We start from the raw sequence: 72,089 nt of genomic DNA, 5'->3' as shown, positions 1-72,089 counted from the left end.
ATAACGAACGTAAATAACAGGTATACCACCGTCGGACGTCTAAGCGACATCACAGACATGGCTTTGTGATAAATGTAAATAACGAGATTAGTCCATCCACAAGAATAACCTTTTAACTGGATTTATTACACATAAATCCCATCGGAGTTTTGTCACTGAGGCTAAACACCTGACAAGATAAGATAATTATAGTACTTTAACAAAGTACAAGATAATTGAAAGATTGAGACTCTGCAGAGTTTGGAAGAACTGAACACAGCCAACGGATTCCTGTAGTCACGAAGGACTAGTTCCGTTTACGGTATTTCAGTAGAAACACATTTAACTAGTACACACCCATTTCACCTCACGTTGCCAGGAATCACCCTGGCCAACGTCCAACAAAAACTCTGAGACGGGGAGGCCACAACGTCGAATAGCATGGGATCAAATTTCTATACGCGCGCTCTAAGGGATGCCCCCCTCTCGGTCCCAACCTGAAACACCCATGCCCCCTGACCGGATGACGGGCTTTAATCCAGGGCCATGGAACCCTCATCCCGGCCTCTCCACTTGGTGTGTACCAGGAAAACGATTTGCAACTTACTATGCCATATTCCTTTCCGAAAACATGTGACAGTATAGGATGGAATGAATGGAAATGTGAACCGTGTCATGACGACACGGGAGTCAAATAGTCTGGCATAAGACTGGCATGTCACAACACTGCCATCTTACCCATCCTCATACCAACACATGGCTTTGCAAATATGTATCCAACAACATAATGCTTTCCGAAACATACTTTTCGATAATGTGCATGAGATATATCATGCAAGGTGATGCTCATAAACATGCCATGACTGTACAAAAATGCAAACATGCAACAACACACATCATATCAAGAGTTCAAACATGCTTGCCTGGTTCGGAGTAGTCGGAGTCTAACTGTGCAAAGTTTGCAGCACGCATGCAGCACCGTCGCCGTGGCGCGGCACGCGCAGAGCATGTGCCACTAGCTGGTTGGCTGCTCCGAGAGAACTTGACACTTGTCATTTGAGAGCAACCCATCCTCCGAGGACTTTGAGCGAAAATCATTGAGTGAGGAAAATCCAAAACCAAACCCCTACAAACCCAAAGTGATTGAGCATCACTGAAGAAATTGATCATGCGTGGATCCGACGCTTGTTACCTTTGAAGACTGTGCTTCTTCTAGACGGTTAGGCGTCAAGGTCTAGAGCATCCAAGAGGAATTGTGGATCGCCGAGTGACCAAGTCTGTGACGGTTTGGAAGTCGCCTGAAGACTTACCACGAGTGATTGGACGAGGTCTGCGTGACCTTAGTTCAAGGAGAATACGGTGAGGACTGGGTGTCCTGAGCTGCGTGCTCAACGACTGGGTTTCCGGGACTGTGTGTCCTCGAGTTTAAATACTCAGCCGCTCCAACCAGACGTACAATTGAGACAACAGTTGGAACTGGTCTACCAAATCATTGTCTTCACCAACCCAACTGGTTCTATTTCCTGAACCCTTTCATTTCCTCATTACTGTGTTGAGTGATTGTCATATCTGTGTTTGAAGACTTTGACTAAAGACTTTCTCAATTTCCTCAGTTCAATTTCTTCAGTCTGTTTGTCTTCATCTTATGCTATCCTGTGATTACGCTTTCTGTACTCTGTGCTTGTCTTCATTTCATCATGATGACTATGCTTGTATTCTGTTATGCTTACTTCTGAGTACTTATTCCGCTGCTAATAGTTCTTCGCTAAGGAATTTCCTCACAGGCAAATTCCTCAATGAAGAATTCATAAAAATCGCCTATTCACCCCCCTCTAGTCGACATAACGCACTTTCAATTGGTATCAGAGCAAGGTACTCCCTTGTTCTGTGTGATTTTGGTTTAACCACCTGGAGTTTTAGTTATGTCGACCGCAGGTATGATCAAGGTCTCCGCTGGGTGTCCTACCTTCGATGGCACGGACTACCCCTACTGGAAGAATAAGATGCGAATGCATCTTGAAGCAATTGACAACGATCTCTAGTACGTTGTGGAAAATGGTGTACCCTCAGTCACACCTTCTCTGAATGCTGCTGATGTGAAGATATTCAAGCAACTCGATTCTCAAGCGAAGAATATCATATGTGGTCATCTGAGTAAAGGACAGTATGGAAGAGTGAGTGCTTTGGAAACTGCAAAGCTCATCTGGGACAGGCTGTCCAAAGTGAATGAAGGAGTCTCAACTCAACGTGACTCTCGAGTTGATGTTCTTCGGAATCTCTTCAACCACTTCAAAAGACTCGACAATGAGAATGTCCAACAAACCTTTGATCGCCTCACTGACATCTCAAATGAACTTCAAGCCCTCGGTGCCACTGACAACACTGACCATGAGGTGGTGAAGAAACTGTTGAGATCACTTGATTCCTCATTTGATACTCTGGGTCTGATGATACAAGAACGGGCTGACTACAAGTCTCTTGATCCTGCTGATATCCTCGAAAGGCTAAATACTCATGAGTTCCAGCTTGCTGAAAAGAGAGATCTCTATGGTTCGAGCTATGGCAAACCACGTGCCCTGAAGGCCAAGGTTGTGTCTGAATCTAAATGTGAGGATTCTGGTAGTAGCCTTGGTGATCCTGAAGAATTGAGCCAGGAGCTAGCACTGCTCGTGAAGAAATTCTAGAAGTTCTCAAGACGTGGTCGCTTTGGAAAATCCTCAAGAAGCAGTGATCCCTCATCAAATGACTATAAGAAAAGGCTGTGCCACAAATGCAAGAAACCTGGTCATTATATTCAAGATTGTCCTCGGTGGGAAAAGGAAATGAAGAAGAAGAAATACAAGGATTATAGTTCTGATGATGCAAAGAAGAAGAAGAAATCGTCAAAATCTTCATCATCGAAATCCTCGAAGTCTTCATCTCACAAGAAGAGCAGCTCCAAGAAGGCTCGGGCATTCATTGGCAAGGAAATGGACTCTGAAGCTGAATCTGAGGAACATGAGGAAGAGGAGGAGTCTGAAGAATCCGAATCTGGTGTAGCGAGTCTGGCCTTCGCTACTGCCTTCATTAGCAAGTCCATCTTCAACACTGAAGAAACTGACTCCACCGACAAGCCTGATGAAGATAATGATGAGTACGCTCCCACCTATTGCTTCATGGCAAAAGGTGCAAAGGTACTCAAATACACCTCCTCTGAATCTAGTGAAAATGAATCTGATGAGGATCTCAAGCCCAGCTACTCTAAACTTGCTAAGATTGCTGTAAAACAACAAAGGGCTCTTGAAAAGGTTCAAAACATGCTAGACAAAAGTGATGATATGTTGGGTGAAGAAATGGATCGCACTAAAGCCCTGACTGAAAATCAGAGACTTCAGACTAGGGTTGACAGCCTTCAAGGTCATCATAACACTCTCTTGACTGATCATGAGAAACTTTCTTATGAATTTCTTCAAAGAAAGCAAGATCTTGAGAAGCTAAGAGTGAGTTATGAAGATCTTCAGAAGGAGCGTGATTCATTACTTGCTCAACAAATCAGCGCTTCTCAGGAAGAATTTGTTCCTCCATGCTTAAAGTGCATTGAACGTGAATCTGCTAATTCTTCACCTGAATGTTCAAATGCTTCAACTGTTACAAATTCTTCACCTACCTCTGCTATCATTAATTCCTCATCTGAGGACATTGCTAGTATCACTGAAGATGCAGAGCTGAAGGAATTGTACATGACAGGCATGTACAAAAGCCTCAAAGGGCATCAGATTCTTTGTGATGTGCTCAAAAAGCAGATTCTCAACAGAAACCCTAGGAAAGAGGGTATTGCTTTTGAGAGGAAACTCAATGCTGATGGAACATATTGGAAGCCTGAGCAGTACCCTAAAACCTCATGGGTTGCTGCAAAAGGACCTCCAGTTGATCCATCTAACTTATCTGGCTTTACATGTGAATCTTCTCATTCTTCTAATGAGTCATTTGACTCCAACTATAAACTGTTCAAAAATCATAATGGTGAAGTATTTGCTAGATATGTTGGCACTAACTGCAGGAATGGTTCCCCTATGAAGAAAATCTGGGTTCCCAAAAGTTATGTTGAAAGTCTTCAGGTGAATGTCCTCATGACACCACCTGTGAAGAACAGGAACCCCAGATCACATTCTTCATATGGACCTAATTCTTCATATGGATCAAATTCCTCAAATGGATCAAAGTCCTCATATGATCATCATCGTGCTAACCCCTCTGTTTCGCAGGGTAGAGCTAAGGGCTATGAATATGCGCATTATTCTTCAAATCATTATGTTCATAAGTCCTGGAAGAATTTCTCTGCTTATTCATATGCTTACCCTAACCCCTCTTATGTGAAACGAAATGGTTTGGCATCTTTGCCACCATTCTCGTATGGTGCTCGCAGAGTGATGAACTCTTTGCCACCCCTTCAGATGTGGGTGGTGACGAAAAAGAACTAATCTCTTCTGCTGGGTCAGGTCTCCAGACGTGCCTTAACGTCTGAAGAATTTGCTGGGGACCTGACAAAATTACCTGAAAGGACGCAGGCTAACCATGATGAAATGAACTTTCATTTCACACGTCCTCCTACTGCTATATCTGTTTATCGCTTGATGAAATTCATCTGATGAACTTGATATCATATTCTTCATCGATGAAGCATATGAGATTGTAAGTTACACTAATTCATCTGCAGGATGATCAACCCAAAGCCTCTGAATGGGTCCTCGATAGTGGATGTACAAATCACATGACTGGTGAAAAGAATCTTTTGATGGATGCTCCCTTATCACCGTCACATCTGAAGCACATCATCTTTGCTGACAAAGGCAAAGGTCAGGTATTGGGTCTTGGTAAGGTTGCAATCTCTAAGGATAAACACATGGACAAACTCATGCTTGTTGAGTCCTTAGTATACAACCTCATGTCAGTCTCAATGCTTTGTGATCTTGATATGGTTGTTGTCTTTGGCAAGTATCGCTGTGTTGTGATTATGGAAGCTGACAATTCCAAAGTCTTCGAAGGCTTTAGGAGAGGAGATTTGTATATTGTTGATTTCTCTACAGGACCACAACCAGCCGTGTGTCTACTTGCAAAAGCTTCAAAAGGCTGGCTATGGCATCGACGACTTGGTCACGCAGGCATGAGGAATTTGCACATGCTTGCGAAGAAGAAGCATGTCATTGGCATTGAGAATGTCAAATTCCTCAAGGATCAATTATGCGGTGTTTGTGAAGCTGGAAAAATGACCAAGGCCAAGCATCCAGCGAAGACTATCATGACCACTACTCGGCCATTCGAATTGCTTCACATGGATCTCTTTGGTCCTAATCATTATTCTGCTATTTCGAATGATGCATCTCTATATGGCTTTGTTATTGTTTATGACTATTCTCGTTACACATGGGTACACATTGTCACTTACAAACATGAAGTGCAGGAAATCTTCAAACGATTTTCCTCGAGGGCTTCAACCAACTTTGGTGTGAAGATCAAGCACATCAGAACTGACAATGGAACTGAGTTCAAGAATTCTGGTCTTGATGACTATCTTGATGAACTTGGTATTACTCATGATTTATCTGCTCCCTATACTCCTCAGGAAAACGGTGTCGTGGAGCGCAAGAACAGAACCCTCGCTGAAATGGCTCGCACTATGCTTGATGAATACAAAACGCCTCGTCGTTTTTGGATCGATGCAATTGATACTGCATGCCACATCATCAATTGGGTATATCTTCACAAATTCTTCAAGAAGACTGCCTATGAACTCCTCACTGACAAGAAACCCAATGTGAGTTATTTCAAAGTCTTCGATGCCAAATGTTGGATTAGAGATCCTCACCACAATTCTAAATTTGCACCGAAAGCACATGAAGGTTTTATGCTTGGTTGCGGAAAGGACTCGCACACCTACAGGGTCTTCAACAACGTTCTTCACAAGGTTGTTGAAACTGTAGATGTGCGGTTCGATGAAACTAATGGCTCGCAAAGAGAGCACCTACCTTCTGTGTTAGATGAACCAGCACCTGAGGATTCTATCAAGTTCAAGGAAACTGAGGATGTCATTCCTACTGAAGAATTTGCTGAAGAAGTCATTCCAGTTCATGAAGAACATCGAGCTGATACACCTGAAGAAAATGCTGAAGAAAATGGTGCTGAAGAAAATGCTGACCAAACTCCTCAGCGACAACCAGCTCATCCTCGTGTGGCAAAATAAGTGCAAATGGAGAAGATCATCGATGACATTAGCGCACCAGGTCCTCTCACACGCTCAAAGCTTCACATTTATCTAACTTTTGTGGGCACTATGCTTTTGTCTCTATCACAGAGCCCACTAAGATAGATGAAGCATTTCTGGAGCCTGAGTGGATTCAGGCCATGCAAGAAGAACTACACCAGTTCGAGCTCAACAATGTCTGGGAACTGGTCAAACATCCAGATCCTCGCAAGCATAATATCATTGGCACAAAGTGGATCTACCGCAACAAGCAAGATGAAAATGTCCTTGTGGTAAGGAATAAGGCACGACTGGTAGCTCAAGGCTACACACAGGTTGAAGGAATTGATTTCGATGAAACTTTGCACCTGTTGCTAGACTTGAGGCTATTCGCATATTACTTGCTTATGCTAACCATCATGATATCATCTTATATCAAATGGATGTGAAAAGTGCATTCCTCAATGGTAAGCTTGAGGAAGAAGTATATGTTGCTCAACCCCCAGGTTTTGAAGATCCAAAGAATCCTGACAAAGTCTTCAGACTTAATAAGGCCCTCTATGGCCTCAAGCAAGCCCCTCGGGCGTGGTATGATACATTAAAGGAATTCTTCGTGAAGAATGGCTTCACACCCGGTTCACTCGACCCTACTCTCTTTACTAAATCATATGATGGTGAACTGTTTGTGTGCCAAATATATGTTGATGATATTATCTTTGGCTGTACTGACCAACGTTATAGTGATGAATTTTCCTATATGATGAGTGAAGAATATCAAATGTCTATGATGGGAGAGTTGAAATTTTTCTTAGGTCTTCAAATTCGTCAACAGCGCAATGGTATATTCATATCTCAGGAGAAATACCTCAAATATGTACTGAGGAAATTCGGCATGCAAGATTGCAAAGGCGTCAAAATTCCTATGCCCACAAAAGGCCATCTATGCACTGATGAAAATGGTATTGACTTCGATCACAAGGTATACCGCTCCATGATTGGTTCTTTACTGTACTTATGTGCATCTAGGCCAGATATAATGCTTAGTGTTTGCATGTGTGCCCGATTTCAAGCTGCACCGAAGGAATCACACCATAAGGCTGTGAAGCATATTCTTCGATATCTAGATCACACACCAACACTAGGATTATGGTAACCCAAGGGCTTTGCTTTTGATCTCATTGGATATTCTGACTCTGACTATGTTGGTGATCGTGTGGACCGCAAGTCAACTTCTGGCACTTGTCATTTCCTCGGACGATCTTTGGTCTGTTGGTCCTCGAAGAAACAGAACTGCGTATCACTGTCCACTGCGGAAGCTGAATACATTGCTGCTGGCTCTTGCTGTGCTCAACTGCTTTGGATGAAGCAAACACTCAAGGACTATGCGTCAACGTGAAGAATGTGCCTCTCCTCTGCTACAATGAGAGTGCCATCAAGATTGCTCACAACCCAGTTCAGCACTCGAAGACAAAACATATTCAGATTCGTCATCATTTTCTTCGTGATCATGTGTTAAAGGGTGACATCTCCATCGAGCACGTGAAGACTGAAGAACAGCTAGCCGATATCTTCACTAAGCCCTTGGATGAGAAGAGATTTAGCAAGTTGCGGTGTGAGCTAAATATCTTAGAATCTTCGAATGTTCTTTGAAAAGGACACACATCCTAACACTTATGCAAAATTGATGACTTAGATGCGCAACACATGAAGAAACGTTTTTCTTCAATCAATGAAGAATAACACTCTAAGTGTGAAGAAATTAATGAAGAATTTGATTCTCAGAACCCTACGACAATTGTACGCGGTGTCTGAAATCATCATTCTTATACGGTGGGACACGTCACCACAAAAAGTTGAAAATCTTCAATTTGAGTTTTTCCTCAGTTTTTGAAATTCTTCAGCATTTCAAAATCTTCACTGGTTCCTTCGTTTTTCTTCATTGGCTATATATATATGAGTTTATGTCCTATACAACATTCACTTATAGCTATTTCTTCAAACTGTTTTTTCTGCTAAGTGAATGTGATTGGACCCTTCCCCCTCTATGCTATACTCAATCCAGTCTATTCACAAATTCTTCATATGCGTTCTACTTGAAACTCGTTCAAAATCTTCACTGTGTCCTTGTTAGCTGAAGAAATTGCGAACGAAACTTTAAAACAAATCTTATCCAAATTTTCGGTTTTGCCGCTCAAACCGTTCTGCATCCCACGATGCATTATTTTACTCACCCATGATCGTACACGATCTCCACTACACAGTCCGTGGGTGACACATGTCATGAGAAGGAGAATGGTCAGGGGCACATTCGTCCTAAATCTTCGGGCGAACAGTTATTCACTGCCTCTATAAATACCCCTCTCTCCATCTTCACTTCCTTTACTCCACTCAACCTCTCTCTCCCACTCGAGCTCCTCAAACCCTAGTGCCACCGCTACTCCATCGTCGCCGGTGAGGAAGAGCTTCGCTGCCTCGACCTCATCGCCGTCGTACTCGCGCCGACCGCGGAAATCTTCACTCCGCCGCCGCCGTAGCTATCTTCCTCCGCCGAGTTAGGGCAAGGAAGATCTAACCTGACGAACTTCCCACCTGTTCTTCTCAGTTCGTCGTGTTCTTCACTTCGGGTAATTAAAAGTTACTTTTATTACTCGCTTTGATTCTCCAGCTTTCCTGAAAATCTTCAAAGGTGTTTATTCTTCAAATCTTCACACATATGAACACCACACACATCATATGCTCTTGATTCGTTTCTCTAAGCAATGATTTTCCTCAAGATTCCTCAATTGTGTGGATCCTCGATCTATACAACTCTGGAACCTAAGACAAAGATTGCTTAGTGAAATTCTTCAAGGCTCATCTGGTCAAATTGCTCAAACTTGTTCTTTTTGAAAAATCTTCTCAGAACGCATATGACCTCTCCAAATTCCTCGCACCTATACTCTGTTCACAGGTACTCATGTCTGCTGCTGAATCACTAGGTTCTCATCAACTTAACTCATTTGCAGCGTTCCTCGAAGAAAGACTGCATACTTCTTCAGAGAACTCGATTGTTCAAATTCCTCAACTGAAGAATATGGCAGACGGTAAGAAGCCGCAGAAGGGAGGAAAGAAACCTGAGGTTATGACTGCGTTTGAAATCCCTGAGGAAATTTATGCTGACTATTGCACACCAGATGAAGCAAAATTTGGCAAAGAAAACAAAAATCAGCGCAAGGTGCGCATTTAGAAGATTGAACGGAGATGGGCAAGGGAATGGAGGGAGTACAGATATGTGACTCCAAAGTACATGAAGAAATTCGCCCTCAATCCTCCATTCCCAAGAGCTCCATTGGCACCTGGCCAAGTAGCTAATCCCACAAGCATCAAACGTGGTGAGGACTTTCCTGAAGAATGGGCTAAGCGCCAAGCTAAATTGGCAAGACAAGCCAAGGAGGCAGTGAAGAAATTCAATGAGGATTCTGCCACTGCTACTGCTACTGAGGCCTCGGTCAAACCGAGGAAATCCATGCCAAAGAAGCCTGCTCGTAAGCCAAGTGCTTCACCAACAGCGCCCTCACGGCCAAGTTCCTCAGCAGCACCCCCACAGCAAATTCCTCACACTGCTACTGCTCCTCCCAAGTCCTCAGCAGTTCTGACAAAGTCCTTAGCTCCTATGCATCTGGCAACATGTCAAAGGACTGCTAGCTTCTCAATTGCCTCTGGTGTTTCAGCAAGTTCTTCAGCTACACCAAAGTCTTCATCTGCCCCCACTCTGCTGAAGACTAAGGCCACAGCTGGACGAGGACCTCGGCCAAGTCCAAAGAAGAAACAGGTCGCATTCCATGTGCCATCTGATGATGAAGCTTCTGATGAAGAACTTGTGGAAATCATCAGAGACAGACAGGTGAAGGCCGCTAGAGCCAAAGGCACAAATGTGCCACTACATTTGGATCCAAAGGCGATTCTTGAGTACATTGATCTATGGCACAAGGATCCAAACACTCCTATGCCTGATTTTCCTCTGACCCCTGGACAAAGTCATATGTTGACCCATTTCATCACTGAGGAGAAATGGAAATTTGAAAAGGCAAGAGAGATCAAGAAAGCTCAATACAGGAAGGAGAAGTTCCTGAAGAAAAACATTGTCCGAATGACACATGAGGAACTTCTCAAAGTCCAGACTGAAATTCAAGACCTCAGCAAAAACTTTGATGCCTACTATGCTGATTGGCAAGGAGCCAAGGTCAGATTCGTCAACCTGACGAAGAAATTCAAAAATGTTGCTGCCCCAATGCAACACGAAATTCCTCAGGCTGGAGTCTCAGCTCAGCCTACTGAAGAACATGCCAACACCACTGATGAAGTTCAGGCTGCTGATGAAAATGCCAGTTCCAGGGCTGATGATCCCATTCCAGCCACTGAAGAAATTGCCAGGGCATCCACTAGCGGTGCGCCTGAAGAAACTGAACAAGTCAGGGCAACTGCACCAGTTGCGCCTGAGGAAATTCATCCAGATTCCTCAGCTCCTCCTGCGCCAACACCAACTCCAATTCTTCCATCTGCTTCTGATGTGAAGAAGACCAAGGCTGCAGAGCAAGCTGCAGTGAAGAAAAGGAAGGCATCAGCTGCGTCAGACTCTTCGGCTGCAAAGAAAATGAAGCCAATGACCAGCTCACTCAAAAATCCCATTGATGCTGTTCCAATTTCCTCCATGCCATCAAATGACCTTGTTCCTTTTGGAGAAGACTATGAGATCCCTAGCGGATCTGCTGAAGAAAATCATTCTGCTGCTTCGTTAGAGCAGATTGATGAAGAAATTGAAGTGGAAGCAATCCCTTCAACCCCAATCATTTCCTCGCCCATGCCTCAGTTCACAGCTGAAGAGGCTGGTGTTGAGGAAATTGAAGATGAAGATGTGGATATTGGAAGCACAACGCCAGTGATGAACGATGACTTTCGGGAAAGTCAGCATCCCAATACTCCTGTCTTCACCCCACTTCAACAGATACCTCAGTCCCCTACACCAACCGTTCAAATGGGCTCTGAAGAAACTCAACCCACTCTCTGTGTGCATGAAGAAATTCCAGCCACTAGTGCTGATGAACCTGCTGCTGCTGATCCTCAGACTGCACCTGTTGAGGAACAAGAAATCCCTCAGCCTGAAGAACCTGAACTCGCGATTCCTGAGGTGGTGATGCAACTCACTGACACCCCTCTACCAAAGCAAAAGAATCCGTTCTCATGCAAACAGAAGTTCAAGGCTGAAGATTTCTTTGCCGAGCATGTATTCTTCAGTGACTATAATCCATATGATTCTGCTCGCATAATGAAGAGGCGTTTCTGGACTGCCAGCCAAGCCAATTTCTATTCCTCAGTGCTATTCAACAAAGACAAAGTCTTCGATCATGCACATATTCCTCATGTGGACATGGAGTCTCTGCCCGGCTTTGAGCCCGTCCTCAGTGTTCTTCACGACGCAGGACTTCTGAATTTCTGCACTGATATCTGTGACTGGAATGAAGAACTTATTCTTCAGTTCTACGCGACACTGCATATCACTGGAAATGCTGAAGACGTGAACTCATGGGTGTTGGACTGGATGTTTGAAAATATTCACTATCAAGCACCAGCAACTGAATTGCTTCGTGCCCTACCACTCAGTCCTCCACTTAATGATACTCGTTGTATATACAACGAACCAGAACTTTCAAATCACTATATGCAAGTGCTGATGAAGCCTTTGAAGCCAAGGCAGGCCTCAAGAACCAAATTCCTCGTCAAGGAATTACTGTATGTGCCTCGGACTGTCTATCGAATTCTGATGAAGACAATGAGTCCTATCAAAGGCCACAACTCAAATGATGAAGAAGTCGTTGGCATCATGAAGAATATGCTTTTCAACATCATTCATGGCGTTCCCGTCAACTTCCATGATTTCTTCATGAGGACTCTGGCCAATATTGCTATGTCACCATTCGAGCTAAAGCCCTATGCTCCTTGGATTATGAGATTCATCAGGGCAAGGTCTTCACTGAATTACAAAGCTGACACTCTGAACCGCGGTAGCTACTTGCCTCCCATTGAAGTCCTCAAACGGACAGTTTCATCAGCTGATGATAAAGGCAAGGCCGCTGCTGTGATCGATGAAGGCATTCATCCATTGGATGGTCAATTTCGCAAGGCTGCATCTTACTCTACCAATGACGATTCTGCCACACATGACTCTGCCGCAAATACCTCAGCCAAGAAAAATCCTCAAGCCACAGCACCCAGGGTGATGACTGACCGTGAGTTACTCCTCAGTCTTCATCAGAAGGTTGATCGCAATCACAAATGGGTAAAGCGTCAGTTTGGTGCACTTCTTCACAACATGACCTCAACACACAATGCAGTGAAGAAGAACCAATACTACCTTCATGAAACCTTCAACCGCACCTGGGCTGTCCTCACTCATGTCTATAGCGCTGAAGAACTGGAGACTATGGGTCTCAAGGAAGAATTTGACTGGTCTGCACCTCCTCCGAAGAAATTCAAGAAGGTCAAAATTCCTCCACTGGTGGCCAGCTCTTATTCTTCATCGCGTGACACTGATGAGTATGAAGATTTGGACGACACTGCGGCAGGCCTTGCTACAACAAACAACCCCGACAACGCTGGTGCTCCTCCATAAACTTGAAATTCTTCAGGGGCGTTAGTCCTCAGATTCAATCCTTTTGGTCATTTGATGACAAAGGGGGAGAAATCTGAGTTAGTCTTCAAGCGGGTCTATATTAAGGGCCATTTTTTCTAAGTTACAACTCCCGTTCTTCTGAAACTTTTATTTGGATCGAGTTGTAATCTTAAAACCGATGGTGCGCTGATACTTTTGTTGCATTATGCTTTGCATGCCTATTCCTCGTTAATGACATTGCATGCATGCTGAATCACATCAGGCACCATATTTCATCATGCATTTCAAATTCTTCATATTATATATCAAATGCGTGTATGAATTACAAGATATAGGGGGAGATCTCCATGATTCAACTCTTCAAATGTGCATTGCCTCAAAAGCAAATTCCTCACTATGCACATCTTCAGGGGGAGTTCTTCTATATCTTGTAATCAAATTCCTCAATATCCGTGTATACACTTCATATGTTTATCCCCGTTGAAAACTTAACCTATGTTGTCATCAATCACCAAAAAGGGGGAGATTGTAAGTGCATCTAGTGCCCCTTAGTGATTTTGGTGTATTGAAGACTTATAGCTTAAGGGACTAATGTGTTTGTGAGTGTACACAGGTCTATAAGTCTATGAGGAGTTTGATATTTACAGAGAAAGTCGACCCCTAAAAATGAAGTTCTTCAACTGAAGACTTTGATATTCTGAAGACTTTCTGAAGACTTTGAAAGTGAAGAAATTGGTGTGACCTTGAAGACTTGGTATTCATTTGTGGAACATGAAGCGTGAAGACTTTTGTTTTCGTAGTTTCATTTTCTATTTCTTGAGTCATAGGAAACACCGTACTGTTAAAGGGGTCGAGGAAATACTAAGGAAAAATGTCCATGTGATGCTCAACTCAAAATCCTACACCTACCAATCCCTTCGAGTGAAGCCTTTGGAAATCTCATACAGTTCAGTCACTTTCTTCAGTGACAGAGACGAAGTTCTTCTAGTCGCTGATGAATTTGTTCTGACTGAGGAGTTAGGAATTCGTCAGTGCGAATTACCTACATAGTGAGGAACATGATAGCCCTGAGGAATTTGAGAATAAAATTTCCGACCATTGCTGTGCTGCGCGCCAGCTGTCCCAAAATATCTTATCCACCTAACGGTCATATCAGACAAGGGCATTTATGTCTTATCATGTCGGGCTGCTTCCTAGGCTATAAATAGCCGCCCCCTACAACCACTAGCTGGTTGGCTGCTCCGAGAGAACTTGACACTTGTCATTTGAGAGCAACCCATCCTCCGAGGACTTTGAGCGAAAATCATTGAGTGAGAAAAATCCAAAACCAAACCCCTACAAACCCAAAGTGATTGAGCATCACTGAAGAAATTGATCCTGCGTGGATCCGACGCTTGTTACCTTTGAAGACTGTGCTTCTTCCAGACGGTTAGGCGTCAAGGTCTAGAGCATCCAAGAGGAATTGTGGATCGCCGAGTGACCAAGTCTGTGATGGTTTGGAAGTCGCCTGAAGACTTACCACGAGTGATTGGACGAGGTCTGCGTGACCTTAGTTCAAGGAGAATACGGTGAGGACTGGGTGTCCTGAGCTGCGTGCTCAGCGACTGGGTGTCCGGGACTGTGTGTCCTCGAGTTTAAATACTCAGCCGCTCCAACCAGACGTACAACTGAGACAACAGTTGGAATTGGTCTACCAAATCATTATCTTCACCAACCCAACTGGTTCTATTTCCTCAACCCTTTCATTTCCTCATTACTGTGTTGAGTGATTGTCATATCTGTGTTTGAAGACTTTGACTGAAGACTTTCTCAATTTCCTCAGTTCAATTTCTTCAGTCTGTTTGTCTTCATCTTGTGCTATCCTATGATTACGCTTTCTGTATTCTGTGCTTGTCTTCATTTCATCATGATGGCTATGCTTGTATTCTGTTATGCTTACTTCTGAGTACTTATTCCGCTGCTAATAGTTCTTCGCTAAGGAATTTCTTCACAGGCAAATTCCTCAGTGAAGAATTCATAAAAATCACCTATTCACCCCCCTCTAGTCGACATAACGCACTTTCAGCCTCGTCGGGCCACTATACGAAATGGTCCGATGAATCTTGGTGCTAGTTTCCCCTTAATCTTGAATCGTTGCAGACCCTTCATAGGAGAAACTCTCAGGTATACCTATTCTCTGGGTTCAAAACTGATTTCCCGATGCTTTCGGTCGTAATAACTCTTTTGCGGACTTTGAGCTGTTTTTAGTCGTTCCCTAATTGTCTTAACTTTCTCCTCGGCCTCCTTGAGCATATTTGGGCCAAAGATATGGCTGTCTCCGGTCTCTGACCAATTTAGCGGGGTACGGCATCTTCTCCCATATAGAGCTTCAAAGGGTGCCATTTTCAAGCTGGCTTGATAGCTGTTGTTGTATGCGAACTCTGCATATGGCAAACTTTCTTCCCAACTGTTCCTGTAGGTGAGGACACACGCTCTTAGCATGTCTTCTAAGATTTGGTTTACGCGTTCTATTTGTCCATCAGTCTGGGGATGGTATGCCGTAGTGAAGGCTAGTTGGGTTCCCAGTGCCTGTTGTAGGTGATCCAGAATGCAGAGATGAACTGGGTGCCTCTATCGGAGATAATCGTCTTAGGGACTCCATGTAGGCAGACGATACGGGCAAGATAAAGTCTGGCTAGTCTCTGAGTGGTGTAAGTTGTTTTTACCGGAATAAAATGTGCCACCATGGTTAATCTGTCGGTTATGACCCATATGGCATTGTTTCCGTGTTGTGACCGTGGCAGTCCAACGATAAAGTCCATTCTAATCTTGTCCCATTTCCACTTTGGTATCTTATTTGGCTATAATAGTCCTGCTGGTTTCTGATGCTCGGCCTTAATACGTTGACAAGAGTCACAACATGCAATGAACGTGGCTATATCTCTCTTCATACCGTGCCACCAAAATTTTTCCTGAAGGTCTTTGTACATTTTTGTCCCTCCAGGATGGATTGAATACGGAGCTGTGTGACTTTCAGTTAATATCTGCTGTTTGAGGTCCTTGACATTTGGTACGCATAGCCTTTCTCCGTACCACAATATTCCCTGCTCATCTCTGTTGAATTCTGAGGCTCTTCCCAAACTCACTTTTCTTTTTATGCCCTCAATGTTGGGGTGTCCGTGCTGGGCTTCCTTGATATTCTCTATTAGTGTAGGCTGTAGTTCTATATTCGACACACTGCCTTCGGTAACCATTATTAGATTAAGTCGGGAAAATTCTTGTTGAAATTCTGGCCTCAATTTTGGGGCATTGTCATTGTCTGTGCTGGGATTTCGACTGAGTGCATCTGCCACGACATTTGCTTTTCCGGGATGATAGTGGATTCCAACATCATAATCCTTCACCAACTCTAACCAGCGTCATTGCCGTAAATTTAACTCTGGCTGTGTGAAAATATACTTAAGACTCTTATGGTCCGTGTATATTTCGCAACGATTCCCAAGTAGGAAGTGTCTCCATTCCTTGAGTGCATGGATGACTGCTGCCAATTCCAAGTCATGAGTGGGATAATTTTCCTCATGCTTGCGTAGTTGTCTGGAGACATACGCAACTACCTTGCCTTCTTGCATCAATACGCATCCGAGGCCTTTTCGGGATGCATCACAATATACCTCGAAGTTTTTGTGTATATCTGGCACAATTAGTACTGGTGCCGTTGTTAATTTTCTTTTTAGCTCTTGAAAGCTTTTCTCACATGCTTCTGTCCATTCAAATTTCTTGCCTTTCTTGAGCAATTGAGTCATGGGCTTCGCTATAGTGGAGAATCCTTCAATAAATCTTCGATAATAGCCTGCCATTCCCAAGAAACTCCGTATGTCCGTTACGTTAGCTGGCGGTTTCCAACCAAGTACGGCCTTGACTTTTTCCGGGTCTACTGCAATACCTTCTTGGGTTAGTACGTGGCCCAGGAAACCTACTTGCCTTAGCCAAAATTCACATTTGCTGAATTTGGCGTACAGTTGATGTTTCCTGAGTTCTCCGAGTACAATCCTGAGATGTTCAGTGTGCTCTTCTGGTGTTTTGGAATATATCAGAATATCATCGATGAACACCACAACAAACTTGTCCATATACTTCATAAATACTTTGTTCATGAGATGAACAAAATATGCGGGGGCGTTGGTTAGCCCAAATGGCATTACGGTGAACTCATATAGCCCATATCTGGAGGTAAATGCGGTCTTGGGAATATCTTCTGTTCGTACTTTTAACTGGTGGTATCCCGATCTCAAATCAATTTTTGAGAAAACTTTGGCTTGTGCAAGCTGATCGAATAAATCATTTATTCGTGGCATTGGGTATTTGTTCTTGACTGTGACCATGTTGAGAGCTCGATAATCAATACACAACCTCATCATTCCATCCTTCTTTTTGGCAAATAAAATTGGAGAACCCTAAGGTGAGGAGCTGGCTCGTATGTATCCTTTCTCCAATAATTCTTTTATTTGCTTCTTCAACTCTACCAATTCGGATGGTGCCATTCTGTAAGGTTTCTTGTAAATAGGTGTGGTTCCAGGTGCTAGCTCAATGCTGAATTCTATCTCTCGGTCTGGTGGCATGCCTGGTAGTTCTTCTGGAAATACATCTGGAAATTCACATACCACTGGAACCTTGTTCAGCTCAGAAACATCCACCTTGTTTAATCTAGGTTGCCGAGGTATTTGTCTCTCTTTGGCTGAAACCTTTATTTTCTTCCCTTGATGGTGGGTGAGAATCACGGTACGGTTGAAGCAGTCAATAAAACCTTTGTTGGTGGTCAACCAATCCATTCCTAGGATGACATCCAGTCCTTTGCTCTCCAGTACAATAAGGTTGGCGTAAAAATTCAATCCTTCAAATTCAATAACCACACCTTGACAGTAATTCTGGGTCACTTGCTCAATCCCAGGGGACTTGACTATCATTGATTTTTTCAAGGGAAGCATCGAAAAATTATTTTGCAAAGCAAAACTTTTCGAAATGAATGAGTGAGAAGCTCCAGAATCAAACAAAACCATGGCAGGTATTGTGTTGACGGGGTACGTACCGAGTACGATATCTGGGGCGTTCTGCGCTTCCTCTCGGGTCACGTGATTCAAATGACCCTTCCGGTGGTTGTTGTTGGGGTTGAAGTTGCTTCGCTTTGGTGCTGAATTATTTCCACTATTATTGAGCTTCGGGTTTGAGTTCCTTGGCTTGGGACACTGCTTGGCATAGTGCCCTTCTTCTCCACAAGCATAACAGGTAACACCTGGGCGATAGGTGAACTCTTCGTCTCTTGCATGGAAGTTCTTGGTTGGACGTGAATCATTCACCGGGGTTTTGCATGAATCCCCCTTCTGAAATTCCTTCTTGCTCCTGTGATTGCGAGAAAATTAGTCTGGTCCCTTTTTCGCTTGCGGATATCTTCCAGGCTACGTCGCTCATTTTCTAGGGTAATGGCCTTATCCACCAGTGTTTTAAAATCTGGAAAGGTGTGCACAACTAGCTGGCACTTAAGGGTGGGTGCCAGGCCTTCCAAGAATTTTCCCATCTTCTTGCTCTCGGTCATGCGCTCTTCGTTGGCGTAGCGAGACAGTAGTGTGAATTGACTGTTGTATTCTGACACTGTCATGGATCTTTGCTTGAGTTCATCAAATTCCTTCTTCTTGATTTTCGTGACGCTTTTAGGAATGTGTGCCCCACGAAAACCCTCTTTGAAATTTTCCCAGGTGATTTCATTTTCGTTGGGGTGCATGTGCAGAAAGTTTTCCCACCATGATGCAGCTGCACCTGTGAGATAATGTGGTGCATATAGTACCTTTTCACGGTCGGAACACTGTGCGATAATTAATTTTCTCTCCATGTCTCGAAGCCAGTCTTCGGCCTCAAGAGGCTTGTCAGTATGTGAAAATGTTGGAGGACGCGTCTTCTGTAACTCAGATAATTTGGATTGCGGTTGATACTGACCACGGTTACTTCCCATATTGATAAATTGGTTCATCATTTCCTGGTGTTGCTGCTGACTCTGTTCGTACAAACGACAAACTTGTGCAAAAGCTGTTTCACTGTCCTGTTGACTTGTCTGACCCTGAGTGAAATTCTGGTTCTGCGGTGTGCCATAATTTTCTTCTGGCTGGGTTGGCATGGAGCGCGTCCAAGGACGAGACATCTTTCACTCTGGGGATATTTTTTGTGAACTCATAAGACAAAAAGGAGAGTCGCAAAAGTCAATAAAATCACACACAAAGCACATTTTTAAATTCCAGGGTAGTTTTTTGGAAACACATGAATGCGCGCGGAGAAGGACTAGTGCATATCTTACATGCGAGCATAATTATACATTACATCACTCAGGATATGCGTACAAAATCCTGACATGTTATTTAAACTAGTGCACTCCTCCAGACCCTACATGATGCGCAAACAGGCTACTTCTCACAACCTAAGTACATAAAAACATATTACACAAGTGATACATCGCATGGCGTCTATGCGTACTTAGTCGGAGACGGTGACGATCTCCCTTGGCCTGCCGAGGGTGAGACGCAGAGACGCTGGAGAATCAACCTCCTCCTCGCTAATAGGTTCCAGACGAGAAATGTTGTGCTGAGCTGATGGAGCAGGTGCCTTAGGCAGAATAACACGAATACGGGTGGGTGGAATAGGTGGGGTAGTATGTATGTGAGTGGGTGCAACCAATGGTGCAGAGCGGACGGGCGTGGGTGCAACAAGTAGTGCAGCGCGGACAGGAGTGGGTGCAATAGCCTGGTTAAATTCCTCTGTGGTAGGTAGACGACGAGCAGTGGCGAGTATGGTAGGTGAGTGAGATGCTGTGGATGACACAAAAGTCAGTGGTGGAGCGGTGTGCAGGAGTTCCCTCCTGTTAGCAGCACAACCGTGAACTGAGTCCATGCGTGCAGCTACGAGGTCATCTACCATGCAGTCAAATGCTGCCTCCAGGGCTCGGAGGTACTCGACAAGCATATCAAAGGCTTCGTCTTGCTCTCCTCTGGGGCAAGAGAAAGAGTAGTGGCAGGTGTAAGGCACATGGCATGGAAGGTAGCGGTAGCGACGGGTCTTCATTGCCGGAAGGACATCCCAAAGACGGGCTATCGTCTCGCGGGCAGCCATCTGCATAGCATGCCTTTCTGTAGGCATGGCTCTCCCCACAAATCGGAGGCGGCGTACTGCAGTATGGCCTCCCCTGAATTGCATCGTGGCCTGGTGCATAGTCAGACTGTCGTTGATCTTGTGTGGATAAAGTGTGAAGACTGGGCGCACGGATGGCCCCATCGCGACCTGAACGATGAAGGAGAGGAGTTTGACGAACCCCTCAGGCACATTGGCGAACATCTGAGACTCGCAATCGTTGTCGGCCATCTACAAAAGTAGGCAGAAATTTTGAGTGGTCAGATCATAAATTTTTATGCTGACTGTCAGAAAAAGACTACATTTGTAAAAACATGAAAAACTCTATCTTGCTAATAACCAATTAGCGATCGCACCTAGTGGCTTCCTACAGTCGGCCTGGCTCTGGTTACCAAGTCTGTCACGACCAGTTTGTCAATAAAAATATTTATTGAGAAAACCAATCTTTAAATCCCAGTATAGGAAAAGTCATCCTTTCTGGTAGACAAAAGCTTGATAAACAGAGAACCAGTAGCATCAAATATATTACAGGGTTGAGCTGAGGTTGCTCAACAATTTATTACAGACTCGCCAATATTGTACATATGGGCGTATATGACATAGGGGCGGGGTGGCATGCTACTAGCTCGAGGGAAAAGCGGTGGTGGATAACTTGACTTCTACTGGCAGTACATCGAGCGTCGAGGTGAGGCTCAATGAATTTATTCGGGGTTGCGGAAGCGGATAATACAATGATCAAGACAGGATCGCACGGGACTGACTGGGACTCCTCTAGGCGTCGGACTCGCTATCAAACTCGTCATCCAAGAGATCGCCTTCATCAGCATCTGGCCAAATCAACAAGCCAGGTGAGTACTTGAAAGTACTCGCAAGACAGTTCGAACAAAAGATATAATCAATGAATGCATGAATGCGTCATGAATAAAGGATGATGCTCATATAACAATGGTAAGATTTTCAGGACTTGATAAATAAAATAAATAGCTGGAAAAAAAAACAGATCGGGTGTCTGGAGCGACACCTCGAAGGGTAAATAAATAAAATGCATGCCGCAGTCGGGCGTCTAAGCGACACCACATAAAGGGCTTAAAAGAAATGCCACAGTCGGACGTCTGGGCGACATCTCATAAAGGGCTTTAAAAGAAATGCCACAGTCGGACGTCTGGGCGACATCACATAAAGGGCATTAAAAGAAATGCCACAGTCGGACGTCTGGGCGACATCACATAAAGGGCTTTAAAAGAAATACCATAGTCGGACGTCTGAGCGACATCACAGACATGGTTTTAAAAGAGATACCACAGTCGGACGTCTGAGCGACATCACAGACAGGGCCTATAACAAAAGTAAATAACAGGTATGCCACCGTCGGACGTCTGAGCGACATCACAGACAGGGCCTATAACAAAAGTAAATAACAGGTATGCCACCATCGGACGTCTGAGCGACATCACAGACAGGGCTTATAACGAACGTAAATAACAGGTATACCACCGTCGGACGTCTAAGCGACATCACAGACAGGGCTTTGTGATAAATGTAAATAACGAGATTAGTCCATCCACAAGAATAATCTTTTAACAGGATTTATTACACATAAATCCCACCGGAGTTTTGTCACTGAGGCTAAACACCTGACAAGATAAGATAATTATAGTACTTTAACAAAGTACAAGATAATTCAAAGATTGAGACTCTGCAGAGTTTGGAAGAACTGAACACAGCCAACGGATTTCTGTAGTCACGAAGGACTAGTTCCGTTTACGGTATTTCAGTAGAAACACATGTAACTAGTAGACACCCATTTCACCTCACGTTGCCAAGAATCACCCTGGCCAACGTCCAAGAAAAACTCTGAGACGGGGAGGCCACAACCTCGAATAGCATGGGATCAAATTTCTATACGCGCGCTCTAAGGGATGCCCCCCTCTCGGTCCCAACCGGAAACACCCATGCCCCCTGACCGGATGACGGGCTTTAATCCAGGGCCATGGAACCCTCATCCCGGCCTCTCCACTTGGTGTGTACCAGGAAAACGATTTCAACTTACTATGCCATATTCCTTTCAGAAAACATGTGACAGTATAGGATGGAATGAATGGAAATGTGAACCGTGTCATGACGACACGGGAGTCAAATAGTCTGGCATAAGACTGGCATGTCACAACACTGCCATCTTACCTATCCGCATACCAACACATGGCTTTGCAAATATGTATCCAACAACATAATGCTTTCCGAAACATACATTCCGATAATGTGCATGAGATATATCATGCAAGGTGATGCTCATAAACATGCCATGACTGTACAAAAATGCAAACATGCAACAACACACATCATATCAAGAGTTCAAACATGCTTGCCTGGTTCGGAGTAGTCGGAGTCTAACTGTGCAAAGTTTGCAGCTCCGTCACCTCCTCCGGTATCTACGGTATAAGAAAAAAAAATACGTACGCAACGTAAATACCATGAGTGTACAGAAAAGTGTTCCAAATACTTTTCAAATAAATATGATAAAAAACTAGACAAAAATCTAAAGGGAACAGAAAAAGAATTAATCAAAAATACTTTTCTGATCAAAAGTTATAAGAGTTTTGGTCCAAGGACCCATCTGTAATGAAACAGAAAGTCTCCAGGGGGCTCTGCGGAAAAGTCCAAAAAAACGGTTCAGAGAGGAGGCATATTTGCCAGAGTACGCCTTCTGCAAACGATTTAAAAAAACAAAAGAGAGGCTGACGGGCGGGTCCCACCCGTCAGGTTTGAAAGTTCAAACAGGGGAGTCGGGGCTCGTCGGCGCCCGAGAGCCGCGGGGATCGCCGGCGGCGATCCACGGCAAGGTAGGGAGATCGGAGTGTACCTCCATGATCAGGGCGCCATTCCGCGTCTGTGGGAGGTGGTGGTGGTCGCCAGCGAGTACTGTGTTGACGGCGGCCCTAGCTCCTGCGGACGGCGGTTCGGGCAGTCGTGGGTCTCGTCGGAGAGTGCTGCGGAGATGAAATTGAGGAGGGGGTTAGGCTTGCGGTAGCCTGAGGGGGTAGTTGACGTGATTAGGGCGCCGGAGATTGCCTCACCGGAGTGAATCGTGGTGGAGGCCGAGGCGGAACGGGGCGGCCGGAGCCGGGGAAGAGGACCTCCTCAAGGTGCCCCTGGTGGCCTGGCAGGGTGCTGGTGAGGAGAAAAGGGGGTGTGTGCTTGAGGGCGAGCTCGGGAGCCCTTTATATAGGCGGTCCGAGGCAGTGGCCGAGAACGGGGTTCTCCGGCGAAGTTTACGGCAGCGCAGGGCATTGGTCGGGGTGGTTTAGGGGTTGAGCGCCGTCGTGTGGGTCCACTGACTCCGTTTTGGTGCTAAGTGAGTCGGGATATGGGGTTTTAGGGGGAGCTCAACGGAACGGGGCGGCACGGGCCCGTCGACGGCAGGGAGCGTGCTCTGCGTGTGCCGCGCCATGACGACGGTGCTGCATGTGTGCGCTAGCGAGGGGGTGGCCACGCGGAGCCACCAGGTCGCTCGGGCGGTGCCGAACGGCGTTGAGCCGCCATTCTGCTTCCTGTTGGCCGTTACGGCGCTACGGCCGCTACAAGACACGCCGGCACAGGCGGGCCTGGGCGCCACCGACGCCAGGAAGGTGAGCGCGCGTGTGAGGCTCTGGACGAGCAAGCCTGGCCTTGAGCTACGTGCCAAGTGCACTGTGAGCTCGTGACTGAAGTCACTGACAAAGATTGACACTGAATTCTGAAGTTAACTGAATATGACTTGAACAGTGCATGCAAGGTGTTTGACAGAATGTTTCAGGCATGTAGGGATTTTTCTTTGAGCTGGTTTTTGGTGGAGGGGCCTCTCATTGCACCTAGAGGCTGCCTGAATATTTGTGGAATTTTTGGAGGGGTGTAGATATGAATTTCACCAAATCTGGCAAATCTGGTCCAAACTTGCAGTGGATGAATTTTGAAAAATTTGAACAGGAGAAGAGTGGATCAAGATGGTTCTGGTTTGTGGGTTCAAGGGACTATCCAGGGGTGTTGAGTTGAGGTCAAAACTCAAGAGCAATAGGGTACTTGCTTTGTAATCCACCTAGGTTCAAAAGAGGAGACAGAATTATTTTGGGGAATAAAATAGTTGGAATAAAATCCACAAATGGATTTTATTAGGTTGGACAGAATGTTTGGGTTGCACCAAGGTGGGAGGAGGGGTTCTTGGGAACATTTCACCATAGGAGGTAAAATTTTGAAAGATCAAAACCAAATAAAAGCCCAAACTAAAAAGGGGTTTTCTTTTAAAAAGAAACTAAATCCAAGAAAATATTTTTGAGAGGGCAAACTTAGAAGATGGTTTTTAGGAAGGGTTTAAATGACCTTCTTTCAAACCAAGCAAGGCTCTTTTGAAAAATAAACCACCAAAAAATTTGGAGTGTCACACTTACCGCATAAAGAACATGACAATACCAAATACTAACATATCCACGGTGCATTACCATCATCATAACATTTTATAATGATGACTTGAAAATAAATTAGGGTGGTGACATGGCATCATTAATAACAACATTCTAATTATCATGGCAAGAAATATCATGAATACACAAGCATGCATGATAAGCATAATAAAATAACTGCTGACGAAAACGATAAGAAACAACTACAACTACACACACACAAGGTGCAAGCAAAGTCAACATGCAAGTTCAGGGCTCATGATAAGAGGTTAGCTTGCCTGGGGGTCGACAAATACTCCGGGAAGAAGTGTGAAATGACCGCGGAAAAATTTGCCGGAAACAGTTCTCTCTTGGAGGGGGCTATTTACGGACAATGGCAAAGTGGTTATTTTCACTGTGTCAACCCATAGTGAAAATGATGGGAACAGAACGGGCTCGACGAGGCGAAGACGTGGGCGTTGGATTTACCTCAATCGAAGTTAAGGTTGAAAAGATACAGGCGTTTAAAACTCAGGGACTAATTTGTAAAAATACTTCTACAAACAGGTCCCTGGCAGTTTTAAACCGAACGCGTCTTTTCTGAAATACGTCTTCGATCCAGAGAAATGGCTTCATGGAGGGCGCTTCCACTTGGCTGACGTGGCGTGGACCGGGTCAAAGGGCATAGGCGGGGCCGGGCTCCTGGGTCGCTGACAGGTGGGGCCGCGGGGCCCGCCTGGCCAGGTCAACGCCCACCTGGCTAGCTCCTTCTTCTTCTGCTCAGGCGCTCGACTGGCCGAGACAGGGGCTGCCCCGACGGCAATTGTCGGCGGCTCCGGCCGTGGCTCGCGGCGGGCGACCTACCCAGATGCTCAGGGAGGATAGACGCATCTCGGGGTGGTAACCGCTGCCGTCGACGAGCGTTGTAGCGGAAGCAACGAGGCACGCGGCGGAGAGGGGCTTCGGCCTCCGGCTAACTAGGGGCTCTGGCGGGGGAAACTGGCAGGCGGCGAGATGGGGAGGTTCTCTGGGGTGTGGCGCATCCATCCATGAGCTCGGACAGGGCAGGGGATGGCCGGAGGGAGGGGTTCGGCATGGAGCAGAGAGGAGGGATCACCTGGAATCCGAGCGCTCCGGCGAGGGGTTCAGACGGGCCCAGGCATGAGAGGGCTCTAGAGGGAGAGGGTAGTGGGATTTCTTGCTCGAGAAGGGCTCGGGCTGGCTATAAATAGCCGGGGCAGGGCACCCGAGCCGGTTGGCGCCGAGCACGTCCGACCACGGCTCTGCCGTGCTCAGCAGTCACGGGGAGGAGGGGGAGACTACAAGGGGGGAGCAGACGAGTGCCAGAAGCTCACGGAATCGAGCAACGCTCACGGACGAGGGGAGGAAGAGGACAGAGGTGAGGAAGAAGACGATAGCCACGGGAGCACACTATCTGAGCTTTGGCTTGGCTCGCCGGAGAAGAAAATGGAGGGGGAGCGGGGTCCAGGCGAACGGCGACAATGATGCAGAGCTGTAGGACATTAATGACGAGGTCAGGGACGGTTGGAGCAGCGCTACCGATGAGAACAATGGCTAGACCACCGTTTTGGCTGGCTACACTCGTGGTCACCACTGGCATGGAGCGCTCTGGAGATTTACTGGGGTTAAGCCATGTCTACCGCGTAGTCCTTCCAGAGTGGATTATTACTACGGTAAATACTTGGGCAAAACAAAGTGAGCTAAGTAAAACAAGCTCCACAAGTTTGTTGTTGCAAACTTGGCAACATCCTAGAGATAAAACCAGAGAGGGTAAATGGTAAACTTGATGTCTGGTAGGCTTAGGGTAGCAAGGACTACGTTCCTGGGGGTTTTGAGGTCATTAGGACAAATATTTAACATAGTTGCTTAACAACAGCTAAAAATTGTCCAGAAAACAAATGATGATGAAGCACTCACTAGGAGTGTAGGATTGAGCTACAACTTGGCAAATCCTCATTATTAGGTCATAAGTAGATGTTGTAAAAAGATCATCCCAAATGGACTTGCCAAATTGGTACTTTCTTCACAAGCATTACTTTGGACCAAAAACTTGAGAAAATCCTAGGAAAATATTGGCTAAATGAAATTAGCCAAACTCTTGGGTATGTGGATTATATGGATAGGAGAGGGCTTGGAATTACTTTCAGCCATAATGGAGCAATATAAAATATACTTGCTTCACAAACTGAAAATTTGGACAGAGAACAAGAATTGCTCCTGTGCTCACATAGCTCAATCAAATGAGCTGAATTTGGGTGAAGCCTAATGACTTAGGATACTTGAGAGTATGGCAAAGTTTCATCCCATTTGAAAACTCTATGAAGGTACTTCCTGCACAAACTGACAATCTGGTCAGAAACTTTGAAAAATTGCACAGGGAGCTAGGATGATTGGATTGAGCTCATCTTTGGTATCCATGGGTTATTTATCAATATTAAACACCCTGCCAAATTGCAGCTCAAATGGGATTAGTAATAAAGCACTTCCTTTGCAAAATTTCAGAGAAGGCAGAAACTTGCATTGGATCATGTGCCCAATTTTTGATATGTGGAACATGAGATAATTATGGAACTAGTGATTATATAGAAAGGTCAAAATCCACAATTTATGTCAGAATTTTATCTACTATAAAAATAGTAGTTCCTTTAAAAAATGGCAGAAATGCAATATTGGTATTAAATAGGAAAAGGCAATTTTACTTATTTAATTATGGCCAATATGATTGCCAGAGCTTGGATTAGGCATAATTATCAACTCCAGAAATCCACATGAATTTAGGAGATGTCTAGCTATGCCTTTGGATTTTATTCCTCAGAAAGGCAAGAAAAGGGATAAATCATAATTCAAAAATATTGCATGGGACTTGGCAATATTTTTGCATATCCAAGGTTTAGAAGGCTAGAAGGGTATCTAGGAACAGATGGGATGATCAACAAATCAAGGAAAATGATAGCCCCTTTGAAATCACAAAGGGCATATTCAAATTCCAAAAATTTGGAATTAGGCTTTGAGAGGGTTTAGGATGCTGCAACTGAGGTCTTGCCCACTGAAAAAGACATGAGCAAGTTTTGAAAGGTTGGAAATGACAAGAATTCTTAGAGTCATCAGCAAAACTCAGGAGAAAGATTTTGAAAATGAGTGCCAGGAAGGAATAACGGCACAAAAATTGATAACCCAATTTTGGGGTTGTTACATTCTATTGCTTGGATGTAGACTACAAGGGAGCGATCACGGTTGACCTAGCTATCGACCAGTTGTTTCTTCCATTAACCCGCAGCCGGGTCTCACCTTTATATACATAGGTTGAGACCCCGGGGCTTGCAAGAGTCCAAGCCGGAGTACACAACATGACCAGCTCGGTTTCTAAGTCACCTTGCCTTACCAAGCAAGTCATCATCGGGCAGCTTACACTTTCGGGTCTTGGGCCATCACCAGGTCCGCCTCTTAAGCCGCTGTCTTCCTGCGTCGTCTTCTTGGACCTTCTTGACATTAAGTCGCCAACGGTATAACCCGGCCCCTCCTTGGCAGTCATACCTCGGCGAAAATGATAAGTTTTAGTAGGTATTGTGTGAGAACAATTATGAATCTTTTCTTTGACAGTACCAAAGTAAATGGTTTGCTCTTTATCATACTAACCCATCTCACGAAGTTTCGTTAAGTTTTGTGTGATTGAAGTTTTCAAGTTTTGGGTGAGATATCAATATGAGGAGAATAAGGAGTGACAAGACCCTAAGCTTGGGGATGCCCAAGGCACCCCAAGGTAATATTCAAGGAATATCCAAGCAACTAAGCTTGGGGATGCCCCGAAAGGCATCCCCTCTTTTGTCTCCAACATTATCGGTAACCTCATTTGGAGCTATATTTTCATTTGTCACATGATATGTGTTTTGCTTGGAGCATAATTTTCTTCAATTAGGATTTGCTTGTTGTTATTTAGAATAATGTTTTGCATCTTTTACTTCAATAAATGTGTCAAGTATAACCTTTACCCTGCTTAGTTTGCAAGTATATGAGTTGCTGTTTCAAAACAGAAAGTTTAGCGTTGTTGCAAAAGTTCACAAGAAAAGTTAGAATGTGATAAAATGTTGATTTTTTTGAACAATAAGCTATGATAATTTTTTTATAGTTTGGTAAATTTTCAGAATTTTTGGAGTTAAATAATATTGATATTCTTACATTCTTTACAAACTGTACTGTTTTGACAGATTGCTGTTATGTTTCCATTGTTTACATATGTTTTCTTGTTTAATGATTCTATTTGAGGATAGGAGTATTAAATATGCAGATGCATTTAGTATGCAATGTTAAATAATAATTTTAGTGATTTGCTACAGTAGATAATGATAAGGTTTTGCATTGATTTATACTAACTTATCCCACGAGTTCTTGTTGAGTTTTGTGTGGATGAAGTTTTTAAGATTTAGGAAAACCGTGATATAAAAGGAATTAAGGAGACACAAAAGCTCAATCTTGGGGATGCCCAAGGCATCCCAAGTTAGTATTCAAAGAAGTCTCAATCATCTAAGCTTGGGGATGCCCCGGTAGGCATCCCACCTTTCTTCGTCAACAATTATCGGTTAGTATCGGTTGAGCCTAAGTTTTTGCTTCTTCACATGAGTTTTGCTATTCTTGGAATGTCATTTTTTGTTTTGCTTGCTGTTTTAATAAAATACTTAGATCTGAAAGTTAGATATAAGAGAGAATCCTCAGTTAGTTACCCATTCACTTAACAACTCGCTTGTTCTTCACTTATATCTTTTTGGAGTAGTTTGTAATTTGCTCTATTGCTTCACTTATATATTTTTGAGCGCGGTGTGCTTTAGAAATTTTGAATAAAAACTCTCATGCTTCACTTAGGTTTATTTGAGTGTTAGTAAATTGTTGAAGAAATCCTCTCATGCTTCACTTATACTATTTTGAGAGAAGAAAATTTTATGCTCATGTTCTTCACTTAAATTTTCTTGAGCTTGTCAAAAGCAATTGCAACTTATGAAATTAGTCCCAAAGTGATACATATTCAAGAGGGATATAATAAAAAAATCATGAAGATCATTGGACAAAATAAACTTGATTCTTTGTAATAGTTTTGTGATATGTAGATAATAATATGTGAGTCATGTTGGTGAGTAATTATGCTTTAGTAAGAATATTGGTGTTAAGGTCTGTGATTCTCTATGCAAGCATGAGAGTCAATAGTTATGCAATGAAATTACATCCTACTTGTGGTGCATTATTCGGTGTTAGTTATGCTTAATGCTCACTTATGTGATTTTTTGTTCTTGGTTGGTTGCTTCTCAATCCACTGGTACGCGTCGGTGCTATACAAACGGTTTTAAACCCCTTTCCGCGACGACATTTCGAACTGTCGCCAAGTGAGTGTGGCCGATAGGGGGGTACTTCCCACAAGATCCAGAAACCGTCGGGATATGTCCTCCTGGCACACACGCTCGGCAAAATGAGGTCATGTGAGACCAGCGAGCGAGAAAATACGGTTATATGTACAATAGTGCTAAAAAAATACAATTATACTGTCGAAATCATTTTCGATCGTAAGTACATCCCACACAGTTAGCCCCCGCTAAACGTTTCCGTTCGTATGTACATTCCACACAGTCCATCCAAGGAATACATTTCTGTTAGTATGTACATCCCACATAGTTAATCCAAGAAGTACCAAATGTTTGTGATGCGCACAACATCACAAACAGTCAATAATTTCGAATCCTATGTGATAAGGTGACTATCGCAAACATTTAATAAGAAAGAACTGTGTGCGATGTTGTTGTTAATCGCACACATTTTTTCTTGGTTGATCGTGTGTGAAGTGGAGATTGATCTCACACATTTTTTTTCCTGGCTGATCGTGTGTGCGGTGGAGATTGATCGCACACGTAGTGGATCCTAGAAATGTGTCTGATCTCCACGTCTATCGCAGACGTTTCTCTTTTTGCAAACCGTGTGCAGTGTAATCTCTAATTAATCCCTATTTAATTCCTAATTAATCCCTAGATAATCCCTAATTTAAAAATCACCTTTTTGAATTTGAAAGTAGGCAATCACTTATTTCATATCCAACCAGGTTTATTACAAATAAAGATTCAACCACGAATGCATAATTCGATGCACAGGTACATATACTGAAGAACTACAGAAGCACCAAGTAAAGAATAATGAACCACAGTTGTACTAAAGACTGTAAAGGGAGAGGCGAAAGACATTCTGGTTGCTGGAGAAGCTGAAGCAGAATGCCCATATTGTGCCTTCCTCCATGCGTAATGCACGCACGACTCTGGGCCAACCCCTTGTGATGGCTACCCGTCCATCCTTCACTGTCTTCATTATGACTTCTCGATGCTCATTGTAGTCTGGATGAAATACTTTAACCTTCATTGCGTGTCCACAAATCATGTACTTTTCAAGGTAATCTTGAGTGAACTGCTTTGGGAACCACTGCGAACGAAAAAGATTCAGACGTTGTTGTCTAACAACTTATTATGGGCAATAAAAAGAGAAGGCTGCAGAATTTGTAGTTACCATCCTACAACTCACTGTTGTGTTGGATAGAGAATAAAAAAATAATTTGCTTGCCACCATTCGTATCTTTTTGCTAATAATCCTTATCAGTTTCCTCACTTGATGCTTGTTCATGAATATCTCATTGCCCCATATGCAAAAAGTGTTGATGCATGGATCCTTGCCAAGGGCATATGTACCTACAGGCAAAAAGTCAATATTAGAAGCTAACAAGTGTCCAGGCTTGGATCTATATGCACTACATTATGGAACGACGGGGGAGTACAAGCCGAGGGATGAAGCTAACCTCGGCGGAAAATGGTGGCTACTCCCATTGTTATCCTGCATAAGTAGTGGAAAGGCATGATAAGTACGGCAACCTTAACATCAAACAAATATAGCAAAGGTAAACAATATCATCTCCAAATGATAGCTTGAATGTATTGGTTTCAGCATGCTGTTAAAGCATATACAAAATGGAAGGCAATGTTACCGACAATAGGCTTAACAGCCATCAAATATTGCAACTCAAACTGGTATTGTTGAAAATGAATAGAACGTAGGTAATGCTTAAACATCACTGGATAAATGTGTAAAACTAAAATAAAAGGGCATGTGTTAACTACACCAGGCATAACTGGAACCAAATATAGCCGTTCAAACTGGTATTGATGCAGTCGAGCAGCACAGTTCCGACATGCACATAATTAACAACACATTGTGAATGACTAAAATAAACAAGGCATAAATGATCAGTATAACAACCAAATATAGCCATTGAAAACTAGACAGAGTCTCACTGGAACCAACCTAACAAGCAAATAAAGATAAACAAGGCATATGCTTGAAAACCGGACAAATGCTCACTACAACCAACCTAACAAGCAAATACAGATAAACAAGGCATCTCCTTGAAAACTGGACAAATGCTAAAAAAAGCAACCTAATAACCAAATACAGATAAACAAGGCATCTACTTGATAACTGTACAAATGCTCACTGCAACCAAACTAAGACAAAATACATATAAACAAGGCATCGTCTCAATAACTAGAAAAATGCTCACTGCAACAAACCTAACAACCTAACACAGATAAACAAGGCATCTACTCACTATAAACAACCAAATATAGCCATTCGTGAAACTGAAGTGGACAATTCATACTTAAACATCACATAGCCCTATTAAACATTACATTTTTGAATAACTGAAATAATTAAACACGACTCAGTTATAGCACCGCACGGCAAATGCTACTACAACAAAGGGTACAGGTTGGCAAGCTAGAAAAGGTAAGATTTGCTGATAGGATGTTGCCTTACATTTCATGGACAGGATCCTTCTAGTTGGAAGAGCATAGACCCATGGTGGAAGAACCTTTGTGGGTGCCCTCCTCGTGGTCGTGGTCGTGGTTGATGAGATCTAACTTGGCAATTGAGGATTCCAAGCCGCCATCGTAGAACGTGTCCTTCAGAAATGACAAAATGGGCTCGATGGCGTATAAGGATTGCAAATCCTTGACCGCTTAGCGGAGGAGATCAATGGCAGGGTCGTCGAAGAGATCGACGGCGGTTGAACCAAATGGGTTGGGGATAGACCACGTAACCTGTGACATGGCCCGCGTGAAGCCATCGCTGTCGACGAGCTTGGTGTCGTAGCCAGCTTTCCCGAGATACAGTAATATGCAAGCCTGCTGACATGAAGCCTTTGACATGGCAACATAGTCAATGTCTTCACCGGCCTCCGCGGTGACGTGTTGCTCCAGGATCGACAGGTTGGGGCGAACGGCGGCCACCTCACCAATGTCCGCCGGAGAGGCCATCATAAACCACTTCTTGGCTGAACGCTCGTCGGGCTCCCCAGGATACGTGGTCAAGCTTAGGCTGCGACATTCTGGAGCAGGGGATGTGGATCTAGTGGGGAGGGACACCGCAGGCCTAATCTAAAAACTCAGGGGCTGGGGCAACGGTATGGGAATCGCTGAGTAACCTGAACTTTATTATCTAAGCTAGGAGGAATGGGCAGACTGACATGGGTTGGCGGCGGCGCCGGCAGCGGCCGCGAGCTAGGGTTCCAGGGGGAGGGGGCAGGTGGGGGACTGTGGTGGTGGGGGGGGGGTGTTTGAGGATACGCCACAGCTACTAAATTTTTTCGTAATGCTGGGCAGAGATGGTGGTGATCGAGGGAGGGCGACGGTTCAAATGCCTCGGCTATTACAATTTTACTATATGGTCGGTGCTGGAGGAGTGTGGGCGACGGTTTAAGTACGACGGCTACTAAAATTTGGGTAAAGGAATTGACGCGGGGCGGGAGTGCCCAAGATCGTGCACGGTCCAATAAGAATATGCATGTATGATAATAACGAAAAGTGGCGGAACCGCCGATTTTTGCAATCCTCAAGGCAGGTAGTTTGTTTTGATATTTCTAGCTAGCTGGTCTATCGCACACGGTTCGTCCTAATTTCTAAATAAACTCACCCGCCTTTAGCTTGCGCAGTCGTGTTGATTTTACAGGGCACTTGCATCGCACACGGTTAAGCCAGTACCCCATTTTGCTCGCGCTTGTGCAGTCGTGGTGATTTTACATCACACTTGCATCGCACACGGTGAAGCCAATACCTGCACCATTTTTCTCGCGCTTGCGCAGTTGTGGTGATTTTACAACGCACTTGCATCGCACATGGTTAAGCCAGTACCTGCACCATTTTGCTCGTGCTTGCATAGTCGTGGTGATTTCATAGCGCACTTGCATCGCACACGGTTAAACCAGTACCTCCACCATTTGCTCGCGCTTGCACAGTTGTGGTGATTTTACAGCGCACTTGCATTGCACACGGTTAAGCCAGTATCTGCACCATTTTGCTCACGCACATTTGTTCTTTTAGAAACTGTGTGTGATGGCTGGTGTGTCCCTGCCTAGCCTTCAATGATCACTGACATGGTAGCGGGAAACCGATGGGAGAAGAGGCGAGAAACCGATGAGAGGAGTGGCGGGAAACGATAGCCTATTTAGAAAACGTACAGGAGAAGGAAGCGTGAGCTAGCATGACGCATGCACGTAGTGCTTACTCATGTACTGCATGTGCTGTCGAAAGGGCTGAGGGTTGCCGTTCCATCTGGGAGCATCTAACGGTGCACACGCACATTTGTGGGGTTTGGGTTCTGGCCCATCAGAATGCACGACTCAGATCACGGGCGACATCGACCAAGGATTGGTAGGCACACGGCTTTCGTTTGGCCTTTTTATACACTAATTGAGTTTCCTAGGCATTTAATGTCCATAATTCAAATATGAACTTCAAATACATGCTCCAGTTCACCAAAATGGCTAGAAAAATTATGCATGTGTCCTTGGGTGCATGTTTAGGTCCCATGCTAGGAATGGGAACGAATTACAACCATACCGGCGTCCTGGCTCGTCCTCAAACATTTAGAATCTCGGTTTTTAAATCCCCGTAAGTCCTAAACTCACCAGAAAGTCATGAAAGTTGGCATGGTGTCATGTCATGGCGCATACATGTCGTGGTAAAAACATTGTCCAATTTGGGCCAAGCTTTATTACAAACATCAAATGAACTCTGAAAAGGTTGAAAGTTGGCATGGTATCATCATTTCACCCACATAGTATGTTCTAAAAAGTTGAGAGGGTTACAGCAAAAACTGGATGCACTTCATGTGCAAAATGGACAATCTCTTTCGAAGTATCAAGTTTTCGAACGAAAGCTCATCTGTTATAAAGGGATTTCATTTTTTTAACTTATTTGAACTCCAAACGTTTTGTGTGTTCAAAATGCGCCATTAAAAGCCACGTCATCAATTTTCAACCCTTTCTGACTTCATTTGGTATTTTTCATGCATTTGCTGATTTTTTAGCTAAATGACCCTGAAATTGAAAAGCACTTCAAATGAACTCTGAAAAGGTTGAAAGTTGGCATGGTATCATCATTTCACCCGCATAGCATGTTCTAAAAAGTTGAGAGGGTTAAGGCAAAAACTGGATGCACTTCGTGTGCAAAATGGACAATCTCTTTCGAAGGCATGGTGTCACGTCATGGCACATATATCTCATGGTAAAAAGATTGTCCAATTTGGGCCAAGCTTTATTACGAACCTCTTACAAACCGGAGGTTGTCTCAACAAGAAGCCTTGTGGTTCCAATAGGGAAATGTGTTCTCCTTGTTGTCGAAACGTAATCATGGCCTCTTTTCGCCTTGTATTTTCTTCTACGGGCAACATGGAACTACATGATATCCATGCTGAAATTTAAACTTATTCAGGGTTCATTTGGCCTTTTTATACACTAATTGAGTTTCCTAGGCATTTAATGCCCATAATTCAAATATGAACTACAAATACATGCTCAAGTTCACCAAAATGGCTAGAAAAATTGTACAAGCATGTGTCCTTGGGTGCATGTTTAATTAGGTCCCATGCCAGGAATGCCAACGAATTACAACTGTATCGATGTCCTGGCTCATCCTCAAACATTTGGAATCTCGGGTTTTAAATCCCCATAAAATCCAAAACTCACCAGAAAGTCATCAAAGGTGGCATGGTGTCACGTCATGGCACATATATGTCATGGTAACAACATTGCCAATTTGAGCCAAGCTTTATTACAAACCTCTTACAAACTGGAGCTTCTCTCAACAAGAAGCCTTGTGGTTCTTATAGGGAAACATGCTCCCCTTGTTGTCGAAACGTAATCACAGCCTCTTTGCACCTTGTATTTTCTTCTATGGGCAACATGGAACTACATGATATCCATGCTAAAATTTAAACTTATTCAGGGTTTGTTTAGCCTTTTTATACACTAATTGAGTTTCCTAGGCATTTAATGTCCATAATTCAAATCTGAAGTACAAATACATGCTCCAGTTCACCAAAATGGCTAGAAAAATTATACATGCATGTGTCCTTGGATGCATGTTTAGGTCCCATGCAAGGAATGGGAACGAATTACAACCTGACCGGCATCTTGGCTCGTCCTTAAACATTTGGAATCTCAGTTTTTAAATCCCCATAAATCCAAAATCACTAGAAAGTCACTAAAGGTGGCATGGTGTCACGTCATGACACATATATGTCGTGGTAAAAACATTGCCAATTTGGGCCAAGCTTTATTACAAACCTCTTATAGACCGAAGCCTGTGGCAAGAACCCTCGTGGGTTCGATAGTGAAACGTGTCCCCTTGTGGGCCAAACGATAATCGCTCCCTCTTCTAGCCTCATATTTTTTTCTACACGTAACACGTACGGAACAACGGGAGATCCGCACTAAACTTTGAAATTATTCAGGGTTCGTTTCACCCTTTTTATTCATTAATTGAGTTTTTTAGGCATTTAATGTCCATAATTCAAATCCGAACTACAAATACATGCTCCAGTGCACAAAAATGGCTAGAAAAAATGTACATGTGTCCTTGGGGTGCATGTTTAGGGTTCGTTTGGCCATTGTATATATTACTAATTAAGTTTTCTAAGCATTAAATGAGTCCATAATTAAAATTAGAACTACAAGCACAAAATGGGTGGGAAATCGTACATGTGTCATTGGGTGCATGTTTAGATCTCATTTAAGGAATGGGAAGGAATTATAAACTTGTCGTCGTCCTGAAACATTGAGAATCTCGGTTTTTAAATCCTAGTAAATTAAAAACTCACCCAAAAAACATGATACTTGGCATGGTTTCATGACATGGCACATATATGGCATGGTAAAAAATCGTCCAGTTTGAGAAGAGGCACAAACATTAGTAGCCAATGAAGTCCTTTTTGAAACAATAAGCTGACACGTTAATATCACAAATGGTTGTATTATATGAACCGTGTCAATATTTAACCATACTCAGTGGCGTGCGTGCAGCTGTTTAATTTGACAGGACGAGCGCGATAAGTCCACTGTACAGGCTCGACGGGACGCATGCGAGTAGTCCGCCGCGCAGGCTCGACGAGACGCGTGCATCCTGTCCACCTCGCAGGCTCGACGGGACACGTATGAGCAGCAAGGCCGCCCATGCTCACCGAGAAGCGAGGTCTTTGACCTCCATGCACCAGCCGCCGCCCACCTCACTCAAAACGTCGCCATTAATTGGTTAATTAAAGCACCTGGACGGAGGTTTTTTTAGTGGTGGATGGAGGGTGTTTGGTTGTGATCCCATGGCAGCATTTGCTTTGTTTGTGTTTTCAACTCGCATTCTGGCCTAATTTAAATTGCCACATAGGGCAACGGATAATACAACGACAAATAAAATGGCAACGGATAGTACGACGACAAATTTACAATGGCGCAGATAATAATTGTCTTACATATTTCGGATAATTTTAAATGCCACATGCGGCAAAGTTCGGAAGACACGGGGGCAAGAGAAGAAGGAAATCGTAGACAACAATCTAGATCGCTACCGTATCTACTCTTTGATGGATCACCGGGCAATGACATCCTCCATCTCCTTCCTCATTTCCTCACGGCTTTGCTTGACAGCAGCCACGAATTCCTCCACCTCCTACTCGCGCTCGATCCGGATCTTCCTCAAGTCACCCATTAGTTCCTCGACAACCGCTATCAGCGTCATCCCCGAGGCACTTCTCTGCTCATGCAACATCTTCCAGCCGGTGGCCTCCTCCTCCTTCTCGGTGAGCGCCTTGAGGAGCTTCGCATTGTCACCCATGATTTTCTCGACGAGGCCGGTCGCCTTGTCAACTGAGGCATCGCTAATCCCGAGCAGCTTCATCAAGCTGTCGACCAGCTCTTGCTACTTAATGAGGCTAGCAAGAATGTCGTCATCGCCGTCCAAGGACTTCAGCACCGCCAGCTCATCGTGATCGCCGACGCGGCGAGTGCGCTTGTGAGAGCCCTCGCATGCCCGTGAGAGCTCGTTCGAGGGCTCCGCAGCGCACCGGGACATCTTTGCTGCGGCTGCCGCTTCGCGGCGGGACCTCTCTAGTGCTTTTGCGGCATTGGTCTTTCTTGCCTGGTTATATGCCCACCCGAAACTCCTGCTACCGGTCATGGCGGAACGACTTGACAGGAAAGACCAGTTTTGTAGGTGATGAGGAGAGGAACTATGAAGTAATTTTCGAGTGGGTAGTTTTTATAGCCCGGTGCTAAGTGTGAACACATATTGGTTTGATTGGTGTGAACACATATTAGTTTGATCTGTGTGAACAGATTTGCAATTACTTATTGCGTTGTAATTCGCAATGTGAGGAGAAACAAAGTCAAAATTTATTGATGGTTCTGGGCCCACAAAGCCCCGTTTTTGTTGTTCCGTCTCATCGCAAACAGTTCTTTTGGATCAACCGTATGCCACGCATCGGAAGCTTGAAACGTGGGCCCTTCTTCTCGGATGTACGTGTACGTGTCTGTCCACTATCACACACGGTCATGATATCACCATCGTGTCCTATGGATGCGTCGTCGCGTCTTCCATGGGGTGCCAGAAGGTTGACCACGTGGTTGCTCGTCGTGGCGTCCCTACTTTTTTTGCGTGTCCATGGCATCCCTGCGCGCGCTCTGCTCGTCGTTGAGGAAAATTTACAATGGCAACGATTAATAATTGTCTTACATATTCAGGATAATTTAAAATGCCACATGCGGCAAGGCACAAAACACTCACGACCTACTTATGCATACAATTATAATAAAATATAGGCTAAAAAGCTGAGCCGGCGGCCTTCCGATGATGGTCTTGTCGGACGCCATGATCAGCATATCACCTTTGCAGCCGTTCATTATGTGTAACTTACTAATCATTGCACACGAGTACTCACAGACGCATCCTGTGGCGATACTCCTAGCCACCGCAAGCAACTAGTTTGCATTTTTCAAAGTTTTTTGTAGGAACAGAATCACACACGAACTTACTATAGTGACCATATGTGTTATAATTTCTCATCCCAAACAATTCATCCGAGTGGGTTGTTTGCTGCGTATCACACACATCTGGTTTACATGAATAGTTTGTGTTCTTTTGGCTGATCGCAAATGTCGCATATCACACACATCTTGTTAAGATGAACCGTTTCCGTTCTCTTGCCTAATCGAAAATAGTTCGTCCGAGTGAACCGTATGTCGTATATCACACACACCATGATCTGGCTGACCGTTTCTGTTGCATTCCCTCATAGCAAATAGTTCATCGGAGGGAACTGTATACCGTATATCGCACACACATTGATATGGCTGCCCGTTTTTGTTGTTCTTCCTCATCGCAAAAATTTCTGTTGGATCAATCGTATGCCCTTCATCGCACACACAACTAAAATCTGAACCGTGTTTGATGCATCCGTCATCGCAAACGTTTTGCACATTTTAGACGGTTCTCTTACACCACCGTTTGCGATTATTTCATCGCACACAGTTTCTTGAAGGGTCTTTGATCGTAGTGTCGCGTTAGCAGCATCCTGCAGAAGTGATCTTTTTGCTAGCCCCCACTTGTACTAAGTGCAAATACTACTTGTGCATCCAAAATCATTAAACCTAGTTTTGCTATATGAGTCCACCATACCTACCTATATGCGGTAGTTCCATGCTATTCTAAGCAAATTTGTATGTGCCATCTCAAATTTTCAAAATGAATTTCCTTTTATTGTGCTCGTACTGCTCATGAAGCGGCAGGTGATGGCTAATATTTTCAATGCTAGATGTGTTACTCTCAAGATGAGTGTTTATTCACTTGTTATTGCACGAGAGTACGACGGTAATAGGGATGCCCAGTCCCGAAATGAAAAAAGAAATTTACTTTATGTTGTCAAATAATAAATTCCTTGGAAAGTGTTGGTGTGGACGGTACCCATGGATACAACTAGCCGTGGAGTATGAAAGAATGGTGGAAAAAGAAATAGACTTTATTTTCTGTTGGGGAACCGCCTATGATATATCTAGCATGGAAAGTGTTGGGAATTACTCGGTCGTTTTCACTTATAGCTTTGAGCTCTGGCACCTGTACAAATCCCTACTTCCCTCTGCAAAGGGTCTATCTATTTACTTTATGCATTTTTTATTTTGAGTCTCCATCTTCTCTTATAAAGCACCAACTAAGGGGCACTATGATCGTACTTGAGCATTGGATGTAGTTAATATACGAGTGCGTTTCATGAATGGATCAATGATTGAGCATGATTGGGCTAGGGATCACTTTCTTTAGTGTTGATATTTCGAAAGACATGGTTGCTTGTTGATATGCTTGAGTATTGAAATCTTCATGTTAAAACCAGACTATTGCTACGAACCATATAATAGTCCAAATGTCCATGCTACAAAAGAAAAGAATGCGTGATCAACATGTTAGGCAGCATTCCACATCAAAAATTCTGTTTTTATCATTTACCTACTCGAGGACGAGTAGGAATTAAGCTTGGGGATGCTGATACATCTCCAACGTATCTATAGTTTTTGATTGTTCCATGCTGTTATATTATCATTCTTGGGTGTTTTACAATCATTTTATAGCAACTTTATATCATTTTTTGGGACTAACCTATTGACACTACAAAAAAATACACTTCTGTGATGATACGCATTTGTCATAGTAGGTCGCGTTTTCTGTCATGCATGTACATCCATGACGATTTTATGACAGAATCAAAATAGTCATACATGTGCTGTCGTAGAAGTGTTCCATGACATTATCAAAATTATCATCACGGAAGTGGCCACTTCCATGCTGATAATTCGCGCATCATAGAAGTGCTTTCGTCAAGGGTGACCGACACGTGGCATCCACCGTAACGAAACATCGTTAAGCTATCGGGTCCGGTTTTGGATCCGATAACCCATTAACAGCACCAACCAATGGCGATTTTCCACGTGTAAAATCATCATTGGCTGGAGTAAACACGTGTCGTCTCACCGTTGGGATGTCATCCACTCATTGGACTGAAGGCGCCTATGATATGTCAACATGTGGCATGGCCCAACATAGGCCCATTCTTGTGAAAAGGCCGGCCCATTTGACTTGGTCAAAAGGTGGCGGGCCGGCCCATGGAAAGCCTATTAACAGCATGTTCGCATATAGCCCATTTACAGCCCGCTAACATAGGACCCGTTACGGCCTATCCGAATTAGGCCCAGTAGCGTCATCTGGGCCGTCCAATATGATTCCAGCCCGTTTTAACTTCCGTCCTATGTATGGCCCATGACGTCTTTCGGCCCATATGAGGCCCTTTTTAACTCTTGGCCCATTAATGGTCCGTGCTGAAACTGGCCCGTAATGAACAGTGTATCACTTTATACCCATTAACGGCCCATTATTCCATTGGGCCATTTCCAGCCCATGTTATCTTTCAGCCTTCTCAGGGCCCATTTATTCTTGGGCTCATTTCCAGCATTCGGTTACTTACGGCCCGTTACTATCATTTTTTGCTTGTGGGCCAAATTCAGCCCGTTGTTACAGTCGGCCCGTTTGTGGCCAATTAATACGTTGGGGCGTTTTCATAGCGTCATCAAATACGACCTATTAACGATGGCCCGTTATGGTCGGACCATGAACGGACGATTCCAACTCTAGCCCGTTTAAGGCTATAATGTGGTCTGTTATTGGCCCATGTTTGGCCGATCAATCATAAGGCCCATATAAGGCCCATTGGTGATACGGCCCGTAGAAGGCCCATTATGTCTATTGCCCGTAGAAGGCCAATTGTTTCTACGGCCCGTAGAAGGCCCATTGTTTCTACTGTCGGTAGGAGGCCCAGTGTCACTATAGTAAATATGTATCCCATGGTTATTGTGGCCTAGTTTTAAGAAATAGGTTATTGCGGCCACTAGCAAACCGCGGAAAAAGAACTACACTGACTACAAGCAAACAAATAAACAAGACAACAAGGAAATAAATAAGCAAGAAACTTATGCTAGGCTATCACGGCTATTACACATATTACATCCACTGGGCATCAAAGTTCGCCACCAGTGCAAATATAGGGAACAAAGCAGCATATAAACGCCGCAGCAAAACAAGTCCAGAACTGAAACCACTTCAGAAGAGCTCAAGAAACAATATCCTGGGTACCCATAATGCTGGCAAGATGCTTAGCAAGCTTATTAACTTTCTCTTGTTTGGCGCTTAAATCCTCTAGCGCTTGCTGTTGCACAAGAAAGTACACATCTGATTTCTGCAGGGACGTCCTCAGTCCTTCGGCTTCTTGCCGCAGCACAGCTGACTGATGCCTTTCAGCTTGTAGCTGAGACTGAAGAAGTCGAAGTGATTCAGGCAGCAAGTTCGAAGAGCTTGTGCCAGCGGTACTAGCCAGTAACTCAAACACAACGCAGGACTATGGGGTTATCTCACTGTCTACAAGATCGTTTTTACCACCTTTCTTGGAGACTAATAGGGTTGTCTCACTATCTTGAACCTTATCCGCATTACTTTCTCTACCATTGCATAGTGGGGTGCTCTTCTCCAATATTCTGTTTGCATACTACAAGAGAAACAAGCAGACACATCACAGGTTTAGCTTGTAGTATACGCAACTCATTTTGGTAAACCGGTTCAGTAGTAAGGTGGATAGGATAATAGCATGAAACAAACATATATCTATGTACTATGGTCACTGTATTGTCCATATCATTCTAGTTTATGTTGCCTAATCAAGATAGAGACGTAGTTCAACTCATATATTTTTAAGACACAACAGCATAGACCGAATATAAGTGTGAGAAACTACACGGCATTAGCAACACTTCTAATGTGCATCACATGAGAACATAACTGTTTATACAACTTAAACAGAAATCAACATAGAGCAATAAGTTAGAACAGCAATCCAGTTAAAGAAATAGGTTTAAAACATACCTGTTGCACCATTGGAGTTTCAATTGTTGGATCCTTGAATTTCGGATGTAGTTGGTATGAGTAAATACAGTGATGCAACAGCAAAGGAGTATGTACCATAGCTACGGAATCTAACCTGAGAACGGTTGCTCTTTGTTGGGGAACGTAGCAGAAATTCAAAATTTTCCTACGTAACACCAAGATCTATCTATGGAGAGACCAGCAACGAGTAGTAAGGAGAGTGCATCTACATACCCTTGTAGATCGCTAAGCGGAAGCGTTCAAGTGAACGGGGTTGATGGAGTCGTACTCGTCGTGATTCAGATCACTGATGATCCTAGTGCCGAACGGACGGCACCTCCGCGTTCAACACACGTACAGCTCGACGATGTCTCCCACGCCTTGATCCAGCAAGGCGAGAGGGAGAGGTTAAGGAAGACTCCATCCAGCAGCAGCACAACGGCGTGGTGGTGATGGAGGAGCGTGGCAATCCTGCAGGGCTTCGCTAAGCACCTACGGGAGAGGAGGAGGTGTCACGGGAGGGAGGGAGGTGCCAAGGGCTCAGGTATGGATGCCCTCCCTCCCCTCCACTATATATAGGGGCAGGGGAGAGGGGGGAGGCGCAGACTTGCCCCCTCCTCCAAGGAAGGGGTGCGGCTAAGAGGGGGGGTGGAGTCCATCCTCCCCAAGGCACCTCGGAGGTGCCTTCCCCCTTTAGGACTCTCCCATTTTTCCTATATCTCGCGCATGGGCCTCTAGGGGCTGGTGCCCTTGGCCCATGTAGGCCAAGGCGCACCCCCTACAGCCCATGTGGCCCCCGGGGCAGGTGGCCCCACCCGGTGGGCCCCCGGGACCCTTTCGGTGGTCCCGGTACAATACCGATGACCCCAAAACTTGTCCCGATGGCCGAAACAGGACTTCCTATATATAAATCTTTACCTCCGGACCATTCCGGAACTCCTTGTGACGTTTGGGATCTCATCCGGGACTCCGAACAACATTCGGTAACCACATACAAACTTCCTTTATAACCCTAGCGTCATCGAACCTTAAGTGTGTAGACCCTACGGGTTTGGGAGACATGCAGACATGACCGAGATGTTCTCCGGTCAATAACCAACAGCGGGATCTGGATACCCATGTTGGCTCCCACATGTTCCACGATGATCTCATCGGATGAACCACGATGTCAAGGACTCAATCGATCCCGTATACAATTCCCTTTGTCTAGCGGTATGGTACTTGCCCGAGATTCGATCGTCGGTATACCGATACCTTGTTCAATCTCGTTACCGGCAAGTCTCTTTACTCGTTCCGTAACACATCATCCCGTGATCAACCCCTTGGTCACATTGTGCACATTATGATGATGTCCTACCGAGTGGGCCCAGAGATACCTCTCCGTTTACACGGAGTGACAAAATCCCAATCTCGATTCGTGCCAACCCAACCGACACTTTCAGAGATACCCGTAGTGTACCTTTATAGCCACCCAGTTACGTTGTGACGTTTGGCACACCCAAAGCACTCCTACGGTATCCGGGAGTTGCACAATCTCATGGTCTAAGGAAATGATACTTGACATTAGAAAAGCTTTAGCATACGAACTACATGATCTTGTGCTAGGCTTAGGATTGGGTCTTGTCCATCACATCATTCTCCTAATGATGTGATCCCGTTATCAACGACATCCAATGTCCATGGTCAGGAAACCGTAACCATCTATTGATTAACGAGCTAGTCAACTAGAGGCTTACTAGGGACATGGTGTTGTCTATGTATCCACACATGTATCTGAGTTTCCTATCAATACAATTCTAGCATGGATAATAAACGATTATCATGAACAAGGAAATATAATAATAATCAATTTATTATTGCCTCTAGGGCATATTTCGAACAGTCTCCCACTTGCACTAGAGTCAATAATCTAGTTCACATCGATATGTGATTAACACTCAAGGTCACATCCCCATGTGACTAACACCCAAAGAGTTTACTAGAGTCAATAATCTAGTTCACATTTACCATGTGATTAACACTCAATGAGTTCTGGGTTTGATCATGTTATGCTTGTGAGAGAGGTTATAGTCAACGGGTCTGAACCTTTCAGATCCGTGTGTGCTTTACAAATCTCTATGTCATCTCCTAGATGCAGCTACCACGTTCTATTTGGAGCTATTCCAAATAACTGTTCTACTTGGAGCTATTCTAAATTGTTGCTCCATTATACGTATCCGGTATCTCTACTCAGAGCTATCCGGATAGGTGTTAAGCTTGCATCGACGTAACCCTTTACGAGGAACTCTTTTACCACCTCCATAATTGAGAAAATTCCTTAGTCCACTAGTTACTAAGGATAACTTTGACCGCTGTCCTGTGATCCATTCTTGGATCACTCTTGTACCCCTTGACTGACTCATGGTAAAGCACACTTCAGGTGTGGTACACAGCATAGCATACTGTAGAGCCTATGTCTTAAGCATAGGGGACGACCTTCGTTCCTTTCTCTCTATTCTGCCATGGTCGAACTTCATACCTTACAACTCAGGCAAGAACTCCTTCTTTGACTGATCCATCTTGAACACCTTCAAGATCACGTCAAGGCATGTGCTCATTTGAAAGTACTATTAAGCGTTTTGATCTATCCTTATAGATCTTGATGCTCAATGTTCAAGTAGCTTAATCCAGGTTTTCCATTGAAAACACTTTCCAAATAACCCTATATGCTTTCCAGAAATTCTACGTCATTTCCGATCATTAATATGCCAACAACATATACTCATCAGAAATTCTATAGTGCTCCCACTCACTTCTTTGGAAATACAAGTTTCTCATAAACTTTGTATACACCCAAAATCTTTGATCATCATCAAAGCATACATTCCAACTCCGAGATGCTCACTCCAGTCCTCAGAAGGATTGCTGGAGCTTTGCATACTTATTAGCATATTTCAGGATAGACAAAACCTTCCGGTTGTATCACATACAACCTTTCCTCAAGAATCGTCGAGGAAACAATGTTTTGACATCCTATCTGCAAGATTTCATAAATAATGCAGTAATTGCTAATATAATTCCAACAGACTCTTAGCATCGCTACGAGTGAGAAAGTCTCATCGTAGTCAACTCCTTGTACTTGTCGAAAAACATCTTAACGACAAGTCGAGCTTTCTCAATGGTGACACTTACCATCATTGTCTGTCTTCCTTTTAAAATCCATCTGCACTCAACAGCCTTACGACCATCGAGTTGTTCTGCCAAAGTCTACACTTTGTTTTCATACATGGATCCTATCTCGGATTTTATGGCTTCTAACCATTTGTCAGAATTTGGGCCCACCATCGCTTCTCCATAGCTCGTAGGTTCATTGTTGTCTAGCAACATGACCTTCAAGACAGGATTACTGTACCACTTTGAAGTAGTACGTATCCTTGTCACCCTACGAGGTTCGGTAGTGAATTGATCCGAAACTTCATGATCACTATCATAAGCTTCCACTTCAATTGGTGTAGGTGCCACAGGAACAACTTCCTGTGCCCTGCTACACACTTGTTGAAGTGACGGTTCAATAACCTCATCAAGTCTCCACCATCCTCCCACTCAATTATTTCGAGAGAAACTTTTCCTCGAGAAAGGACCCGATTCTAGAAACAATCCCTTATTGCTTTCGAATCTGAGACAGGAGGTATACCCAACTGTTTTGGGTGTCCTATGAAGATGCATTTATCCGCTTTGGGTTCGAGCTTATCAGCCTGAAACCTTTCCACATAAGCATCGCAGCCCCAAACTTCTAAGAAATGACAGCTTAGGTTTCTCTAAACCATAATTCATACGGTGTCATCTCAATGGAATTACGTGGTGCCCTATTTAAAGTGAATGTGGTTGTCTCTAATGCCTAACCCATGAACGATAGTGGTAATTCGATAAGAGACATCATGGTATGCACCATATCCAATAGGGTGCAACTATGACGTTTGGACACACCATCACACTATGGTGTTCCAGGCTGTATCAGTTGTGAAACAATTTCCACAATGTCTTAATTCTGTGCCAAACACGTGATTCAGATATTCATCTCTATGATCATATCATAGACATTTTATCCTCTTGTCACAATGATCTTCTACTTCACTCTGAAATTACTTGAACCATTCAATAATTCAGACTTGTGTTTCATCAAGTAAATATTCTCAACATCTACTCGAATCATCTGTGAAGTAAGAACATAACGATATTCACTGCATGCCTCAGCACTCATTGGACTGCACACATCAAAATGTGTTGCTTCCAACAAGTTGCTATCTTGTTCCATTTTACTGAAACCGAGGCTTTTCAGTCATCTTGCCTATGTGGTATGATTTGCATATCTCAAGTGATCCAAAATCAAGTGAGTCCAAACGATCCATCTGCATGGAGTTTCTTCATGCGTATACACCAATAGACATGGCTCGCATGTCTCAAACTTTTCAAAAATGAGTGAGTCCAAAGATCCATCAACATGGAGCTTCTTCATGCGTTTTAAACCAATATGACTTACATGGCAGTGCCACCAGTAAGTGGTACTATCATTACTATCTTTTGGCATGAAAATGTGTATCACTACGATCGAGATCCAATCAACCATTCAGGTTTAATGCTAATCTTGATGGTAGAGGGAGCGTGCGATGTTTGATTACATCAAACTTGGAAACACTTCCAACATATATCGTCAGCTCACTTTTAGCTAGTCTCCGTTTATTCCGTAGCCTTTTGTTTCGAGTTACTAACACTTAGCAACCGAACCGGTATCTAATACCCTGGTGCTACTAGGAGTACTAGCAAAGTACACATTAACACAATGTATATCCAATATACTTCTATCGACCTTGCCAGCCTTCTTATCTACCAAGTATCTAGGGTAATTCTGCTCTAGTGGTTGTTCCCCTTATTACAGAAGCACTTAGTCTCGGGTTTGGGTTTGACCTTGGGTTTCTTCACCAGAGCAGCAGCTGATTTGCCGTTTCATGAAGTATCCCTTCTTGCCCTTGCCCTTCTTGAAACTAGTGGTTTCACCAACCATCAACAATTGATGCTCCTTCTTGATTTCTACTTTCGCGGTGTCAAACATCACGAGTACCTCAAGGATCATCATATCTATCCCTGATATGTTATAGTTCATCACAAAGCTCTAACAGCTTGGTGGCAATGACTTTGGAGAACCATCACTGTCTTATCTGGAAGATCAACTCCCACTCGATTCAAATGATTGTTGTACTCAGACAATCTGAGCACAAGCTCAACAATTGAGCTTTTCTCCTTAGTTTGCAGGTTAAGAAAGTCATCGGAGGTCTTATACCTCTTGACATGGGCACGAGCCTGAAATCCCAATTTCAGCCCTCAAAACATCTCATATGTTTTGCGATGTTTCAAAAACGTCTTTGGTGCCTCAACTCTAAACCGTTTAACTGAACTATCACGTAGTTATCAAAACGTGTATGTCAGATGTTCGCAACAACCACAGACAACGTTTGAGGTTCAGCACACTGAGAGGTGCATTAAGGACATAAGCCTTCTATGAAGCAATGAGGACAATCCTCAGTTTACGGACCTAGTCCGCATAATTGCTACTATCAACTTTCAACTAATTTTTCTCTAGGAACATATCTAAACAGTAGAACTATAGCGTGAGCTACGACATAATTTGCAAAATCCTTTTGACTATGTTCAGGATAATTAAGTTCATCTTATGAACTCCCACTCAGATAGACATCCCTCTAGTCATCTAAGTGATTACATGATCCGAGTCAAACTAGGCCGTGTCCGATCATCACGTGAGACGGACTAGTCATCACCGGTGAACATCTTCATGTTGATCGTATCTTCTATACGACTCATGCTCGACCTTTCGGTCTCCGTGTTCCGAGGCCATGTCTGTACATGCTAGGCTCGTCAAGTTAACCCTAAGTGTTTCGCGTGTGTTCCGAGGCCATGTCTGTACATGCTAGGCTCGTCAACACCCGTTGTATTTGAACGTCTGAATAAAACACCCGATCATCACGTGATGTTTTGAAACAGCGAACTGTCGCAACGGTGCACAGTTAGGGGAGAACACTTCTTGAAATTGTTGTAAGCGATCATCTTATTTACTACCGTCGTTCTAAGCAAATAAGATGTATAAACATGATAAACATCACATGCAATCAAATAGTGACATGATATGGCCATCATCACTTTGCTCCTTTTGATCTCCATCTTCGGGGCTCCATGATCATCATCGTCACCGGCATGACACCATGATCTCCATCATCATGATCTCCATCATCGTGTCTTCATGAAGTTGCCTCGCCAACTATTACTTCTACTACTATGGCTAACGGTTAGCAATAAAGTAAAGTAATTACATGACGTTTAAGTTGACACGCAGGTCACAAATAAATAAAGACAACTCCTATGGCTCCTGCCGGTTGTCATACTCATCGACATGCAAGTCGTGATTCCTATTACAAGAACATGATCAATCTCATACATCACATATATCATTCATCACATCCTTTTTGGCCATATCACATCACATAGCATACCCTGCAAAAACAAGTTGGACATCCTCTAATTGTTGTTTGCATGTTTTACGTGGCTGCTATGGGTTTCTAGCAAGAACGTTTCTTACCTACGCATGAACCACAACGTGATATGCCAATTGCTATTTACCCTTCATAAGGACCCTTTTCATCGAATCCGATCCGACTAAAGTGGGAGAGACAGACACCCGCCAGCCACCTTATGCAACTAGTGCATGTTTGTCGGTGGAACCGGTCTCACGTAAGCGTACGTGTAAGGTTGGTCCGGGCCGCTTCATCCCACGATGCCGCCGAATCAAGATAAGACTAGTAACGGCAAGCATATTGAACAATATCGACGCCCACAACTACTTTGTGTTCTACTCGTGCAAAGAATCTACGCAATAGACCTAGCTCATGATGCCACTGTTGGGGAACGTAGCAGAAATTCAAAAATTTTCCTACGTATCACCAAGATCTATCTACGGAGAGACCAGCAACGAGTAGAAAGGAGAGTGCATCTACATACCCTTGTAGATCGCTAAGCGGAAGCGTTCAAGTGAACGGGGTTGATGGAGTCGTACTCGTCGTGATTCAGATCACTGATGATCCTAGTGCCGAACGGACGGCACCTCCGCGTTCAACACACGTACAACTCGACGATGTCTCCCACGCCTTGATCCAGCAAGGAGAGAGGGAGAGGTTAAGGAAGACTCCATCCAGCAGCAGCACAACGGCGTGGTGGTGATGGAGGAGCGTGGCAATCCTGCAGGGCTTCGCCAAGCACCTACGGGAGAGGAGGAGGTGTCACGGGAGGGAGGGAGGCGCCAAGGGCTCAGGTATGGATGCCCTCCCTCCCCTCCACTATATATAGGGGCAGGGGATAGGGGGGAGGCGCAGCCTTGCCCCCTCCTCCAAGGAAGGGGTGCGGCTAAGAGGGGGGGTGGAGTCCATCCTCCCCAAGGCACCTCGGAGGTGCCTTCCCCCTTTAGGACTCTCCCCTTTTCCCTATATCTTGGCGCATGGGCCTCTAGGGGCTGGTGCCCTTGGCCCATGTAGGCCAAGGCGCACCCCCTACAGCCCATGTGGCCCCCGGGGCAGGTGGCCCCACCCGGTGGGCCCCCGGGACCCTTCCGGTGGTCCCGGTACAATACCGATGACCCCGAAACTTGTCCCGATGGCCGAAACAGGACTTCCTATATATAAATCTTTACCTCCGGACCATTCCGGAACTCCTCGTGACGTCTGGGATCTCATCCGGGACTCCGAACAACATTCGGTAACCACATACAAACTTCCTTTATAACCACAGCGTCATCGAACCTTAAGTGTGTAGACCCTACGGGTTCGGGAGACATGCAGACATGACTGAGATGTTCTTCGGTCAATAACCAACAGCGGGATCTGGATACCCATGTTGGCTCCCACATGTTCCACGATGATCTCATCGGATGAACCACGATGTCAAGGACTCAATCGATCCCGTATACAATTCCCTTTGTCTAGCGGTATGGTACTTGCCCGAGATTCGATCGTCGGTATACCGATACCTTGTTCAATCTCGTTACCGGCAAGTCTCTTTACTCGTTCCGTAACACATCATCCCATGATCAACCCCTTGGTCACATTGTGCACATTATGATGATGTCCTACCGAGTGGGCCCAGAGATACCTCTCCGTTTACACGGAGTGACAAAATCCCAATCTCGATTCGTGCCAACCCAACAGACACTTTCGGAGATACCCGTAGTGTACCTTTATAGCCACCCAGTTACGTTGTGACGTTTGGCACACCCAAAGAACTCCTACGGTATCCGGAAGTTGCACAATCTCATGGTCTAAGGAAATGATACTTGACATTAGAAAAGCTTTAGCATACGAACTACATGATCTTGTGCTAGGCTTAGGATTGGGTCTTGTCCATCACATCATTCTCCTAATGATGTGATCCCGTTATCAACGACATCCAATGTCCATGGTCAGGAAACCGTAACCATCTATTGATTAACGAGCTAGTCAACTAGAGGCTTACTAGGGACATGGTGTTGTCTATGTATCCACACATGTATCTGAGTTTCCTATCAATACAATTCTAGCATGGATAATAAACGATTATCATGAACAAGGAAATATAATAATAATAAATTTATTATTGCCTCTAGGGCATATTTCCAACACTCTTCTGCTTTAAACAGGGAGTTTGGGTTAGCTGTGGTGGTCTTCGTGCTTTGGGCACTGCAATAGCTTTACAAACTGCTCGTGTGGGGGTACTCTGTGGTGGACATGGTGCTTTGTCAACTAGAAGTGGGTTACTATCCGCTAGGGTTGCGGTTAGATGTGTTGTAGCTGGTTCTCTGCATAACAATGTAAGTGTGCAATCTGGAAGAGTCTCGATTATGTGTGGTGGGGCTAGTTTGTGGGCCAGTACAACCATGGTTCTATCTACATCGACGGGTAGCACTGTCTTTTGTGAAGAACGGGTTTTTGCTCCCTTAGATACTGCCATCACCCCCTCCAATTCAAATGGCTGATAAACAAGAAAAGAAATTGAACGTACAAACATTGTATGATAGACAGATGTGGTAATTCACATATATGTTGTCTAACCAAACAGGACAGCATGACACAATTTCACATATATGATGCCTAACTAAACAGGATAGCATGACATAGTTTCAGATATATGATGGATAACTTAACAGGATATAATGGCATAATTCAACATATGATGAGTATCTAAACAGGATGACATGACAAAACTATATGATGTCTTTCTAAAATAGGTTGGGATGAAATAATTCACATACATGTTGTCTAAGTATACATGATGGCATGATATAATTGACATAATTCATTCATATACTAAGCAGTTGGCACTCGCATGCATGATCTCTAAACTAAGCAGATGGAATTCAAATATGTGCATATGATGTCTAAACTAAGCAATGAAAGACACCATATGCATCATATGAGAAATATAAACATTGCAACTTAGAGCATACACCTCAGGTGGGGTATAGGACTGGTCATCTTTCTTTGAATCCTGTAACCATCGAGATATATGCTTGAACAGGTACCATTGCCTGCTCCGAAGACCTTGTTTTCACTCCAGATTTTTCCATAACCGGCTCAAATGGCTGATACACATGAAGAGTAGTTCAATATACACTGATACGTCTCCAATGTATCTATAACTTTTGATTGTTCCATGCTATTATATTACCCGTTTTTTGGATGTTTATGGGCTTTACTTTACACTTTTATATCATTTTCGAGACTAACCTACTAATCAGAGGCCGAGCCCGAATTGTTGTTTTTTTGCCTATTTCACTGTTTCGAAGAAAAGGAATATCAAACGGAGTCCAAACGGAATGAAAACCTTCGGGAGCGATCTTTTTGGAACAAACGTGATCTAGGGGACTTTGAGTGGACGTCAAGCAATAGAGGAGGCGGCCACGAGGGTGCCAGGCGTGCCCCCTAGGGGTGGGCGCCCCCCCTCATGGTCCCCTCGAGCGTCCACCGACCTACTTCTTCCTCCTATATATACCTACGTACCCTGAAACATTCTAGGAGCACCACGAAAACCTAATTCCACTGCCGTAACCTTCTGTATCCACTAGATCCCATCTTGGAGCCTTCTCTGGCGCTCCGTCGGAGGGGGAATCGACCATGGAGGGCCTCTACATCATCTTCAAGGCCTCTCCTATGAGGTTTGAGTAGTTTATCATAGACCTTTGGGTCCATAGTTATTAGCTAGATGGCTTCTTCTCTCTCTTTGAATCTCAATACCAAGTTCTCCTCGATCTTCTTGGAGATCTATTCGATGTAACTCTTTTTGCGGTAAGTTTGTCGAGATCTGATGAATTGTAGGTTTATGATCAAGTTTATCTATGAGAAATATTTGAATCTCCTCTGAATTCTTTTATGTGTGATTAAGTTATCTTTGCAAGTCTCTTCGAATTATCAGTTTGGTTTGGCCTACTAGATTGATCTTTCTTGCAATGGGAGAAGTGCTTAGCTTTGGGTTCAATCTTGCGGTGTCCTTTCCCAGTGACAGCAGGGGCAGCAAGGTACGTATTGTATTGTTGCCATCGAGGATAAAAATATGGGGTTTATATCATATTGCATGAGTTTATCCCTCTACATCATGTCATCTTTCTTAATGCGTTACTCTGTTCTTTATGAACTTAATACTCTAGATGCAGGCAGGAGTCGGTCGATGTGTGGAGTAATAGTAGTAGATGCAGGCAGGAGTCGATCTACTTGTCACGGACGTGATGCGTATATACATGATCATGCCAAGATAATCTCATATCTATGCACTTTTCTATCAATTACTCGACAGTAATTTGTTCACCCACCGTAATACTTATGCTATCTTGAGAGAAGCCACTAGTGAAACCTATGGCCCCCGAGTCTATCTTTTGTCATATAAGTTTACCATCTACTTTTATTTTCATCTTACTTTTCCTATCTATATCATAAAAATACCAAAAATATTTATCTTATTATATTATCTCTATCAGATCTCACTTTCGCAAGTGGCCGTGAAGGGATTGACAACCCCTTTATTGCGTTGGTTGTGAGGTTCTTGTTTGTTTGTGTAGGTGTGTGGGACTTTTGAGGAGCCTCCTACTGGATTGATACCTTGGTTCTCAAAAACTAAGGGAAATACTTCCAATTGCCTCTCGTTGTCCTGGCGGTAAGGATCATGGTGTCGAGGGAGGACATCAAGTGAATTCGCCGATTGAATCTTCTCCCATAAGTGTGGCCCCTCCTTCTGGTATGTGATTGATTTGTTTATTTTGTGTATGATGGTTACTTGATTTTGTACAAATTGGTGTTGCCTTGCTGTATCTAGTCCGGCATTTTGTTGGGAACAAACATGAAGTTAGTGTATGCAGCACTGCATTTATTTGTATATGTGAACTCCACTATATGAATGTGTGAACTGCATTGTTGTTTTATTCAAGTTTTTTGTACAATGCATTATTTTTTATTTTGAGCTTATGGTTGGAGCACTGCATTTATATATCTAAGTGTACTACATTTGTTTTTTTGTGCACTTTTTAATGACCATAGTCAAACTTCATTTTGACGCAGTGTCTGTTTTCCATGCTGGGGCGCCTGGGTTTGAGGAGGTTACTCAATTGATTGACCATTATTTTGCAGAGGGTAATGTTGGTGTGAGCTTTGACCAGAGATGCCCCGTCTTGTCTGAAACACAATCGCAGTCTGTTGATGGTACAGAGGAAGTTACACAGGAGTCTCGGAACAGCTTCATGAATATGAGTTGAAGCAAAGAAAGAAGAAGTTGAGGTTTGAAAGTGACTCAAAAGAGTTTGCAGAGAAGGAGAAGCAAAGGACAGCTGCAGATGGTGCCAAGGGTGCCAAATTTGCCAAGGTGAAGCAGCCTTCTTTGCAGAAGAAGAGGTTGAGTAATGTTGCTGATGAAGTTGGTACACCTCAGCGGAGTCCACGTGTTGCTGGCATGAAGAAGAATCTTGGCAAGAGAACTGCTGAAGCTGGTGGAAAGGATGATCGTCAGCGCAAGCGACTACATGTCACTGAAGGTCCCAACTCTGATGATGACGACTTTGTGCTTGCTGATTTTGTGGTATGTTCATACTGGTAGACATAAAGACTGTGCTTCATCTAAGAGTCTACCCAAGTGTGCCCGTGATGATGTCGATGAAGATGTTGGTGGTGACTCTGGCGAGGAGGTGGATGTTGTTCCAAAGGTTTGTTGAAGTGGACTGCATTTGTTTCTTTCATTGTTACTCTATCTGTGTTTTCTGTCTCTTTTTTATGGCTAGTCTTCTAATGTGGATTGCATTTCCCTTTACACAGAGGAAGAAGTCTATTAAGAGCAATGCAACTGAAGATGATGCTGAGGGAGATGATTCTCGATTTAACAAGACTGTACGTTTGTCGCTTCCCACTATTTGCAAGGCTGCTTCTTTGTTGAAAGAGGCACACTGTAGTCGTGTTCGGGATATTAGATTCGGTGTTGTCTTTGAACTGACAGTAAAGAAAATTGTGTCGCGCATTCTTATGTGCTATCTGATGGGAGTGATTGACCCTGCCACCATGATAATGGACTTTGGGAATGGAAGGGTTCTTCGAATCAATCGTGATGCAGTTCATCACATTTTTTATTTACCTATGGGACGTCACACTGCACCCATGCCTGCTGCCAGCGACCATGATGACTCGTTGACTGCCCTCAAGGATGAGCTTAGCTTTGGCCGTTCAAAAAGTATAGGTGTCAAGGACTTGCTTGAGAGGTTGAAGGTGTTGGTGGAGGAAGATGATCATGTGACTGTTGACCTTGCTGTGAAGGTGTTCTTCCTGATACTTTACCAGAATTTGTTGTGCCCCGGGCCTGCAGTTTGTTTGGGTAGAGTTGCTGCAATGGTAGAGAACATGGATTATGCGGCTATGGATCAGATGGACTTTTGCCAGCTTGTTGTTGATGAGTTGCAGGTAGCTGTGGTGCCGTGGCAAACAGAAGGCAGCAAGCAGAATTGTGCAGAGGGTTGTGCCATTGTCCTCCTGATTATGTATCTTGACTGCTTGAAGCTTCGCAAATTTTCAGTCATGCACACGTTGACGCCACGTGCGTCATACCTGATGACCAAGGACCTGATGAAGTTGTACAATGAGGATGTGCTTGTGAAGGGAAAGATTTACTTGAAAACTTACAAATTTGGGAAGTTGCCAGTTAGTGCATCTAATTTTTTAATACCAGTTTTAAAAAAAAAGGTGCGGCCATTATAAATCTGAACATTTCTAGTACTCACATGTGTACTTCTCTTTGCCTGTTGTATTTTTTGCAGTGTAAGGCGTCAGGTGATATTGTGTACAACCGTCCTATTGCAGTTGTACACGGCAGCTCTGATGCGGGGCCTAAGACTCATGCTAGGTTTTATGAGCCTATCTGTAGCCAGCTTCCTGCCTGTGATGATGAGGTGCCGCATACTCGTGGTTTCATGGCTTGACAAATGTTTGATAATAGAAGCTCTTCTAAGCAGATATTTGTTGGCGGCAAAAAACACGAGGAGATTGATGAGCTTCTTCTAAAGGTTTTGAAGTTGACTGAAGATTTGCCAACCTCTGGTGACAGGTTGAGGACAGTTGCTGGTTTTTTCCCTATTGGCCATGGCCCATGAGATGAAGATATTGTTGCTGCTCACAATTTTGATTGTGGCGTGATTGAAAGCCTGAAGATTGCAGTGACGAATGTTCGGTCTTCGTATGCTCAATTGAGACATTCACAGGAGGAAAAATGTGATTGGTATGAGAAGGATGCTGGGCATATTTTGGATGAAATGAACCGTCAGGACGCTGGCGTTGGCGCTGATAATGTATGTTCTAGGTTTTTTGTGGCTTTGAACCTCTTTTGTGTATTATGTTAACTGCTCCTCACTTTTTTTGTTTTTTGTGATAGGCTGGAGTGGAATCTTCTGGTGTCGATGGAACTAGGGACGATGGAGTTGGTCAGGTACATGTACTTTTGCCATGTCTGTTCTGCCATGCATCCCTCTTCTTGAACTTGCATTTGTTTACTTTCCATTTTATTTTATTTTTTGTGTACTTTACGGTTGTAAAGTGTGTACTGCCTCTGCATAGTTGAAGTTTTTTCTTTTTTGGTCGTTACCATCTTATTTTCGTTTTTGGTTTGTTCTATGCCTGTAGACTTGGTGTTGCTGCTTGTGATGTGCACAAAGAGTCCTACGATGACTCTAGAAAGGATGAGGTCTTGGCTGATGCATCGTCCCCTCCAGATGTCGTAGCTGATAAGGTATAGTTGTATTACTTGTTCTGTTAGTGGGTTGTAATCTAATTTTTTGTTGTTGTTATAAACTTGATGTACGTTGTTATGTTCACTCATATGCATTTTCATTTACATATGTTAGCTGCAATAGTTTTACATGTGTGAGCTTCAGTCTTTGATAGAAGTGAACTGCAGTTCTTTTCACATGCGTGGTCCATAGTGTTTTACATACGTAAGCTTTAGTATTTAACATAACCGAACTACGGCGTTTGACAAAGTGAACTGCAGTTCTTTTGTACGTATATGTGGGTTGCAGTTGTAGTTGTTTTGACACACGTGGGTTGCAGTTGTTTTGCATATGTGGACTGCAGTTGTTCTGTGTATGTTGTCAGTGGTCTTTGACATAAGTGTCCTGTGTGTTGTTGTGTTAATTATCCCCACACTCATTTTGTGTTATTGTGTGTTTTTTAAACTTTCCATAGCCTGGAGAAGAAAACGTGGAAGTTCACGTTGATATGAATTAGGGCGGTTGCCCTATTGATGGTGGTGGTAGTGTTGATGCTTCTGCATCGGTTGCCATCGACTATGCAGATCCTTCTATAGCTCAAGAATCCCATGACACTGTTTCCCCTAGTCGGCATGAAGATTCTGATTTTGGCATTAAAAAGGCGCTGAAGAATGTCGTCCCTGCTGTTAGTGTTGTTGCTTCCCCTGTTTGTCTGGCGGCCAACGATGTTCCTGAAGTATCGAGAGTGGAGCCTCATGTAGCTGAAGTATCTAAAGATATTGTGGTTGACCAGACTGTTGTAAATCCAAAGAATGCTAATGTTGCTGCAGAAGGGCAGTCCAGTGAGGTTGTGGTGGATTCATCGCAACCTAGCGAAGAAAATGTTTTGGTCAGCTCTGAAGAACAACATCTTGAAGACTCTGACCCCGAAGGCAAGAGTTTTGTTTTGAACAGTACAGTTGAAGTTTTTCTCATTCATTTTGTTTAATTACTATGGTATATGTATTAGATGTTTAATGATAAGTGAAACTTGATCTTTTGTTTACGATTTTCAGAATAGCTAGCAGAAGTTCCTTATCTTAATATTTGAACTTCATTCTTTGGATAAGTGAACTTCATCTTTTTATTACAGATGACGAACTTCCGCTTATGACACCATCGAGCATTGATCCAGCTCTTCTGAAATGATACAATGAGATGTACGCTGCTGTTACGAGGGTTCGGAAGGACAAGAAGAAAAAGTATGGTTTTCTAGAATTTTTTTGTTCATATGTATTTTCTAATTTTGGTATTTACCCCTTTTTCTTTGTTGTTATTTTTTTAGTATCTTATGTTTCAGATTTTCATGAAAAAATCAGGGACATGATTGCTTTTAAAACTAAGATGGCTGATATTACCATTGGCGAAGTTGGTCAATCCTTTCGGGATAAACGGATGCTCACTACAGGCCTCGTAGATCTTGGGGTTTCTTTGCTGGTAGATAAGTTTAAGGGATCTCCGACAATGGTTGCCCCGTACCATATTTGTGTAAGAATGCAGAAATTTTTGTTTTATTTTTTGATTTTCTTTTCTGATTTCGTGCGACGACCTGTTTGCTTGAGCACTATTTGATTTTTGGTTTTGTTTTGGGAGACTAATATTTGGAATGGTGGTACTGTAGGCAGGAGTGTTAAAATGATGTTCGCTTCAAAAGCCGAGGAGCGTGTTGATAAAAAGGATATGGTGAGCAACGTTTTTATGTGTCGAAAACTATATTTTGTGTGTTTTTATAGTGTTCTGTTTCTTCTTCTTACAATGATTTTATTTATTTATTCACGCTTCCAACAAGACCTTTTTGCAACTTTTGATCTGCCAGAGATGAGGGATGGCATTGGTCATTATTGTGTAGTTGCGTTAAATGTGAAAGAAAGGTGGTTTGAATTTCTTGACTCGCTCAATAAACCTGGCAACCCTGATGCGATCAGGGTTTTTAGGAGGATGGTTAAAAATATCAAGCGTGCATGGAAAGAAGGAAGCTCAAGTTCTGATGAGCCGCTAAATCCTCCTACACTTGATGGATTTGTGTTGAAACATGTCATTGTCCCAATGCAACCAAATGGGTGTGTTCTGTATAGCCCCTCTCCACCATACTGCTCAAGTTTTTTACTTCATTTTGAGAAACTGATGTTTTTTTTCTTTTATTGCAGGCATGATTGTGGATTGTATATGTTTCAATTCATGCAGACTTGGGATGGTGTTCGAGTTGCTCAGTTTGGGGTGGAGCACATTGGCTATATCAGAAAGTCCATGCTCTATAGTTGGCTCACATCGAGAAAGTGTTGCCTTGATTTAACATCACTTTTAGTTTTTGCAGATAAAGGTTGGTTTAGTGAACTTCTTTATCCTCCCTTTATTTATTTATTGTCTACTGCTTGCTTCCGCTTCTTACGGGCTTTTTTACCAGTTTGTTTAGTTAAGTTCGTGATTTAGAATGGATGTGTATATTTATTTATTGTGTTAGTGAGATGCATTTTATTTTTTGGGCACGTGAGCTGCATTGTTCTTTATAAGTGGGCTACGTTGTTGTATACAAGTGGGATGCGTTGTTGTAGAGAAGTGGGCTGCATTGCTGTAGACAAGTGGACTGCATTGATGTAGACTAGTGGGATGCATTCTATTCTTTAGTGAACTCCATTTTTTATATTAATGAGATGTATTACATGTTTTTTGGTTTTGTATTTTGTGCTGAGTGTTTTCATGTTTTTTCTACACGTTTTTAGGTTTTGATGGGGGGGGCTTCATGAAGGCTGTACGTCACTATTTGATTCCCAGGGTTCTGAGGTGGTTATGGAGGATTGTGTCATTGAAATCTCTCCAGATAATTCTTGTTCTTTGGCTGGAGATGGTTTGAACACAGATGTGGCGTCTGGACCTGATGGTGGAAGTTTCTCTCGACCTAGCTCTCCACACAATGTATTTGATGTTGATGACGATGATTTTGTTACACCGTGTCCACGCGTCACTAGGACTAGGAGTGCAACAATTAATCGTCCTCCTGTGGATGAGGTTGAAGTATTTTCGAACAAGAGGGCAGGTGAGAGGGCTTTTAAGTTGAGATGATCTATAGAGAAATTGAAGCCTCTGAAGTTCAAATATATTGATGTGGCGAGGAAAATAAAGGATCTTGTTCTCAGCCAAGATTTTGTAACCAAATACCACGAGTAAGTTTTATGTGTGTGCCTTTCATCCTTTTTGTGTGTTTTGTTTCTAATTTTAATTTTATTGATCCCATATGTGTATGTTCACTGCAGGAACGCGTTCTTTATGGTGAATAGTCCTTTTGGTGATGTCGATACTTACATTGTTGACAATATCTATAATACATTTGGCCAAGGAGCTTTAATAGATTCGTATCTCATGGATTTTGTCATCAAGTACTGGAAGCAAGACCCTGAATTGGGTTTAGTTTATCATTCCGGTGAACGTGTGCTACTTTCACCTATATTTATCACGGTAAACGTGTGCTGTCATTTTTTCCTATTGTACTGGTTTTTTCATGTCCATGCCTCCATGCATTGTTTATTCTTTTTTCATGTCCTTTTTTTGTTCTTTTTTCTGTGCAGTACGTTCTTCAAATGGAAACCTTTGTGACGAGAGATGATGATTTAAACCCTGTGTTGCCAGTTGTGCATAGCCCGTTTGTTTTAGAAGATGCAGTTAACCAGTTCAAGGTTTTTGTGAGCGACGACGTAAACCTGTTGGATGCAAAACTGGTAAGTTCATTGTTTTCCGTCATTTATTTTTCTGGTTTGTTGCATTTCTTTTTATAGTTATTTTTGGAACAGTGGTCCTGGTGCTACTGTCGAAAGAACTTTTCATTTTTTTTGTTTTTTATGTGAACAGATTATGATGCCGCACTCCATGGATGGTCATTATTCCTTATACACGATGAACCAGCATCGCCAGACGTTTGATATCCATGACACTAGGAAGTACACTGGCCATCTAGATGTCACGACAAAGTGGCGCAGGACTGACTACCACTCAGATTGCACTGAAGTGGTATGTCATTTTTGCTTGCCAAGTGCAAAGCTTTTTTGTGTTTCTCCTACTACATTTTTTTATAAACTGCACATGCAATGTTAGCACACATAGAACCACACTTTTTTAAGTAGTGCACTGCAACATATGCGTCACAGAACTGCATTTTCTCACACACCCCGTAATCTGTGTAAAAAAGGGTAAAAGGAAATGACCTCGTGTGCATTTAAAAGAGGGATTGTCTAGACGTTGAGAACAACTTTTGTATTTTTTGGTTTGTCTAAATAGCAACTTGATCTGTGATGTGTGTTATTTTTACCTTGTGCTTCCTTTTTTTTGCCAGATGAGGAGGATGACTCAGCTGCTGAAGGCGATTATGGTGAAAAAATGTATAAATCAAAGAACCACCCTGACTGGGCTAAATTGGCAGAGAAGCCCTCTTACCCGGTCGTTCCAGTGCAGGGAGCAAACAAGTGTGGAATCTATGTTCTGAGGTTGACGCAGTTGTATGACGGCCAACGTTTAGTTGAGAGAATTATCAAATCCGACGTAACACCTTCTCTGTTTTCTTGTTTTTCTAGTTACTTTTTTATTATTTTACTTTTTCACTTTTTGTTCTTTATGACAACCTTTTTTTAATCACTGGTCTGCATTTTTTTATTTTCTTTTTTCAGCCTGTTGTTGAAGATTGCAAGGCGGAGTACATGTTCCAGTTGCTGTTCAATCCTTCGAACATGTTATGTTATGAAGACATGCCGCTTGAGCTATGAGATCTGATTGCGGACCTCGGGCTTACTTGCCTGTCGCAATCACAGACGCATTCGTAGACGCAGTAACAGTCATTTTCGCATTGTTTCTACTGGGTAAAAGCCTGTGTATGGACAAGAACTAGGGTTCATGTTGTGTATTGTGTGCTGTCTAAGGTAGCTAATGTATGAAAAAGACTTTTTTCTGTTGTTGTGTTTTTCGTGTGCTTTTTGCAGCAGTGTATATGGATGAATTTGTATGTGTATGTGTATTTTATATAAATAACTCATACAGTATATACATGTGTATATTTTTATTTTGTTGATGACCATGTTCTGTGTGAACTGGCATTTGTCACGCTTATATGTATCGTATGTGTCTCATAAACTGCATCGCATGTGATGCCAAACTTCTTCGTCCAACAAAAAGCACTGCATTTTTGTCTACAAGTTTGTGCTACACCTGGGTTTTTTTACTGCACTTGCCGTAGACCCTGTATTACTGTGTGTATCCTGAAACTGCATTGCTTTATGATACTGCACTGCTTTTGCCTAACCAAATGCACTGCTTTGCCTAAAGATGCATCCTGCAGTTGTTTTTTTATTGTTTGTACGGTAAGGTAGGGGGGTTGCCCCCCCTTTTTTTGGTTGTCTATAGATTTGTATTGCTCCTGTATTCCGTGTACTTCACGCATTGCATGCGTTAGCGCTCGGCCTCGCAGGGGGTGGGAGGGGGGTCGTGACCCCCCTCCCCACCCCCTGCGAGGCCGAGCCTAGAACGAGCCGGAGCAGGCGGCGACGTGGCGTGCCACGGCGCCGCATGCGTAGGAGAGTCCTTCACACCCCGTACCTCCCTGTCTATCTTAGGGGTGTGGCTCTGGGGTTGCGTGCGTCCTATTGTTGGAAAAACAGAATGTCCGCACTGCGCATGTCAACCAAGCGCACTGCATGCGTTAGCGCGAGGCCAAGCAGGGGGTGGGGAGGGGGGTCGTGACCCTCCTCCCCACCCTCTGCGAGGCCGAGCCTGGAACGAGCCGGAGCAGGCGGCGACGCGGTGTGTCGCGACGCCGCATGCGTATTCAAGTCCGTCACACCCCGTCGCCTCCCTGTCACACCCCGTGCGCCTATCAACCAAGCCAGTGTGTGATGTGGGTTTGTGCCGTTGTAGCCAAGTGAAAAGATTCGGTGTGGTAGTGTTCTTGAATGGCTGGAAAATATATTCGTCTAAGCGAACTGCAATGCTTTATTGATAGCACATCTTCCGTCCCATACCGGACTGCACAACAGAATGTACTTTTTCTTTTGGAGTATATATATTTGGTGGTAGTACAAATGATGCCATTTCTACTGCTTGCACCAACGTTGAGTACTGCACTGCGCGTACCAAGTATGTGTGTTGTGCATTGCACGAAAGTTGCTGCAGCCCCTCTCGTTCTGCATTTATGCATGTCCAGCACTTCATGTATACACTTTGTGAACTGCCTTATATTTGTTATGTGAACTGTGTTCACGTTTGTTTACAATGGTCTGTGGATTATATTTTTCTTATAAATATTAATATTAATGTTCTTTTTCTATAATTTCTATTTGTGGACTGCATGTGTACAAATGTGTAATGCTTATTTTTACCATTGTGAAATACATTAAACTTTCTTTTTTAGGTATGAGTTGTACAGATTACTTAACTTTTTTTAATGTTGTTTTTGAATATGTTTTGTATGTGAATAGTATGTTTTGGTATCACACATTAAATTTTTCAAAGTTTTCTGGATAATTGTTCTAACACAAACTAATTTCAGCGAAAGCAATTGATCACAAGCAAACTGACGATACATAAGCACACAATAGAAAGAAAATTTGATGATAATTCTAAAACGACATAGCCCTGATTATTTCTTGTTGCTGTATTGGATTACAGCCTTGTTCTTCTTCTTCTTTGCTTCTATGTCTCTTTTTGCCTTGTCCAGTCCCATTATGACATCGTAGATGATTCTCCATGACTCATATGTTGCGAATGCATCTATTGCTGCATACTTGACAAGCTTTTCTGGCAGCGGGCAAAATCCCCACAGAGTATGGTCCTGCTTGCGGTGATTTTTTTTCTTCATGTCATGGTATTGAATGTCTATCATCCTGCCGGCAACATCAGCCAAAGAGTCTAAAATTCTATTTATTGTATGGGTCTCTCCATTCCACCTGAATATCAATGTAGTTGTCGAAGTTAATCTCCAAACCAGATAGCTTCAGCTTGCTTTTGTCTCCTTCAATGGCGAATCCGACGAAGGTGTACTCACCATTCATGAGGAATTTGTCTAGTTCCATTGGCCTGCAAGATGTTTGTATAGAGTGAATATAGTTTATTTTCTTAGAACTACCAATGTTTTTTTGTTTTTTCTGAAACTGAACTGCAATATGAATATCTGAATCTGTTGCAGTGAGTAATTGCTAATACTTTGTTCAGCATAACTAGTAAATCTGATAATATATTGCATAAACAATGCATGTTTTGTGCATGCTTGTATTCTTGAACTGAATTTCATACATGTTTCGTATAGTAATGTTGAAGTTTTGTATTGTTCAGTCAAATAGTTTGTATTTGGTAAAACAAAATAAAATTGTGTGTATTGCTAGATCATATAATTCAAGAATTAAACACATGAGTGACATACATGGAGCCAGATGAAAATTGTCAATGAATTCATATGCCATGCTTTTCGAAAATGAGAACCAATGTTTAAATATTTGGAAATTGCAGTGAAGAAAATTTGAAATCAATATTGACAAGCAATAGTACAGATTGATAGTTATTTTGACATGTCTTTAGCTGCAGAGATGTGGTAGACATTGCATTCTTTTTCAACGCATAGCTGGAACACTGCTGGCCGCTGTGGCTTAATGTAGTGCGTGTACTCGACATCAATGACGACTAGTTTGATGGGCATTCCGCCGAGTTTCCTCCTGAGCGTGGATAGCATCTTGTCCACGTCTTCACCCTTTCTTGTGAAAACGACATGGAGCTTGTGGTTGCCGTGGAGGTCAACATCATGGAGCTCCCCAGTGTACGTGCGGCGCTGCTTGTACAGAGGTGCATCCATCATGACTCTCCTCTGCTCTGTCGTGTTTGTTCTGGAGAGAGAGGTTAGTGAAAGGAAGTGAGGAGAAGAAGATGCAATGTGGTTTTGGGAGGGACGAAGCAGTTGTGTTTTCTCCTATGCTCTCCTATGCTCTCCTATGCTCTCCTTGACAGGACGTGGGAGAGGTGGAGCGGGGTGGTAGCGTAGTGGGGCTCTGTTTTAAGTTACGTGGCAACTGCAGAGAGGTTCTGCTATGAGGAGGCTCTGTTAGTGCGTTGGAAATCCGGAACATCGTCGCCTATTTTATCGAGACTAGTTCAAGGTATTGACGCAACTGTCAGAAAATCTGATGATTGTGTTTTCAGTGAATTTTCCAAGTAAGTGCACTTCTTTGCTATCAGAACAGAATTGCGTATGTCCACATAGTGTACTGCATTGAAGTGAAATTTATTCTTCCTACACTGAATTATATCGGATTAGGATTCACACAAATGTATGCACATTTAGTTTTTTGATGGAGTTCTTTCTTTTTTTTCTCTTTTTTCTGATTGTAATACAACTTTTGTGTGGATGGAGGGTAGTGTGGGTAGGGGTGTCAGACTTCTTTGCAAGTAATAGGGCTGCATTCTTCATTTTAGCCATACTGCACTGCAGTGTAAAGAGAACTGTATTTCAGAAAAAAAGAATACTTCGTGCTTCCACGTGGAGAACTACATTTTTGTACATCGCGGACTGCATTTGTACGTTGACTTCGGGCTTCCTACGCTTCATTTATTAATAGCGAACTGTAGTTCCTGGCAGTGCCCACGCACATTGTTTTTTGTTGTTGTTATTCATTTAAAAAATGTTTCTCATTTTTCTTTGATGTTTTATTTTTGAACTTATTGTTTTTCCTTAGTGGTCCTTGTTGGGCCTGTGTTCGGGTAGTGAAGATGCATTGGGCCCAAGTCGGCCTGTGAGCATGGCTGGTTCCTGGTGCATTGTGTGTGGCCTAATGTTTAGTCCCACCTCTCCCGCGGAAGGCGCGCCCGACCTGTTTATAAGCGTTGGCGAGGCCGCCGTATCGAACTCCTCTGGTTACTAATTTGGGCGCTTATACATGGCTCTCGCTGCTCTATGCTCTCTGATCTGTGGGCCCATGTGTGGCCGACCCCATGCATTGTGACTCAGAATGACTCGCCTTCTGTGGGCGCAGACCTACTACGAGACTAGCTGGGGCCGGCTACACCTCTGGTGGTCATTTCTTTTTTCTTTGTATTTTTCTCTCTTAAGTATTTTTTCCAATGTAGGGGTGTGCACTGCTTAGTAAATCATCTAGGCACTGCATTGATCAGGGTTCTGTACTGCATGTACACGCATTCCATACTACACATGTTTGCGCTACATTTTTGTGCACTGCATGGGTAGCATTTTTCTTTATTGTTTTTCCTCTTACGTATCTTTTTTTCTAGTGTACGGGTGTGCACTGCTTTGGTGCCTCTATGTGCACTGCATTCATTATAGTCCTGTGCTGCAGGTGTACACATATTTCGCTACGTGCATCCTTCTTTGTGCCAAAGTTGTGACTGGTTATGTCGACACTGCGGACTGCATGACTTACATTTAAGGACTACATCAGGTGCACTAATTCTGCTTTGTGCACTGCATGAAAGTGCTTCTCTCGTGCTTCATTTTGAGCATGTACTGCACTTCATGCACACATATAGTGAACTTCCTGGTAAGACTTTGGAGAACTTCACACATAAAATGGTCTGTGGATTATAATTTGTTAGAGAATTATTATTTAATGATCTGCGGTTAGTTCGTGGGAATTGCTGCAGTCAAAGTACACCTTCTTTTTGGTTCCTTTTTCTTTGGTAACATAAGCCTTTATTGATTGTCCTTTATTCTTGGTAACATAATTTTCATTAACTCCCCTTTAATTTTAAGTTTTGACCTTTTTTCATTCCTCTTCTATAAATGTACGCTAACTTCTACCCTTCCTTTGAAGTTCATTTCTCCTCTAGCCGCAACTTCTCTCCTTTCTCCAGCCTCTCTTTATTTTTTTTCCTTTTCTAGGTTTTTGTTGCGATGGCTCCAGTCCCCTGCGCGAATCTCTCCTGCTGCGATCATGGTTGTGGTGTGCTCACGCACTGCGATTGCTCAGCTTGCTCGCAGGCCCGTCGTGCTTGTCGTGGGGGAAAGGTATTGTGCCGAGCTGGGCGAGCGGAGCAGCTTGCATATGGCATAGTATTCATGGAAGGATTGGATAAGGGCCACATCAACGTTTATGCGTGCTATTCCGCCTGCTTCGCCATGGCCTTGGCCGCACAAGTCATTTTGTACATCAGCTTACGCCAACAGATGTGGAGACTCACTATAAGATGGTATTTTTTGCTTGATCTGATTTTTTTCTTTGTGTTTTCTGTATTTTTTTGTATAATTCCGTACTAGTCTGAACTTGTAGTTTTTTAGGAATGCACTTATTTTGTTTTATTGAAGTGTACTGCACATTCTACCTATATCTTGTTTTTATTTTTCTGCTTGTGTGCATGGATCTCGTGTTGTTATTTTGCATGGTTACAATATGTGAACTACTTAGATATTAGATGAGCAGTAATAGTTTCTACAATTTTCCCCGCTTGTACGATGTGTACTACATGCAGGTAGTCTCAAGAACTTCATAATAGTTATAATCGTACTGCTTGTTTGCAAGTTCCGTACTGCACATTAGATTACGTTTAATATGTACTGCTTTTTGGACTGTTGTACACTTCATCCAGCTCGTGTCTGTATTGTGTGTAGGTTTTTACTGGTCTGTGCAAAGTATTAGAATTGTACTGCTGGTATCGTCGCCAAACAGTTTTAATTTTTTTTTGCAGAAAATTCCCCAATGAGCTGTTAGGTATCTCCGGCTCAAGAAGAAGGGAATTCTCCAAGTTGTTCTTGGTAATGGACACCTTAAACCAGCCAAGTTGGGAATTCTCCAAGCTGGTAGGCGTTGATGGGCGGTTGTGTCTGCAGAAAGGGTGGAAGGAATTTGTCATTGATAGTGGCCTGAAGTCTGAGCAAGTTGTTGTCCTCAACTTCTTTGAACTCGAGGATCGTACGGTTAGAATCACGTTTGACGTGATTTGTTAAGGTTATGTGGTTGATTTGTAATAAGTACTTTTGCGTGTCGAACGCTTCATCTTTTTGATGTGTTTTGTAATAAGCACTTTTGTGATCTGAACCGCTTCAATTATTATTCTAAACTTCATGCTGCCAGTGAGCTAACTGCATTTTTTACATGGTTTTTGGATCAAAATGTGTCAATGTTTTACTGTAGACTGCTATATATATATGGTATACTCTATACACCATTTTCTCTTTACATGGTTTAGTTGAATAACTCATACTCAGTGGGAAATTTGTGTTTACACAAAATTTATACTGATACATAAGTCATACAGATAAGCAAACTGCTATGCATATGATTAATTTATTGAAGTTCATGTATTTGGTCATTAACCTGCTGCTTCTTTGCGGTGACTGGAGCGTGTCTAATGTCGCACTTTCTTTTGTTTTCCATGGCGGTGTTGCTGGTTCTTGTCTCTGCACCGTTGTGTTTGTAGCCCCTCGCATGCTGACTGATGGCTGCTTTTGTTTTCTAGCGCTGTGAACTGCATCCTTCTTTGCTCCCCGCGTGCTGGTTGATGGCTGCTTTCGTTTTCCAGTGCTGTGAACTGCATCCTTCTTTGCTCCCGTGTGCTGGTTGATGGCGGCTTTTGTTTTTCAGCGCTGTGGACTGCATCCTTCTTTGCTCCCCGCGTGCTGGTTGATGGTGGCTTTCGTTTTCCAGCGCTGTGAACTGCATCCTTTCGTGCTCCTACCTTGTTTTTTGAAAATGGTGTCGTTCTCGGTGGTTTCTGTACAACAACATTCCCTTGTGGTGGTCTTGTTGGCATTGTTTATTCATGTTCTTCGTCCTCTTCACTCTCTTCACTCTCTTCTTCCTCTTCCTCATCTTCATCATCTGTTTCTTCATAAGCCACTGCTTCTTCAATTTCTTCATGTTCTTCGTCCTCTTCACTCTCGTCTTCTTCCTCCCCTTCTTCATCCGCTTCTTCATAAGCCATTTCTTCTTCAGTTGTGTCACCATCTTCTTCTTTGATTTCATCTTCTTCGTCTTCCTCATTTTCTAATCTTGTTCTTTTGGGGCAGGTTCTTGAATTGTGTCTCTTCCTCTTTTTGCAGATGCTACAACGTCTCGGTTTCGTCCATTTCTTAGTGTTGTGAGTGGAATTTCTATTTGGTTGTGCATCGCCATGTCCTCGTTTTTCTTGTTCATGTCTTTTTGTACATGTCCTGGAATTGTGCCCGCTGATTTCATTACATGTCTTGCACCTTCTTATTCCCAGTGGGTGACCATCACTATCCAGCTCAGGTTGTGGCTTATTGTTTTTGTCATCATTTTTCTCCTTGCATGCAACCTTTTTCTGGGTTGCGTCGCCCCTTTCTTCCTTCCCCTTGTGTTTGAAATAGGAGGTGGAAGAATTGTTTCTTTTTTGATAGCACCAGTTCTGTTGTGTTCAGTATTTTCTACTTGCTCGGCATTATTGTCATGCTGGGATTTCTCTGCTTGCTTTAGTTTTGCTTCTTCTTCTTCTTCTTCGTTGAGCACATCAACTTCCTCGATCAGTGCCCTCATACCAAACAATGCTCTGTGGCACCCAACGTCGGACCTTGTCGCTCTATTTGCAAGGTCCATTGTTGTTTCTGTCAGCAATTTTCTATGGCAAAAAAGCGAGGTTCCATCTGGTCTTGTTTGTTCATAGTCTCTTCTGTCAAACGTTGCATTTGATCTTGCGTTACGGGTGTATCTTTTCATGATGTACACCTCAGGAATCTTGAGTACTCAAATGAGAAAGCATGCATAACACATGGACGCAAAAGAGCCCTACAAACAAACACATGATTTCTTTTGTTTCGTAAGTGAACTGCATGAAATTAATAAACACATATTTTTTTGTTATTTGTTCATTTTTAAAGAAGTGATCTTCATTTGGTTTGTGAATTACTCATGCATGTGGACTTTTAAAGTTCAGTAAGTGAGCTTTCGTGCATGACTATCAGAAACTAGATTTTTTTTGCTAGGAGTCTCACCTGTGTGTGTCCAGAGTTTGCACTCACATTCGTAGACACCTTTCTTTTCATCGGCGACCACTTGGAAATTATGCCTTCCCCAGTCAAATGCATCCGATCTGTTGTAGTGGTGTACGAGATACTTTGTCGGGTTCTCAGGGCACCGTTCTGCTCTGAATGAAGTGCTACGGTAGAGTGTTTCTTTGAAATATGCAAACACTGCCCTTGTATACACTTTTGATAGCAGAACTTCAAACCAAAACTGGGTTGTTGTCTTTACCTCTGACTGCATGATCAGAAATGCACTGTTATAAACCAGAGAAATGAAAAAATTGTTTGTTTCTGTAGTCATATTTTAGCAGTTTTTGATTGACATTTTGTTTACCTCATTTGCTACTATCTCTGTGTGCTCGACGGCCTTCCTGGTCTGAATGCAAGTGTCCACCTGCTGAGCAAACAGATGGAGATCATGCTTCTCTTTGAAAAAAAATTCTTCAGTATGCAGTTCATGCTCTCTCTTCTCTGTGTGGAAGTCATCCGAGCACAGAAAATTTCCTTGTAGTAAGCCGAGATCCACTCGTGCCTGTCATCCCACAGCGAATTCATCACTTCGTCGTCTTGCAAGTTGTATCTCTGAATGAGGTCCTTCCATGCTCATTCAAATTCTGACGGCATTAGTTGGTGGTTCAGCACCGCATTGAGGTCATCCTACAGCAAGGCAAGGTGGTTTTGTACTTCTTCATGATATGCCACCAACACAGCTTATGAGGAGTATGTGGGAGGATAGTTTTTAATGTTGCCTTCATCGAAGAACACTGGTATGAGAAGGCACAAATAGTGTTTTTTATTAAGTTATTTGTGTGTGTGTAAGATAGATCGAAGAAATATAAGTGCACCAAACAAACATAAGTATGCAGGTGTTGTTTTTCTGTACCTATGAGCATGCAGATTGGTGGCTTGTTGTTCATACACCTCAGAAATGTTTTGAAAACCCACTTGAATGATGGTATTGTTTCATCTCGCACGAGGGTAACAGCAAATATGGTGCTCTGTACATGATGGTTCACTCCCACGAAGACTCCAAATGGCATGTGGAATTTGTTAGTTTTATACGTCGTGTCAAATGTAACGCGGTCTCCAAAATCTTCATACGATCCTTTGCAACTTGTGTTGGCCCAAAAGACGTTTCTTACACGGTTATCTGCATCAACGTCATAATCATAGAAGAACTCTGGGTTTATCTTCTACATCTTCTCGAAGAAATGCAGAAGTTTCTTGACATCATCTTCGGACTATTCTCTGGCAAACTTCTGTTTCCTACATTTTCAAACACAATGCAAACTCATCTCATCAAATAGGGAATAATTACCGATAGAATGCTCAAGTGATATGCTCTGTGACATGCTTACTTGTTTACCCAATCGCGGCTAGTATGTCCCATGTACTGCAGACCACCGGACATACGCGACAGTGTCGACATCATCTGAGCATGTGTGTGGTTGTCCAGTTGCATGTCTTTCACTAGCTGGTCTATCAAAGGATCGTCTTTTTTGTGCGATTGCATGTGCAAAAGCATCCCGGGGCTTTCCAGCATCTTGTGATTGTGGTTGAGTTCAACCATTTCTATCACAAATTTGCCATCCTTCCTCTTTTTTCACTCTAAACTTCTCGACAAAAAGAGACACATCCGTGACATTTTGGGCCGAACGAAATTTTTTTCTGTCATACATATGACACTTCTATGACAATAATTGTGACAAAACCCCGTATCATCATAGATGTGGTGGGCTCCTACTTCTATGACAAAAAATCATGACAGTAAATGGGCTTTTCGTCCTGGGCGGGCCGGAGACGCAGCTGCATGACATTGTTTGGGACGTCCATGACGGAAAAAACCATGGTAGAAACAAGGGGGAGGAAAATTTTGGGGAATTGCCGGTTACGGTGGGAGAGCGATGCGCGTTTCTCTCATACAGGTACCCGCATGTGTGCTAGGCGTTGGCTCTAACTGAACCCGAGCGAGGCGTTGGGCTCTAACTGAACCCGAGCGATTGCACTGCAGGCTACGCGTTACTGAACCTGAGCGATCGATCGATGGTTGTTAACTGA

The sequence above is a fragment of the Triticum dicoccoides genome, chromosome 1B (genome assembly GCF_002162155.2).
Source record: "Triticum dicoccoides isolate Atlit2015 ecotype Zavitan chromosome 1B, WEW_v2.0, whole genome shotgun sequence".
In the NCBI taxonomy this organism is placed as follows: Eukaryota; Viridiplantae; Streptophyta; class Magnoliopsida; order Poales; family Poaceae; genus Triticum; species Triticum dicoccoides.
The sequence above is the reverse complement of the archived record's forward strand: the minus strand, read 5'-3'. Positions refer to the sequence as shown.